At 38.3% G+C, this 71854-nt stretch overlaps 1 protein-coding gene and 1 pseudogene across 4 annotated transcripts; both read right to left on the bottom strand.

The window, feature by feature from the left end:
* Nucleotides 1-3467: 3467 nt before the first annotated feature.
* Nucleotides 3468-4879, bottom strand: LOC125153753 (ATP synthase subunit alpha, mitochondrial-like; annotated as a pseudogene).
* A 13408-nt stretch (nucleotides 4880-18287) lies between these two features.
* On the bottom strand, nucleotides 18288-59128 carry CCDC126 (coiled-coil domain containing 126). Of its 4 annotated transcripts, none has more exons than XM_047851069.1 (3): nucleotides 58888-59128; nucleotides 42319-42708; nucleotides 18288-20075 (listed from the first exon to the last, which is right to left on the bottom strand). In XM_047851069.1, the coding sequence occupies exons 2-3, from the start codon at nucleotides 42554-42556 to the stop codon at nucleotides 19891-19893; spliced, it is 423 nt and encodes a 140-aa protein (XP_047707025.1). In that variant the 5' UTR covers nucleotides 42557-42708; nucleotides 58888-59128; the 3' UTR covers nucleotides 18288-19890. The 4 variants fall into 4 exon arrangements, with proteins under 4 accessions (XP_047707025.1, XP_047707026.1, XP_047707027.1 ...); XM_047851070.1 differs by lacking the exon at nucleotides 58888-59128 and adding an exon at nucleotides 45159-45186; XM_047851071.1 differs by lacking the exon at nucleotides 58888-59128 and adding an exon at nucleotides 45068-45132.
* Nucleotides 59129-71854: the final 12726 nt, after the last annotated feature.

The raw sequence follows: 71854 nt of genomic DNA, 5'->3' as shown, positions 1-71854 counted from the left end.
GCTGACAGGATATACTGATGGAACAGTTATGGAATATGAGAGAGAAAAGTCAGGATGACTTCCAGATATTTGGCCTGCGCAACATGATAGAGTTGCCGTTTACTGAAACACGGGAAGCTGCGAAAACAGTTGGATGGAAATCACAAGTTCACTTTGGGGGGTACGCTTGGGTGACTCAGTCGGTTAAGTGTCTGACTCTTAATTTCAGCTCAGGTCATGATCTCACGGTTGGTTTGTGAGTTCCAGCCCGCTTGGGATTCTCTCTCCCTCTCTCTGCCCCTCCCCTGCTCATGTGCATGCTTGCTCTCTCTCACTCTCTCTCTCAAAATGAATGAATAAACTTAAAAAAGAGATCATTTTTGGACATGTTAAGTTTAAACTATTAGACATCCAAGTACAGATAGTGAATGAAAAGTTGGATATCTAGATCTGCAAGTCAGGAACAAAGTCCAGGCAGGAGATATAAATTTGAGAGTGATCAGAAAACAGGTGGTGTATGTGGTTCCTGGGTGGCTCAGTCAGTTAAGCATCTGACTTCAGCTCAGGTCATGATCTCACAGTCCATGAGTTTGACCCCACGTGGCACTCTGCAATAACAGCCCAGAGCCTGGAGCCTGCTTCGGATTCTGTGTGTATCTCTCTCTCTGCTCCTCCCTCACTCATGCTTTGTCTTTCTCTCTCTCTCTCTCTCTCTCTCTCTCTCTCTCTCTCTCTTTCTCTCTCTCTTTCTCAAAAATAAATAAACATCAACAAAAAATTTTAAAGAAAACAAGTGTTAAAACCATGAGACAAGATGTGTTCACTAGGACGTGAACTTAAATAGAGGAGAGGTCCAAAGTTTAAAGCAGGAAGGGAAGGAGGAACCAGGAAAGGAGACTGAATAGAAGCCCAAATAAGCCATAAAAAAAATAAATGAATAAAACACAAGAAAAGGTATTGTCCTGGAAGACAAGTAAAAGAAATATTTCAAGAAGGAGATAGCAAGCAAAATACAAAACTAAATTTAAAAAGAAAATAAAAACCAATATCTAGAATTTGAAAACAAACTGAAACAAATGAGCCTACCTGGTATATCAGTTTGGTGAAAAAACCAGAGAATTATTCCAACTGACCTTTGAACAAAATATTTTGACTATACAGTTTTGTTTTTTGTTTTTTTTGTTTTGAGAGACACAGCCAGCACGAGTTGGAGAGGGGCAGAGAACGGGAGAGAGAGGATTCCAACCAGACTCCACACCGCCAGTGCAGAGCCAGATACGTGGCTCAAACCCTCAAACCCTGAGACCATGACAATAGCCAAAACCAAGAATCTGCCACTTAACCGACTGAGCCACTCAGGCACCCCTTGACTATACAGTTCTGACTGGGATATATTTTTAAGACAAAAAAATTTAAAAAGGCAAACAATCTTAAATTATCTAGTTTCATTTAGTAGTTTCATTGTTAATAGCAACAATTATTATTTTGAAACCAACAAAAGTATATTTTAATATACTACTACTAAGAAACTATGTTAAAGCTGTCAGGGACTTAATGTTCAGCATAAAAAGCTCAGTTAAAAAAAAAAAAAACGTGGTGGGGCGCCTGGGTGGCTCAGTCGGTTAAGCGTCCGACTTTGGCTCAGGTCATGATCACACGGTTCGTGGGTTGGAGGCCTGCGTCAGACTTTGTGCTGACAGCTCAGAGCCTGGAGCCTGAGAATCTGTGTCTCCCTCTCTCTCTGCTCCTTCCCTGCTCATGCTCTCTCTCTCAAAAAATAAATAAATATTAAAATTACTTATTTTCTAGCTCTGTCCACTGAAAAGGCCAGAAGCAATAATAATTCAGTAACAACAAGAATCCCATACTGTGGCCTCAAAACATCATTTCACACTAAAAGGGCTTGGCATTTTCTGTACAGTCAATCCAAGAAATATACCAGTTGAGCTTGGGATATCTTATTGTGCCAGAAAACAAAGAGGCAATCAAAAGATAATACTATCATATCAAACAAATACAGAAGCCTCAAAAGCTTCCCACTTAACACTCAAAATAGAATAATTTGAGTGTCTAACAATTGCAACCAATAGAAACACATTTAATGTGTAAAGCTATGAGTTCATAGTGCTATTCAAAAAAGGAAAAAGAGGGGCACCTGGGTGGCTCGGTCGGTTAAGCATCCAACTTTGGCTCAGGTCATGATCTCACACTTGGTGAGTTCGAGCCCCACGTCAGGCTCTGTGCTAACAGCTCAGACCCTGGAGGCTGTCTTGGATTCTGTGTCTCCCTCTCTCCACCCCTCCCCTGCTCTCTCTCTCTCAAAAATAAATAAACATTAAAAAAAATTTTTTTAAGACAAACAAAAAAGGAAAAAGAGAAAGACCCTGGACACTATGGAGGTTGCTAGGTAATGAACACATTACTGTAAAATTGGATAGTTGAAAGGAAATAATTAAAGATCTGTCCTGTTTTTCTGGTATGAACAGTATTTCAAGGTAACCAAATAATCCTTATGGATGTAAGAAAGTTCTCTACAGAAGACTTCTAGCTAATAAATGAAAACAGAATTATTAAGTCATAAAATCACCATCTTACAACCCATAATTGTTTTCAAATGAATCAGACAGTGGTCAACAAAAGATACCAAAATCATTAAGTAAAAGATAGTTGGGAAACTTTACAATCAGACAGGAATCAGCGTCACCACATGAACACCTTAAGCATACTAAAAGTGAGGCCATCTGACACTATGTGGCTCTTGAGGTGATAAAATAATATGAAGTCTATAACATCACCTATAGTATATTCTCGTCAAGAACCTAAAACTGGAGTGCCTGAGTGTCTCAGTCAGTTAAGCGTCCAACTTCAGCTCAGATCATGATCTCACTGTTCATGAGTTCGAGCCCCTCATGGGGCTCTCTGCTGTCAGCACAGAGCCTACTTTGGACCCTCTGTTCCCCTCTCTCTCTGCCCCTCCCCTGCTTGTGCTCTACCTATAAATAAATAAATAGGTAAATAACTAAATAAACACACAAACAAACATACATTTTAAAAAAAGGAATCTAAAATAGAATTCAATCAAGCCTTTAGCGCTAACTTGTAGACTGCAGGAAATACAGAGGATAGAAAAGCAAATTAAACACAAGATGCAACTGCAACATTCTACAAGACCACCGACCCAGTTTCTTCAAGAAGTAACTCAAATAAAGGAGGGGAAGTGGAGCACTTATGCGAATGAAAAGGGATCCTAGAGACTATAATCACCAAAGGTGGACCCTGTGCAGATTCTGGCTTGCAAAAGTAATAATTGTAAAAAGACATTCTTTGAGATGATAGGGAAATTTGAATAGTTTGTATTACAACTTAAGAAATGTTTATTTCATGTTGTTAGATGTAAATATGGCCTTGGGTTATATAAGGAAAAAAGTTGTCTTTTAAAGCATGATGAAGTGGTTAGAATACAATATCAGGCCTTTTAAGGTTTGCTTTTAAATACTCCAGTCAAAAAACCCCCACAAAAACAAATAAAATAGAAATAGCTCTGGTTTATCAAGATACCCCCTTATACCAGCAAAGGGCCACTTGTTCTTCAGTAGCCACAGGAACATACTGTCCTTGCTTCAGATACTCAGGATGCACATCAGGACCCAAGAGCTGTTGAGTGGCAGCAGGGAGGTCAGAACCGAATCAGGCAAAAGCAGCAACCTCATGATTAAGAGCCAATTCCAGCTTCATGGTACCTGCCACTTGCTTCCTGACCCTGGTTTGGGCAGCAGATCTGACACAGGATACAGACAAGCCAACAGACACCTTTGTAAAACACTTCTGTTTCCAAGATCTGCCCATCAGTGATGGAGGTGACATTCATTAGAATATAAGCACACACATAACCAGCTGTGTTTCTCCGACTGGAAAAGCAGACAAGGAGCCACTACCAAAAGAATCATTCATTTTGTTCTCTCCAGCAGACAGGAGTGTAGTTAAAACATATCGCTAGAATAGGCCTCATGAGCAGCAGAAGTGTGGCGATAAGCAACAGAACATTTGGATAACTCATGATAGATGAACGAAGCATGGTTTCCATTATCCTTAAAATATTCTCCTATAGAACAGCCGGAATAAGGAGTCAGGCACTGATGTGGGGCAGAATCAGCAGTAGCTGAAACCACAATGGTATACTTCATGGCATCTGCATCTGTAAGTCTCTTCACCAACTAGGCAATGTAGATATGATACAGCTTCTTCTTTTCATCAGATGCATCATTGAAATATTTCTGGTTAATGATTACGTCAATCATTGACATTTTGCCAGCCTATTGGCCACCAATAACCAGCTCATGTTGACCATCTATCCACAGACTTAATGCCAGTCTGCACAGAGATTGGAGGAATGATCCCAGGGGCTTTCAGCCAACTTGCCTACAGTTCTTGCAACCCATTACCAATGGCACCTACTATATGACCCAACAGCTTCTTGCCACCTAGAATGCCCACAATGTCTCCTGTCCTCTTCAGGATATCTTCTTCCTTAATTAGTTTTCATTTCCAAACACAGTAACACCAACATTATCAGGTTCCAAGTTCAGAGACTTACCCTTTAAGCTTGTAAGAAAACTCTACCATTTCTTCTGCTTGAACATTCTTTACCCCATGTACTTGAGCAATCACCAATACTTAAGACATACCTAGTCTCTTCAAAGGTCAGCAGAGAGTAAAGCTCCAAGAATAGGCTCTTCAAAAACAGAAGACACCCCAGCAGTTCTAGTCTTCTGAGGACAAATGTTAGGCATGGAGTTTCCTTGTGGCAAGTAAGGATGATCACAAAATGTTTTTGGAGACCAGCCAAGCCTGCTAAGGGAGGATAAAAGCCACAGCCCAAGGTCACATGCACAGACAGCATCTTTTTTTTTTTAAGTTTATTTATTTATTTTTAGTAAATTCTACACCCAACATGGGACTCAAACTAGACCTCAAAATCAAGAGGCACATGCTCTTCTAACTGAGCCAGCTAGGCACCCCCAGACAGGATCTTTAGAGCTCTCCTTAGGTCATTCCTCTCCCGCTGCAGCCTCTGTACTGACACCCAAACAAATATTAACCAAAAGAAATTACACTAGTATTCTGAAATAGTACATTAGTATTATGAGATAATTACATTAGTATCAGACAAAATATACTTTTAAGAAAATTTCTTTTTATGGATAAAGAAAGTTACAACATAAGAATAAAAAGAATACTTCACTAAAAAGATAAAACAATTTTACATAATTTTTAAATTTTTAACTTATTATAAAGTTTTCAAACATATACAAAAATAGGAAAAATGGTACAATGAACACCTATAAATCCACTATTTAGATTCAACCATTGTTAACATTTACATTTTGTCATACCAGCTTTATTGTTTTATCAATGTATCTATATTTTTTTATTATTGTGGTTGATCTGTTTCAAAGTGTCACACACTATGACATTTCATGACAAAATATTTTATACATCTAAAAAAAAAAAAAGAAAAAAAAGGACATTCTCCTATCTAGATACAATGGTATTGTCAGTCCAACAACATAAAAATAACTCCCTAATTTCATCTCATACCCATTCTATATTTAAATTTACCTATGTCCTCAAAATGTTATGCATAGCTCATTTTTTTCATACCACGATTCAATCAAGAATCATTATATTTGATTGCTATGTCTTTTTTTAGTGTTTATTTATTTTTTGAGAGAGAAAGCAAGCCGAGGAGAGGCAAAGAGAGAAGGAGAGAGAAATCCCAAGCAGGCTCCATGCTGTCAGCACAGAGCCTGACATGTGGGTGGAACCCATAAACCATGAGATCATGACCTGAGCCAAAACCAAGAGTTGGATGTTTTACTGACTAAGCCACCCAGGCGCCCCTGATTTTTATATCTCTTAAATTTCTATTTAATGTGTAGCTATTACCTCTCCCCTATTTTTAGGAAATCCCATTTCTAAGAATCTACACCAAAGATAACACCAGCAAAAATGTTCAATTTATTTTTTTATTGATGTATAATTGACACACATTATACTAGTTTCAGGTATACAACATAATGATTCCATATTTGTATATATTGTGAAATGATCACCACAATAAGTCAAGTTAATATCCATCACCGTACATAGTTACAGAATTTTTTTGTGTGATGTGAACTTTTATGACTTACTCTTTTAGCAACTTTCATATATGCAATATAGTATTACTAACTGTAGTCGCCATGCTGCAAATTACATTCTCATGACTTATAGCTGGAAGTTTGGTTTTCTTAAATATTTTTTTAAGTTTATTTATTTATTTTGAGGGGGACTGGAGGGGCAGAGAGAGAGGGAGAATTTCAAGAAGGCTCCATGCTCAGTGGGGAGCTGAATCTCGGGATGGAGAGATCACAACCTGAGCCCATATCAAGAATATTGGATGCTTAACCAACTGAGCCACCCAGGTGCCCCTTATAACTGGAAGTTTGTACCTTTTGATTCCCTTTATTCATTTGCCCATCCCTAAAACCTGCCTGTGGCAACCACCAGTCTGTTCTCTATATTTATGAGCTTGGTTTTATTTTATTTTTCCTTTGTTTGTTTTGCTTTTTAGATTACACATGTACATGAGATCATTACCAACAAACAACAAAAAAATTAAGCACATATGTAGAAAGTTATTCCCTTCAGCACTATTTGTTCCAGCAAAAAGACTGGAAACAAACCAAACATCCATTAATAGGGAGCTAGTTGCATGAACAGCCATATAATGAAGTCCTACGTAGCAGTAAAAATAAATAAATAAATAAATAAATAAATAAATAAATAAATAAACAAACGAGGAAAATCTCTTGAATAACTGCTATGAAATCATCTCCAGAATATATTATAAAATGCAAAAATCATGTCGCAGACAATGTATATAGAACCCTACCTTTTAACTAAGAAATAACCAAGAGCAAAGCAAAAATAAATAAAAAATAAAAAGCAACATCATTACAGAACATACTGTAGATATTAAAAAATACTGTTATTAACAACAACTTTATACCAATAAACCTGAAAATTTAAATGAACAAAAAAAATTTAGGGAAAGACCAACTTACTAAAACTAATACAAAGATAAAATCTAAATAAGGGTACCTGGCTGGCTCATTTGGTAGAGCCCCTAGTTGGGTGCAGAGATTACTTACAAATAAAATCTTCAAAAAAAAAATTAAATTAAAAAAAATCTAAATAGCCGTATACCTATCAAAGAAAATGAGCCCAAATTTAAAGACACTCCCCAGGAGCACCTGGGTGGCTCAGTCGGTTGAGCAGCTGACTTCGGCTCAGGTCATGATCTCGCGGTCCGTGAGTTCGAGCCCTGCATTGGGCTCTGTGCTGACAGCTCAGAGCCTGGAGCCTGTTTCAGATTCTGTGTCTCCCTCTCTCTGACCCTCCCCTGTTCATGCTCTGTCTCTCCCTGTCTCAAAAATAAATAAAATGTTAAAAAAAAAAATTTTAAAGACACTCCCCAGAAGAAATCTCAAGGCCACATCCTTCACTAGCAACTTCTTCTAAATTAACAAAGAAATAACATCAGTCTTACACACAGTCTTTTAGAGAATATTTCTCAATTTATTTCATGACACCAGAATAAACTCAATACCAAAACTAAAGAAGGGTTTATAAGGAAAGAAAATTACAGACCAATTTTGCTCATAAATCTCATAAATCTATTGTTTTAAACATCCCTAATACAAAACAGTAGCAAATTGAATCTAATAACACATAAAAAAGAATATGTTATAACCTTGAAAGCAAGATTGCTTTCATATTTGAAAATGAGCCAATGCAATTCACCACATTAATGGAATAAAGAGGGGCATCTGGATGGCTCAGTCAGTTAAGCATCCAACTCTTGGTTTCAGTTCAGGTCATAATCTCATGGTTCATGGGTTCAAGCCCCACATCTGGCTCCAAACTGACAGTGCAAAGCCTGCTTGGGATTCTCTCTCTCTCTCTCTCTCTCTCTCTCTCTCTCTCTCTCCCTCCCTTTCTCTCAAAATAAATAAATAAACTACTTTTAGAAAAAAATTGAATAAAGAAACCCATACAAACTGACAGAAATATGAAATAGAAATTAAAAACCAGTTCTAACCAGGTGCCTGAGGGTTGTATAATAAATCTATAATACAAGCAAAAAAAAAATACACAATTATTTCCAGGGAACCAGTTAACACCTTGGTTTAGGATAGTGCCAAGAAATGACTCTCTCCTCTGGGCTAGGCTTTACTTCCTTTAGAAGTAGCAATGAAACAAGTTTTGGGACATCAAAAGACAGAGATCGGTCAAGGGTTTCCTATTACTCCCTCTATTCTCTGTCTTAAAGACAATGTTTTTTTCATCCATCTGCTGATGGAATAAATTTTTTTCCCAGTATACACACGAGCAGTTCAGGACTCCCACTCACATGATTTCACAAGTTTGTTCACAATCTACAGTTAAGTTCTATAAGCATGATGGGGTGAAAGATTCAAAGGAATGAGGTATTATGACCTTTTATTACCAATTACCTATCCTGAACATGAGGGAATGTGGAGACATCCAGTCAAAACTCTATCACCAGTAAGAATGTGAAACGGCACAACCACTTCATGAAAAAAAAAAGGGGGGGGGGGGTATTTCTTAATATACTTAGCATATGACCAGTAATTTCACTTATTTCTCCAAAAGAAATGAAAATTTATGTTCACAAAAACACTTGTATAATTATAGCAGCTATATATTTTAAAATTTTTTACAGTTTATTTATTTTTTCTGAGAGAAAGAGAGAGATGCTCAAGTGGGGTAAGGGCAGACAGAGGGACAGAAAATCCCAAGTAGCTTCACACTCACTGCCAGCGCAGAGCCCAACGCAGGGCTTGAACTCACAAACCGTGAAATTATGACCTGAGCCGAGATCAAGAGTGTCGCTTAACCGACTGAGCCCCCCAGGTGCCCCTATAACAGCTTTATGTTTAACAGCCAAAACCTAAAAACAGTTCAGGTATGCATCAACAGGAAAAAGAATATACAAACTGGGCTACATTCATATGATGAACTCCTACTACTCAACACTAAACAAATTACTGATGCATGCAACAATATAAATGAAAATCAAAAACATTATGATGAGCGGAAACAGCCAAATACAAAAGTACATAGTGTATGATTCCATTTATATGACATTCTCAAATAGGTGACATTAATCTATGGTGGAAAAAATTGAGATGAGGGTTGGGGTAAGATGTGATTAGAAGATGGTATGAGAGAAGTTTGGTGTGACAATAATGCTCCATATAAGAGGAGTCTGGGTAGCAGGTTAATGTATTTGTCAAAACTTAGCTAGCCTACACTTAAAATGTGTGCATTTTATTATATATAAATTTCACATTCAACAAAAAAAACCTTTAAATGTTGAACGCTAGTTAGTGACATGCATGCTAAAGTTCTTCAGGGGAAGTGTGCTGATAACTGTAATTTGCTTCAAAAAGCATCAACAAATAAAATGGATTCATAGATGTGATGAAGTACAATAAAAGATGGTAGAATCTAGACGCTAGACATATTATTTCAACCTTGCTGCAGGTTTGAAATGTTCATAATAAAATGTTAAAGACAAATTTAAAACTCTGTTGCCTTGTTTGAAACAGGTTCAGTGAGGAAGTTTTCTCCAAGCAGATATATTAAGTAGCAAGTACGCATAATTTGAAGAAATAAAGGGACTTGTCACAAGAAATTGAAAAACATTATAAATTTTCATTCCTTTCAAGCAATGTATAGTCTTCAGGAGGGGCACCTGGGTGGCTCGGGTAGTTAAATGTCCGACTTTGGCTCAGATCATGATTTCATGGTTCATGGGTTCACGTCAGGCTCTGTGCTCACAGCTCAGATCCTGGAGCCTGCTTCAGGTTCTGTGTCTCCCTCTTTCTCTCTGGCCCTCCCCTGCTCACACACTCTCTCTCTCTCTCAAAAATAAAATAAAACATTAAAAAAAAATCAGTCTTCAGGATAGGATGTGCACAGTTCTTAGTGTCACTTAGAAATATTAGTTGATAGTCATAATTTGATAGTGCCATTTGTTTTCTATAAAAAATGAGAAAATCATTAGTTTCATAGTAACTCTATAAAGAGAAATTTGACCAAGGATCTCCCAGAACATGACTTGAATTTATTAGTAAAGCAGTTATATTTTATATTTTAGTTTCTTCTAATTATCGCCCTAAACTGGAAAAAAAAAAGGGGGGGGGGAAGTCCTATATATCTTTTCCAGTATACAATTTTTTCTCCTTGTAGGTAACGGCAAACAAGACATCTGTTCCAATTATTTTTCTTCTTAAATCAAGCAAAATGAGAACAGCACCATTTAAATTATAATCTGTATAATCATACTATATTGGAGGCTTTAAAACATTTTTTAAACCTCAACTTACCTAACAAACATTTTACATCTTGACTCAGAAAACACACACTCACATAGATCCGAATCAGAAGTTTCAGGGAACACTTACCCTTATTACTGATGATGGAATCGGATATTTCAATTTTATTCCATTACTTCAAAATGCTGGTCACAAACCACTAAATTGATTTCATATCTTCCTGATGGATCACAACCTGTCATTTGAAATATTGCACTACCTAGTCCCTAAGGTTTTTCAGACAAGAAGTCCTGGGTATAGACTGCACTGTGAAACAGTCTAAGAACTGTAGGAATATCAAATATCTTTCTATTGCTTTGTGTGCGCTAATCCACAGTCTCCGTTTCTCATGTTACGTTACATTAACAAATAAATATCGAACACCTACTTTGTACAAGGCCTCCTCCTAGGAACTTGAGATAAACAATCTGATTATTCTTTTTTATATTTTCTTTTTAAGACCTCACAGGACCTTAGACACACTCCATCTATTGTACCAAACCCCACAGGGTCACACAGGATAGCATCATCAGTGTTTTGGAGATAGAGGCACTGAGTCAGAAATTACATATTTCCAAAAGTCATACTGATAAAACATGGAAGTTAAGAGTCAAATTTTCTCAACTTCAATTTAAAAAATCTAAAGTATTTTAAAACAATCAACTTCAAAATAATATTTATTTTCTATATTAGAATACATAATAAGGGGCACCTGGGTGGCTTGGTCAGTTAAGGGTCCAACTTTTGATCCCAGCTCAGGTCTTGATCTCAGGGTTGAGTTCAAGCCTTGCACTGGGCTCTGTGCTGGGCATGAAGTCTACTTAAAAACAAAACAAAACAAAACAAACAAACACAAACAGCACATAATGACTTTATACACACACACACACACACACACACACACACACACACACACATAGAAATAACAAGTCACCTGGGTGACTCAGTCGGTTAAGTGAAGTGTCCCACTCACTTTTGGCTCAGGTCATGGGATCGAGCCTCATATCAGTCTCCCTGTGGAGCCTGCTTGGGATTCTCTCTCTCTCTCTCTCTCTCTCTCTCTCTCTCTCTCTCTCTCCCTCTGTCTCTCTCCCCTGCTCTCATGTACTCTCTCTCAAATTAAAAAGAAAGAAAGAAAGAAAGAAAGAAAGAAAGAAAGAAAGAAAGAAAGAACGAACTAGGATAAAAGGTTTGATAACGTCCTTCTTAAATTATATCCACCTATCACCATATATTCAGCATCTACTCTGTGCCAGATATTGTGCACTCAATACTTTTGGACTGACTCTCCGAGTTCAGATTTGAAGAAAAGAGTAAATGGGGAGGTTTTCCTCCTTTTCAAACTCATGAAGAAGAAAACTTGATCATTCTATAAAGAGGGCAGAGCAGCCACTTCTGCAGGCACCGGGGACCTGACCGTCTCTGAACATACCAGAAAAGCCTCTGGCTTTGGAACAGGTAGCGAGGGAAGGCTGCTGTAGAAGTGGTGCTTTAGCAGAGACCTGAAGAATGAGAAGAAGCCACTCATGCAAAGTGCTGAGAGAAGAGCATTCCAGACAGAGGCAAGAGCGTGAAGGAATGACAGAATGCATGAAATAGAGACCACAAGTGATAGGAGATTCCAGAGAAAAGGGATCAGTCCTTTAAGGTTGGGAATCAGAAACTTGGGAGTCCTAAGTATGTAAAACTAGAGAGCATACCAGAAAAGGAGCAGGCATTCCAGGCAAGGAAATGGAAAAGAGCAAATCTGAACTATATGATGTAAAACAGGGCAGGCAAAACCTGACAAACAGGAAACAATAATCGGATTGTTTCCTAGTTGTGACCAGTTCTGGGCTTGGCTTCATCTGTTTGGAATTCCAACAGAACATTCTCAGATGGCCAAAGGGCTCCAGCTGTGACTAGAGTTGGAACACTGTTTCCATGTGGCCAGCACTCACGCCTTACTTGCAAGCCCAAATTCACAAGCAAGAAATACTAGTTATTTTGGTTTTGCAGGAGCAAAGGAAAATACTTTCCATCTGGCCTGAGTTGTGAAGAAACCAATTCTTCCTACTCTGAAGCCAGTATATGTAAAGTGTAGACTCCCTGAAAAAGAAACGTATGGAAGATACAGCTTAAATCTTCCTGAGGGTAAAAGAAGGACCCGAGGTCATCATTTTCCTGGTAAAGCTAACTGAGCCCTAATCAACAATAAGAAAAATTTCCTCCTTTTAGAGTTGTGGCCTTGGCTTCCTTTTTAGCCTCAGGAAAACTTTATCATTCGAGAAACACAGGGCAGAGCAGCCACTTGTGTGGTCAGTCTCTCAGCCCCTGAGATGAGGCTCTGTGTCAGAAAAGCCACTTGTTCTAATCAGAAAAAGAGTTACCTCTCTTCTGCTGTTGACCATGGTTATTTGGTACTATATTAAAAACCAACAATACATGAGAGGGAAGAAGATAAAAGGAAGAATTGAGCCATGCAGAGAGATAGAAAGTGATTTTAACTTAAAATTCTCAATAGTCATACCACATTCCCCGGGAGAGTTTAATTCCAAGTGCCACTTAGTTATTTTCCAAGGCAGAAAATGACAGCAGACTATCTGAGGAGAAAAAGAGAACAAACTACATTAATATATCAAAACCACCCCCCACCCCAGCTTCTGCCTGCCTTCCTCCTACAAGTGTGTCTTTGCCAGGAAGCTAAAAGGAGAAGGGTATTTGCAGCTAAAAGACACTTTTAGAGTTTGCAATAAGCAATCTTTACATTCTTTACATTTTTAAATACATCAAGTTCAGGGGGGAAGACCAAAGAGCTGCCCTTTTATTATATGGGGCAAGTAATAATTGACAATGCTTAAAATAAGGATTTCCATGTCACTTTTTACCTCACTTCTCTATAGAGATGTCAATTCCAGTCTCATGACCAGTGTGTGGACCATGTGCCATGGGCAAGCTTTGGAGAAATGACTAGGTTTTTGTTTTTTTAAATGTTTATTTATTTATTTTGAGAGAGACAGAGAGAGAGAAAGAGAGCATGGATGCAGGGAAGGGGCAGAGAGAGAGTCCCAAGAAGGCTCCATGCTGTCAGTGCAGAACCCCACACAGGACAGGACTCAAACTCACGAACCATGAGATTATGACCTGAGGCAAAATTAAGAGTGGGAGGCTTAACTGACTGAGCCACGCAGGCACCCCAAGAGAAATGGCTGGAAGTTTTTAAGCCTCTGAATATATATACATATATACATATATATACACATGTATATGTGTGTGTATATGTACATATACATATACATATACATATACATACATACTTTTTTTTTTTAAAGACAGAGGACACAAGTGAACAAAGAGCAGAGAGGGAGAGACAGAGGGAGAGAAAGAAGTGGTGCTCATCCCAAGCAGGGCTCGAACTTACCCAATGCAGGGCTCGTGCTCAGGAACCATGAGATCATGACCTAAGCCAAAGTCCAATGCTTTACTGAGTCACCCAGGCACCCCAAAGCTCTGTTAGTATTTCAGAAAACTCAAGAGATACTATGTGAAACTCTTAAATCAAGTCATTATGAGACAATTTCAGTCTCCTTTAAAAGTCATCAAATGGTTCATCTGAAAAACCTAGAGAGATTAAAAGGAGAAAAATAGACCAACAGAGTAGTGTTGAATCCCACTCTGTCTAGCCTCTAGGAAGTGGAAAATTATAAGAAATATTTTGGCCCCAGAAAAATCCCTAACCTAAACATTGCAAATAAAATGTTAGTACTAGATTTTACAGTGACAGAGAACGGCTGTAGGTGAATTGATAGTGCCCCGAATCCCACGGTGAGTACAAAAAATGGCCCTGACACCTGTTAGGATGAGCACTGGGTGTTGTATGGAAACCAATTTGACAATACATTTCATAATTTAAAAAATTAAAATAAAATTTAAAAATGGCCCTGAGGGCAGACTGAGAAGATACTGTTCACCCTGGAAGAAATCTGCACAAAGCCAACCCCTCCCTTCCCTTCATTCTAAGATTGGATGTAAGAGACAGTACAATAGCAGGCTCATTTTTAAACTCCCAAATACAATAGCTTGGTGCTCCCAACCAATTCTGCAGGAATGGGTTTATTTCCTATGATCCCCATACCCTGGCCATCCTGGGCTCAGGATCCTGGGTGGTGGGCTACCATCAATGCCTGGGCACCAAATGCATATTGTGTGATGCCCTGCAGACTCCGTGCTTGCTGCTGACCCAGGCCTTTAAGAGCAGAGTAAGGAGTGAAAAGAGAAGCAGATCTTTCTTTTGGATCAAAGGAGAGAAATTCCTATGTCCTAGGAGCAACACGGACTATACTTAAGCCAAGATTAGTAGAATAGATGGTAAGACATGGTGCTAACAGTACAAACTCTGGAGACAGACCTTTCTGGGTTTGAGTCTCTACTGTATGGTCTGTAAGACCTGTGACCAGAGCTCCCCCATCCAGTTTTTCTGCACCAGAGTCCCTTATTTAGAAAATGGGGGTAATAGGGGCGCCTGGGTGGCGCAGTCGGTTAAGCGTCCGACTTCAGCCAGGTCACGATCTCGCACTCCGTGAGTTCGAGCCCCGCGTCGGGCTCTGGGCTTATGGCTCAGAGCCTGGAGCCTGTTTCCGATTCGTGTCTCCCTCTCTCTCTGCCCCTCCCCCGTTCATGCTCTGTCTCTCTCTGTCCCAAAAATAAATAAACGTTGAAAAAAAAAAAAATTTAAAAAAAAAAAAAAGAAAATGGGGGTAATAGAACCTCATAAAGTTGTTTTGGAGATTAAACAAGATACTGTACATGAAGAGCACAGCACAGGGCACAGCCCTTTGTAGATGCTCAATAACTGTTATTACCACAGAGATCCCACTGAATGAGAGGCATGATTAAAAACAAATTCTCCAAATCCTTCCTGCTCTAAATCTTTCCCCCTGAAGCACATTCCAGTTTTGAATAGTTTTAATATAGGATGTGTAGAGATTCTGCCAGGAGGCAGGCCAGTGGCCCTTACCTAGCAGAGGTCCTTTTTTTGTGTCTTCCTGCTTCAATCATCCACTGGAGGCTTTTGAAATGAAACTCCCAATTCAGGCTCAAAGAAAAAGAATAAAAGGGAATTTTTTCTCTCCTTTTCAAACTCATGAAAACGAGAAACAAATAAGCAAATAAAAAAACCCATATTTATCTCAAAACTGAAGATAACCTAATGCTATGCGGAAATTCCCAAACACCAGCGGCTCAAAATGTTTTGTTCCCTTGGGCCTTGATACCATATCTACCATGACACCCTCTCACCTAAAAAGACTCCTCCAAACCAGTTTGTTTCTTTGAGTGAAAAATTGGTAAACATTAAAGAAAGGGTGGGTGGGTGGATGAATTAATCACCTGAGAAAGTTAAATGAAAAATGATTTATTTAAATAAATGATGCTGCTAATCAACAATTAGAAGCAATGTGAAAGTTATCCTTGACCTAAGGATTCAAAGGAGGTCCTAAATTCATTCTGGAAATATGTTTGAAAAATACTGACATTGGTGAAATCGAAAAAGACATCAAAAAAAAATTGGAGGGGGAAAGTGGGTGATGGGCATTGAGGAGGGCACCTGTTGAGATGAGCACTGGGTGTTGTATGGAAACCAATTTGACAATAAATTACATACATACATACAAACATACATACATACATACATACATACATACTAAAAAAAATCTTTAGAGCCTAACTTCCTTACTTAAACACAGACTAATATTATTGATCCATTTTAAGCCAAAAGGTGCAAAATGACAGACTTGATCTGATTAACCACAACTCTGACCACTAACCTGCTCTATAACTCAATTAATGGATTAGCCATTCTACATTTTATTCCCAGTCTTTCTCCTACCCTGCAAAATGCTTCTACCCTCTTGTTTATCACATAAAACAAGGTCTGAGGATGGTCACCCATTTCAGACTTTTGTCATTGTAATTCTATGCAAATGGAGATATTTCACCACTTTGTCTCCCCCAAATTGCTAATCACACTTTACTGGGTTACCCAATACCACCCAAAATAATGACAGCATGGAGTAATGCAAAGAGGACAAGCTTTAAACTTGTCCCATACCTACGTCTAAATCTTTTATCTGCAAACAAAATGTCTAATAATTGACTGAAAGATGTATCAATGGTGATATAGCCACAAAGTAGAATAGCCATGAAAGTTATATACTTAATGACTTGGAAAGAAGTTCATACATTATACAAAAAGAATACAATGTATGGTATAATCTTTAAAAATATAAATAAAGGTATCGATACACAAAGCAAAAGGCATAGAATGGCTTAGTAACTAGTTTTAACAAATATTTATCAGGCACCTATTATGTGTCAGACACAGTCGCATGTGCCCAGATTATATCAGTGAACAGAATGAAGTCCTTGCCTTCACAGAGCCTAGATTCTAAGAAGCAACAGAAAAAAAACACAATACATTAATATACAATTTAATGTTAGGTATATCACAATTATGACAAAAAGTAAAAAGGGAAAAAAGAGTGCCAGAGGCATGTTAATTAGGTAGGTGGTCAGAGACACATTTGAGCCAACACCTGAGAATATTGTGGAAGGGGAAGGGAAGATGGGAGGGGAGGGAGGGGAAGCATGAAGATATCTGGGAATAGAGGAATATCACATTGAAGTCGCTGAGGCAAAAGCATGGAAGAGAAAGTCCCAGGAAGAGAAAGTCAGTATGGTTGAAGAGGAATTAAGAAGGAAAAGGGTAGTTAAAGATGAAGTGAGGAGGCAGATAGGAACAAATTAGGGCTTGTGAGGCCACAGCGAGAACACTGGATTTTATTTTAAGTAGAAACAATACAGAGTGTGGGCAGGGGAGATCAGATTCACATTTATATGCTAAAATGTCAATAGCAGTTGTCTGTAGGTAGAAAAATTTCAGATTTGTCCTCCCATTGTTTTTCTATATTTATTCTTATTTTCATATTTTCTTTCTCTCCTCTCTAGCTCTTGAGCTGTCTCAAAAGATGACTCTACCATGCCCCCAGCCAAAACTTAAGAATCATTCTGGGCTTTCAATTATTTAAAAATTAGTTTCAATTAACTCATTCATTCATTCATGCATTCATTCATTGTCTCTTTCATAACATGTCCTCTTTTCAGGTAAACATTTCTCTTAAAAAAAAAAAGGATAACAATTTAATTACATCGATAGCTATTCAGCAGAAAGTGGTTGAAAACAGAACAGTGTTTGCAATTAAACCAAATGTACAAGTCAGAGGTTCTTATGTACGCTGTTAACACTTTAGTCTTCTGAGACAGAATTAAATAAGATGAGGCAGATTCTATACATTTAAAATAAAGAACATGGTGTCACTAAAAAGGCAGACCTGAGCCTCTATAGTCTACCTAACTCCACAGTCAAGGTCCTAAGTATTTCTTGAAGACAAATGAGACCCAAGTTATCATCAACTATGTAAAATAATGTTTAAATTACTTTTTTGCCAGTATACTGCTTAAAGATATTCTGAAATAACCCAAAATTACTCTGAAATAAATATGAAAGTTTAAATATGTTTCGTGACACCCTTTGTGTTAACGTCCTGATTAATTAAGATTAATTGAAGATATAAATACTACAGTATGACCTTTAAAAACTCAATAGTAAACTTCAACTTGAGGGTACAAACCTAGGAACCACCTCTGATCATAATCCTCAGACTTACTCCCATCAAATCCTGAACTCAAACTCTCCTACCATGAACAAAGCAATTTTCCACTGTTTTCTTTTGATAAAACAAAACCCCCAGTTATGTAAGATTCCTTTCAATCACTTACCACTTTTTAAATGCACAACCACCATTAAAGAAAAAAACTTATCACACCTTGTAAGTACAAATAATATATTTTATTTCATCCCTGAAAACAAAAACAAAAATGTCTACATCTAATAAGACTGAACAATTATTCCAAACTTCAACTGGCAATGGTATGTAATTAATTTCTTCTCATAGAGTATAGGGAAAAGAGTTTAGAAAGCTACCTTTCATGAAACAATATTTTCTCATACATATTTTAATAAAGCATTATAATTATTGCTACTATGTGTGGTAACATATTATAATAATAAACAATACAATATCCAAAACTAAATTCAATATAGCCTAAATCTAAAAGCTAGCTGCACTTAAGCAGTTATTATAGAGAATAAATACTATGAAATACAGGGCACCATATGGCAATTAAATTTGCTACAAGGGAAATTTAAATAAAGTTGTACGTTGCTCTATACTAGAATTATCCAAGATTAGGATCTCTTGTGCTATATACAATAGCTGTTTTCCTGAAAAGAGAGTCAATCTTCATAGCTTAAATTAAATGCTCTTGTTTTTAAGTGGTCATTATATAAAATGAATACCTAATATATCTTTTACACAAATCCACAATTTCATGAAGCCAGATACTCTTACATAATGTTAACATTTTCCAAGCAATTTAATGCAGCACAAAATACCTTTAGTACACACACCTGGCTAAAGACCTTAAGCATCCCAGTCTCACAAATATCTCAGTCTCCCCTTGCACTGCCAACATAACAAAAGCAAAACTTACCCAAATACGGAAATAATGTGCTTTCAATAGCACAGACACTCAAAAGGTTAAACTTTTTAATTAATATTCATGTGTGTGAAAAATCATGAATTAATACTTTACTTAATTTTAATCTCATCATAAAAATATCTTTTATTCTTCAAGGTATATATAAGAAAATGTTATTTATGAGATTAGAGATTCCTATTTTTACATTATTTTTCTCAATGTTTAGAATAGGTTATGGACAGTGGCTACTAACCATCTCAAGATTATAACCTTACAAATGTAATTTTTCAAAATATACAATAATTAACCTCCAGTTATTCTGAAGGCTAGTGCAAATGAAGACATTCTTTGGGTCATGATTTCAAAACATTATTTTCAACATTATACTTCCTTTCTCTGCTCATAATCTGAGTAACAAAATATAGTACTGGAAGTAAGCACATTTTCTAATAGTATTAGTCTAACAGTTAAACCTATTGAGAACAAATGACAAAATGATTCAATAACAATATTCTCTAAAAAACATGTTACATATTTAAATAAATATTTTATAGAAATGAACCCATGTCTTTCAGTGTTTTTGTTTCACCTCCATCCCAAACACAAAAGATTTATACAAAGATCACCTACCTGCTTACTACATCAACCATGTTACCAAATTCCCTTTAAGGATATAGTAGTACAGCATTGAAGAGACTTGCCTGAAAGCAAACTAATAACTTTTAAAATTTATATACAGAATTAGAGCTCTGTGAATCCAGCATATTCCTCAGAAATGCGCAGGGCTTTTATTGTACAGTATTATTCTATCCTAGCCAGCAACTTAAAAGCTTTCTGCCATAGGATATGATCCACGGTGGATGTAGCAGCACAAGGTGATCTTCAACTGCTATCTAATGCTGCCCGATGCATTGATCCTTTTATTTGTGGTTACCGGCACTAGGTTTCCACTTGTGCCATTGGTAGTGTTGGTTGCCGAGCCGTTCACAACAATATAGTCCACTTTGTTCTCCAGCTTTACCAAGCGTTGTAAAATGTCATCTAAGAGGACAGCAATTGTTCTCTTTAGATCCGCTACAGGGGAAAAAATCAGAATAAACTGTATTAAACACTGATAGAACACTTAATATTTGTATTTTCCTAGTTTGAGAGGGGGGATAATGAAACATTACTGAGTCATCAGAGAGAAAATATACTAGAGAGAAAGCTCTCATACCACAAATAGGAAAAACCTAATTGTGTAAATCAATAGCACCATATACAGACCTTCCTAAAGGAATTTCAGAGTTATAAATGTGAGGGCAACTCTCACCTTCTAGTGCAATAAAACACATTTGAAGTCTGGTTCAAAACTGTATTCCCTTTGTAAGCAGTTTGTAAAGATGACTGTGGACTAGGCAGGTCAGGTAAAACAAACTAGGTAAGTAAGTAAGAAGTTCAATGAAATGCAGAAACACGAAACCTGGATTCTCCAGAGACTGAAATGTGTGTATGAGTGGGGGAGCCTAGGACCAGGGCAGATGCCAGGAAACTGATTAGTGCAGTAGAGATAATAACAATAGTTCCAAGTTAAATTTCTTCCAGAATGACAGGGAAGTTTATATGTCTTTGGGAGACTAAGGGGTTTCAATAGAATCTACCTAGAAAGAACGAAATTAGGACTCTTCCTTAGAATTATTTTTTCAAGTTTCCCAAAGGCGCCTGTACATATGAGGTACTCAATAAGTGGCAACTAATATTGTTATTTTTTGCTGATTTCGAACTAAAAAGCAACTCAAGCCCTAATATGTGACCAGGGAAACAATCATCTAACCACAATTGATAAATTTGCTGATGGTTCTGTCACTAAGAGATCAGAAAAAGAAAAAGCAAAATAAAAAAGATACACTGGACTTCATCAAAATTTAAAACTTTTGGGTATCAAAGACTATTATCCAGAAAGTGAAAATAACAGGCAGAATGGAAGACAATATTTGCAAGTCATGTATCCGACAAGGGCTTAATTTCAAAAACATATAAAGAGCCCTTAAACAACAAAAGGATAACAACCCAATTTTTTAAATGAGCAAAGGACTTGAATAGACATTTCCCCAAATAAGGTATGCAAATGGATAATAAACACAAGAAAAGATACCCAACATCACAATGAGATATCACTTCAGGATGGCTATAATCAAAGAAAGGGAAAAACAATATGATACTGGCACAAAAATAAACATATGGCTCAGTGGAACAGAATAGACACTCCAGAAATAAACCTGTGCTTATATGGTCAATTAATCCATGACAAAGGAGGCAAGAATACATAATAGGAAAAAAGTTTCTTCAACAAATGGTGCTGGGAAAACCGGACAGCTTCAAGCAAAAGAATGAAACTGAACCACTTTCTTAGATCAGACACAAAAATAAATTCAACATGGATTAAAGACCTAAATGTGAGACCTAAAATCATAAAATTCCTACAAGAAAACATAAGAAGTAATTTCTTTGACATTGGCTATAGAAACAGTTTTCTACGAGTGCCTGGTTGGCTCATTCGGTTGAGCGTCCGACTTTGGCTGAAGTCATAATCTCACATCCGTGGGCTTGAGCCCCGCATCGGGCTGCTGACAGCTCAGAGCCTGGAGCTTGTTTTGGATTCTGTGTCTCCCTCTCTCTCTGCCTCTACCCTGCTCGCACTCTGTCTCTGTCTCTCAAAAAACAAAATGTTAAAAAAAATTTTTTTTAAAGAAACAGTTTTCTAGATATGTCTTCTCTGGCAAGGAAAACAAAAGCAAGTATTTGGGGACTATATCAAGATAAAAAGCTCTTGCACAGTGAGGGAATCAACCAACAAAACAAAAAGGCAACCTACTGGATGGGAGAAGTGATCTGCAAATGATATAACTGATAAGGGGTGAATATACAAAATACATAAAGAACTTACACAACTCAACACCAAAAAAACAAATAATACAACTAAAAATGGGCAGAGGACCTTTGTAGACATTTTTCCAAAGAAGACATAACAGATGGCCAACAGATATGTGAAAAGATGCTCAACATCACTCATCATCAGGGAAATCCAAATCAAAACTATGAGATATCACCTTACACCTGTCAGAATAACTAAAATCAAAATAAGAAATGACAAGTGTTGGCGAGGATGTGGGAAAAAAGGAACCCTCGTATACTGTTGGTGGGAATGCAAATTGGCACAGTCACTGTGGAAAACAGTATGGAGGTTCCTCAAAACATTAAAAATAGAATTACCATATAATCCAGTAATTCTATTACTGGGTATTTACCCAAAGAAAACAAAAAACACTAATTTGAAAAGATATATGCCCATCTATGTTTACTGAAGCATTATTTACAACAGCCAAGACATGAAAGCAACTCAAATGTCCAGTGATAGATGAATGGATGAAGAAGAAGAGGTACATAAATACATAAGGGAAAATTACTCGGCCACAAAAAAGAATGAAATATTGCCATCTGCAATGACATGGATGGAGCCAGAGCATATAATGCTAATTGAAATAAGTCAGACAGAAAAAGACAAATACTGTATGACTTCACTCATATGTGCAATTTAAGAAACAAAACAATTATATTGTACACCTGAAACTAACATAACACTGTATGTTAATAATAATTCAATAAAAAACATTTTTTTAAAGAAATAAAATAAGCATGGGTGAGCATATGGAGAAACTGGAATCCTCATACACTGCTGATAGAAATATAAAATGGTCAGCCACTATAGAAGGTAGTTTGGCAATTCCTCAAAAAGCTAAATATAAAATTACCACATGACCCAGGAATTCCACTCCTAGGTATGTATATACCCCCCAAATTGAAAAGAGACTCAGAGATACTTGTACACCAATATTTACAACAGCCAAAAGGTGGAAACAATCCAAGTGTCCATCAATAGATGAAGAGATTGACAAAATGTGGTATATACATGCAATGGAATATTATTTAGCCATAAAGGATGATGTTCTGATACATGCTAAAACATGGATGAATTTAAAGACATTATGCAAAGTGAAATAAGCCAGACAAAGAAAGGGACAAATATTGTATGGATCCACTAACGTGAACTACCTAGAATAGACAAAATCATAAAGACAGAAAGTAGATTAGAGACTACCAAGGGCCAGTGAAATGGGGAAACAGCAAGCTCTTGCTTAATGGTTACAGTTTCTTGCTTAGAGTGATGCAAGTTTTAGAAGTTAATAGTGATGGTTGTACGACACTATGCATTAATGCCGCTGAACAGTATACTTTAAAATTATTAAAACGGCAAGTTTTATGCTATATACACTTTACCATAATGTTTAAAAGTGAAAAAAATGAAAAAAATCATAATGGAGTAGTGAGAATAGTGGTTGTGGGTGGTAGCAGAAGGTGATTAGAAAATGCTATTAAAAAAACAAAACAAGGGGCGCCTGGGTGGCGCAGTCGGTTAAGCGGCCGACTTCAGCCAGGTCACGATCTCGCGGTCTGGGAGTTCGAGCCCCGCGTCGGGCTCTGGGCTGATGGCTCAGAGCCTGGAGCCTGTTTCCGATTCTGTGTCTCCCTCTCTCTCTGCCCCTCCCCCGTTCATGCTCTGTCCCTCTGTCCCAAAAATAAATAAACGTTGAAAAAAAAAATTAAAAACAAAAAAAAAACAAAACAAAAAAAATCAATGTAATATAAAGTTAGGGGAAAACTTTATTTGGAAGAATGAGACTCTACAAAAAGTATATCTCCTGGCATCGTTCATCATGAGAACTTACATATTCTAGTACGGCAGAAATGTACAAGAAAAAAAGTGTAAAAAAAAAATCCTGTGACAAGTATTTAGGGATGAAATGTCATGATACATAAAACTTTCAAATGGTGCCCCAAAAGACAAATACATTTGTATACAGAAGGAAAGATAAAAACAAATGCAGAAAAGTTTTTAGCAAATGGTGAGTATAGACAAAAGATATAGGATGTTTATTATACAATTTTCCCTAATTTTCGATAGACTCAAATTTTTCAAAATAAAAGACTGCAGAGAGGAGACCTTTCTTTATTAAGATCTTCCAATCAAGAGTTATAATAGTATTGGTAAATAGGACAGAATTAAATAATTTTTTTAAAAAATCCTTCAGCAACAAGACTAAAGGGTTTTTCTCTGGAGGTTATCTCCAGTACAGTATTTGAAGAGGTAGCAACATAGGCCAGAGAGGTCTAGAAAGAATAGAACGGGGTGGAGGTAGGGGGTGAAAGGGTCTACCAGCATGTTAACGTAAAATGAAGCTAAAGCTGGGGCACCTGGGTGGCTCAGTCGGTTAAGCATCCGACTTCAGCTCAGGTCACGATCTCACGGTCCATGAGTTCGAGCCCCGCGTCGGGCTCTGGGCTGATGGCTCAGAGCCTGGAGCCTGCTTCCGATTCTGTGTCTCCCTCTCTCTCTGCCCCTCCCCCGTTCATGCTCTGTCTCTCTCTGTCTCAAAAATAAATAAACGTTAAAAAAAAAAATTAAAAAAAAAAAAAGAAGCTAAAGCCCTAGGATGTTTGACACCAAGCTGAGGTGTGACATGAATTATAAAGGTAAGCCTAATTATTGATTAGAATTAAGTTACATAGCAATTAAAGGAAAAGGCGGGACTAATGAGAAACAACTATATGATAATTTTATTTTAACAATGTCCTAAGCTGTTAAATGTATCCTCTCAAATATTCTAAAATCAAGTGTTTTAATAAAACATTACATGGGGCGCCTGGGTGGCTTAGTAAAGTGTCCGGCTCTTGGTTTTGGCTCAGGTCATGATCTCACAGTATGACAGAGAGAGCCCCACCTGTGCTGGACTCTGCGCTGACAGCTCTCAGGACCTGCTTGGGATTCTTTCTCCCTCTCTCTCTCTGCCTCTCTCCTGCTCATGCTCACTCGTTCCCTCTCTCTCTCTCTCCCCGCCCCCACCTCAAAATAAACTTTAAAAAAAAATACAAAAAACTCAGATTTGGGGGGCACCTGGGTGGCTCAGTCCATTAAGCATCCAACTTCGGCTCAGGTCATGATCTCACAGTTTGTGGGTTTGAGCCCCACGTTGGCTTCTGTGATAACAGCTCAGAGCCTAGGGCCTGCTTCAGATTCCATGTCTCCCTCTGTCTGCCCCTCCCCGCTCACATTCTCTCTCTCAAAAATAAACATTAAAACAAAAACAAACCTGTTTAAAAAAAAAAAAACTCAGATTTTTAACTACTTTGCTCCATGATATAAAATTAGTTAGTTGACAAAGAAGAATAAAATTAATGTTTCCTGAACTTGGGATTCTTTCGAATATACCAAAACTCCCTTTCTCTAAATTCACAATATAATTTTATGTTTACATCTCAAGGGATTGCATATTTAAAGAAATTTATATTATATGGGAGTTCACAGTACTCCATAAACCCTATTAACTAAAGGTGCTGGTAATAAGAACTCTTTCCGTAACTATGAGCCCTGTTCAGAAACCCTAAAAGCAACTTGAAAGCAACCATATCATATCCAATCTTTTACCCTCAGCTCACCATTTTGACATTTTATCACACAGTAGACACTGAACAAATGTTTGAAATAAACATTTGCTGAATGTCCGATTCATGTGTTTGGTAGGTGGTATTGTTGAGATTGACATGAAGGATCAGATTTAGGAAAAGCGCCTTTTAAGGTTGTTCTATTTCTGCTTTAAGCTTCCCTATTCTGGAAGAAAAAATCAAATAGTTTATGGGGGGCGGGGGGAAGGAAAGAAAGAAAAAAATGAGCTGTAACAAAGGCACATAAAGACATAGATACTATCAAAATAGTACCTAGCCCAATTATTTCACTGTACACAAAAACCAAACGGAGGATATAATGCTACTAAATATACTAAAGATATTGGATATTGGATATAAACAGATTTTAACTATACTAAACATAATCAGGGACAGTGAGACATAGCAGAAAGCCACTCTCATACCAAGGAACAGAGGGAGAAAGAAAGTAGTGATGTAACCAGAGCCCAAGTCCAAGGAAAACCACCAGTGGAAAACAAAGCCAAGGCAGGAAGTCTGGGAGAAGCTGATGCTACAAAAGAGACACCACCTCCGGCAGACAGGGAGGAAGAAAAGTACCCTAGCCTTTCCCTTGTCTTACTTTCCAAACTCCTGCCAACGCCCCCCACTGACTCAACCCAGGCAGAAGCTAGCTGATCTGGGAACTTGGAAAACACTACCTACTCAAATCACCCTCCTTTGAGATACAAAACAGAAGAGAGAAAGGTAAGTGAAGGACACCAGGAACAGGACCAGCACAAACAGCAAGCATACATGCCTTTGTGAACCCCATACTTAGGTCTGTCTTGGTTTATCTCTTATTTACATCTCAATAGGTTTTACTGTTTTTATTATGAGCTGCCTCAAATCTGATAACTAGGTGTGTCTAGTCAAGGATTTTCATATCTATATTTATGAGAGATATTGGTCCATAGTTTTTATTTCTTATATAACTTTTGTCTGATTTTGGTATTAAGCTAATGCTATTTTCACAAAATGAACCTGAGAAATGTTCTCACCTATTTTCTGGAAGACTGTGTGGAATTCATATTCCTATTTAAACTTCTGATAGAATTCCCCAGTGAAATCATCAGGGCCTGGAGATTTCTTTTTGGGGAGTTCTTAAACTATAAATTAAACTTCCCTAATAGGTATAGTGTCCCCATGATTTTTATATCGTACTTTCATTTTCATTTAGTTCAAACTATTTTTTAAATTTCCCTTCAGAATTCCTCTTTGATCCATAGATTATTTAGAAGTGTGTTTAGTTTCCAGTTACTTGGAGATTTTGTTATTGATTTCTAGTTTGAGTTCATTGTGGTTAGAGAACACACTCTGTATGATTTTAATTCTTTTATATGGATTGAGGTTTGTTTTACAGCCTTGGATATGATCTATTTTGGTAACTATTCCATGGACTGAAAAAACATGTATATTCTGCTGTTGTTGATAGAATTTCTATATATGTAAATAAGATCCTATTGGTTAGATTGTGTTCTAATGATCTTCTGTATCTTTGCAGATTTTCTAAATGGTTCTATCAGTTCCTGAGAGGGGGATGTTTCAGGTCTCAATTATAATTGTGGATTTACCTATTTCTCCTTTTAATTCCACCACTTTGTACATACAAATTTAGGACTGTTTTTTCTTCTGAGTGGTTTGACCCTTCTATGATTACATAATGTCCTTCTCTGACTTTGCTAGTTTTCTTTGCTCTGAATTCTACTTTATCTGATATTAATGGAGCCACTCCTGCTTTCCTTAATGTTTGCATGACAAATCTTTTTCTATCCTTTTACTTTTAGGCAGTTGATATTATTAAATTTGAAATAAGTTTCTTGCAGGGAGCACATATTTGGGTCATGTTTCCTAATGCAGTCTGTCAATCTCTTTTAACTGGTATATTTAAAACAGATTTATATTTAATGTAATTGTTATATATTAGTACTTAAGTCTGCCATTTAATTCTTTGTTTTGTTTGTTCTGTTTTTCACTTCCCTGTTTAATTTTTCCTGCTCTCTTATAGGTTATTTGGAATATTTTTTAGAATTCTTTTTTTGGTTCATCTGAATGTATCTTTTTGTACAGTTTTAGTGGCTACTCTAGATACTATATCATGTATATAACTTACCATTTTACCAATCTGAATGAAATACATAAGCTTTACCTCTCTTTACCATCTATGATGGTTCATTATATGTGCCAACTTGGCTAGGCTATAGTGCCTAGACAAACAAATACACCATTCTGGATGTGGTTTTGAAGGTAGTTTTTAGATGTGATTAGCATTTAAACAGTAGCCTTTCAGTAAAGCAGATTACTCAATATAATGTAAGTGGACCTCAATCAGCTGAAGACCTTAAGAAAAAAGACTGAGGTTCCAGGAAAAGGAAGGAACTCTGCCTCCAGACTGACTGCCTTTGGACTCAGAACTATCATGTTAACTCTTGCCAGAATTTCCAGCCTGCCAGCCTCCCCTGAAGATTTTGACTTTCCAGTCCTCACAATTGTATAAACCAATTTCTTAAAGTCCATCAATCTCTCTGTTCTATTTCTCTGGAAAACCCCAATACACCATCCTTTTATCCTACTTCCATTTATATTGTCTTAAATATTTCCTCTACACACATTTAAAATCACCTCAGCACTATAATTTTTGCTTCAACCATCATAGTTTAGAAAACTCCAGAAAAGGAAACCTACTGAATTATCCTTATTTTTATTTACTATATTCTGTCTTCCCTCCTTCCTGATAGTACCAAGGTCCCTCCTTTTACCATGTTTTTATTTACACTTCCTTCAGCCAACTCTTAGATTAGGTCTGCTATTCTTTTCCTTCATCTGAGAAGGTCTTTGACTTCCCCTTTCATTCCTGAAGGATATTTTCACTGGATATAGAATTCTGTATTGATAGTTCTTTCTTTTTGGCACCTGAAAACATATTTTATCACTTCCTTCAGGCCTCAGTGGTTTCTGATGAGAAATGCACTGTTATTTGAGTTGTTTTTCCACTATAAGTAAGATGTCATTTTTTTCTCCAGGTGCATTTAAGATTTGATACACTGTTATTTGAATTATTTTTCCACCATAAGATGTCATTTTTCTCCCCAGTTGCATTTAAGATTTTTTTTTTCCAGTTGCTCTTTAAGTTTCAGAAGTTTAATTATGATTTATCTTGACATGGATTTTAGGGGGCTTAGCCTGCTTGGGGTTCACTCAGCTTTTTTTTTAAATAAGTTTACTTTTTTTAATATTTATCTATTTTTGAGAGAGAGAGAGAGAGCAAGCAGGGGAGGGACAGAGAGAGAGAGAGAGAGAGAGAGAGAGAGAGAGAGAGGATCCAAAACAGGCTCTGTGCTGACAGCAGAAAGAGTGACATGGGGCCTGAACCCATGATCACAACCTAGGATCATGACCTGAGTCAAAGTCACAGGCTTAATTGACTGAGCCAAATAGGTCCCCTTAAGCTTCTTGAATCTGAGGTCAATGTCTTGTCAAATTTAGGAAGTTTGCAGCCATTATTTATTTATTTTTTTTAGTACTTTTCCAGCTCTGCCCTCATTCTCCTCTCCTTCCAAAACTCCAATGACACAAATGTTACATCTTTTGTTATAGTCTCACAGGTTTCTAAATCTCTGGGTTGTTTTTTTTTCTCCCAGTCTATTTTTTTCTCTTGTTCAGATTGTGTAATTATATTGTTCTATATTCCAGTTCACTGATTCTTTCATCTTCATTCTGTTAAGTCAATCTGCTGAGCTTTTTATTTCAATTACTGTACTTTTCAGTTCAAAAATTTCCATTTGGTTATTCTTTATATGTTCTATTTATGTGCTGAGACTTTCTATTTCTTTGTTGAGGCTATTTTTTCACTTGCTTTGTGTAAATTCCTCATCAAAGCACTTTTAATAATAACTGCTTTAAAATCTTTTTCAGATAATTCTGATATCTATCATTGGTTGTCTTTTTTCATTCAGTCAGATATTCCCAATTCTTGGTATGAGAAGTGATTTATATTTGAAACCTAGACACTTACATATTAGTTTATGAGATCTTGGATCTTATTTAAACCTCCTATTTTAGGGTCACCTGAATGGCTTAGTCAGTTGGGCATGTGACTCTTGGTTGCAGCTCAGGTCATGATCTCAGTTTGTGAGTTCAAGCTCCACATCAGGCCCTGCGCTGGCAGTGGGGAGCCTGCATGGGATTCTCTCTCTCCCTCTCTGCCCCTTCCATGCTTGCTCTCTCTCAAAATAAATAAATAAACTTAAAAAATATATGTATATGTATGTATACATACATACATACACACACACATATATCTATATATATGTATATATAGATATGTTTTAGATGACTTTCTCCGATGCCACTGTGGCAGGACAGAGGGGTACCCCTTACTATTGCCAGGTGGAAGAAGTCTAGGTTCCCCATTTAGCCTCCACTGTCACCTGAGGGTGGTAAGCTCCCCATCACTGCTGAATGGAGGTGGAAAAGTTCCAGGTCCCCATGTACTCTGCATTGATAATGTGGTGGGGATGGCCTCCTTACCCCTGGGCAATAGTGAAAGTCCTGACTGTTCACTAAGACTCCTCTGACAACACCTCAGAGGGAAGGGGATAGGCACCTCATTACTGCATGTAATGAGGTATGGAAGTCCTGGCTCCCCATGTAGTCTCCACAGGTACCATGGGGGAGGGAGGTATTGGATACCTTATTACAGTCTCACAAGGGTGAAGTGTAGGCTCCCCGTTTGGCCTTTGATCATGCAGGTGGTGGTGCAGCCACAATATTTTTATGTGATCTTTGGCTGAAGGAGAATAGTTATTGTCCAAAAGTTTTCCGTCTTGCCAGACTGCCCCTTTCTTGGCTACAAGAGCAGGTGTCTGTTGGGGAGATTACTGACTTCTTCAGCTCCAAGTCTGGAATATATAAGGTTGAACACAACAAAACAAAACAGGGATCATACCACTGTGTCCTGAGGTCCCTAGCCAGTATTTTTCTCTTTCAGATTCTTATGTTTGTTTTATATAAAATGTCCAGGACTTTCAGTTGTACTTAAATGGGAATAGGGAAAGATGGATAGCATAGGAACAGGAAAAGGAGGGATCTCCACCTTCCCAAATTCCCCAGTTTAGGGAATTTTATTTAAATTGTTTTTCTTCAACTATAAAAGATATTCTCTAGCAGCTTATTATAGCACTGTTTTCATTCATTACTTACATGATAATTTACATATTTGAAAAACTGATTAAAGTTAAGAAATTTTAGGAGCGCCTGGGTGGCTCAGTCGGTGAAGTGTCCAACTTCGGCTCCAGTCATGATCTCACAGTTCATGAGTTTGAGCCCCGTGTCAGGCTCTGTGCTGACAAGCTTGGAGCCTGGAGCCTGCTTTGGAGTCTGTGTCTCCCTCTCTCTCTCTGTCCCTCCCCTGCTCATACTCTATCTCTCTTTCTCTCTCAAAAATAAACATTAAAAAATTTTTTTAAATAGTTAAGAAATTTTAACTTGTGTTTCTAAAGGTTATTTTTTATAGACTTATATGGAAAAACGACTATTTGTTAACTTATTTTCAGAAAAGTATCTATTATTTATTTATTTGAGAGAGAGAGAAATAGAGAGAGAGAGAGCATGCAGGGGAGAGGGGGAGAGAGAAAGAGAGAGAGAGAGAGAGAGAGAGAGAGAAAATCCCAAGCAGCCTCCGCACTTAGTGTAGAGCCCAACACAGGACTTGATCCCTTGACCCTGGGACCACTACCCAGCCAAAAAAAAGAGTCAGATGCTCAACCAACTGGGTCACCCAGGCACCCCTGCAGAAGAGCATTTAAATATCAACATTAAATTGTTCTCCAGTTCTTCCAAAATATTTTTGAAATCTAGTTTTTAAAAGTGTTCAACCAGGGCGCCTGGGTGGCGCAGTCGGTTAAGCGTCCGACTTCAGCCAGGTCACAATCTCGCGGTCTGTGAGTTCAAGCCCCGCGTCGGGCTCTGGGCTGATGGCTCGAAGCTTGGAGCCTGTTTCCGATTCTGTGTCTGCCCCTCTCTCTGCCCCTCCCCCGTTCATGCTCTGTCTCTCTCTGTCCCAAAAATAAATAAACGTTGAAAAAAAAAAAATTTTTTTTTAAGTGTTCAACCACATTAGTAGACAGTAAAACCAAAACTCTTAAAAGAAAGCAGGGTTCATCTTTGGAAGGAAAAGTCTGTAGTGATAAAACAATAGTATTGCTATAGATTCAGAAACAGTTTAGGAAACAAAACAATGCCTCAAGTGCAAAGTGTTCTATGAACAGTCACTGGGAAACTCAGACCAAGTATCCCCAATTCACTGTTCTAGGCAAACCTCAGAATCCAAAACATGTTACATGGGAAGAAAAAAAATTATATCAGAGAAGACTAAGAATATTGAGAAAAAGATCTAGAGCAGGGGAAATGGTTTTTTACAGGGAAAGCACAAATTACTGTCCAAAATTTACAGACAATGACCTATAAAGGTGAACTGATCTGCCTATGACCTTTGTGATAGTAACAATTCATTGGTGACTGAGATTAAAAAAAAGCTTATGCTTATTTTCCCAACTGGGAAAAACAGGTTAAACAGTTCAAGGGGAGACTATTCAATAAATAAATAAAAAGCCTTCTAGCTTTTTTGTATAGCAGTGAGAAGCTAAATGGTTTCTATAGATGGTTAAATGTTCAAGTTCTCCAGAACTTGTAAAATTCTGATTTTATTGTAACTTAAATAAATATTTATACATTACTGCCATGTCAAATGAGTGGAGCAAAAGATGGAATTCAAATAATAAATCTGGAATAACTGGCTACCTAATGTGGAAAAAAGAATCTGCATCTCTTACTGCTTACACCAGAAATCTCAACTATATTATAGACGTAAATGTAAAAACAAAAACAAAACCCACCATAGTATATTAGAGTGTAAGCTTTGGGGCAAATATTTTAAGCATAAACCTAAACCATAAAAAATGATAGACACAGGACGCCTGGGTGGCGCAGTCAGTTGAGAATCTGACTCTTGTTTTCACCTCAGGTCATGATCCCAGGATTGTGGGACTGAGCCCAGCATCCTCTGTGCTGAACATGGAGCCTCCTTAAGATTCTCTCTCTCTCTCTCTCTCTCCCTCTGCCCCTCTCCCCTGTTCACTGTATCTCTTTAAAATTAAAAAAAAAAATTGTTTAATAAAAAATGACACACACATTCTGCTACCCAAATTTTTTAAACAATAATACCAAGTTATTAGGCAACTGAAAAACCAGAAGAAAAACATTTGCAACACATAATAACGGCATTAATGCCTTTACAAAGAATCAGTCACTTAAGAAATTTCCCAGCAGAAAAACTGGCAAAGGATATAAATGACTCACTCACACATACAAGAATTACAAATAGCCAACAATCCTTTAACCTCTACTGTAAACAAAGAAATGCAAAAGCAAACAACTAGAGATCATATAAAATTAAATAGAATGGTGGAGAAACTGGCACTTTCACACTGCTGTGAAGGTCGCAGTAGGAATGTATACCGGTAGAGCCATTCTGAAGGACAATCTGACAAATGTCTATTAAATTTAACTTGCATATCCTTGACCAAAAAATTCCACATGTAAGGAATCTATTCTTCAGAAACATTTACACAAACATGAAATACACATTTATACTCACACATATATGTCATACACATACAAACACACATACATTGTAGCATTGAATCAAACACAAAATAGGTTAGCAACAAATTATCCATCATTACAGAATAAGTGGGCAAGGAGTGAGGGCGGGCAGGTTAAGGAATATTTATAAAATGAAACAATATTAAGTCATTGTAAAGGATGAGACAGACCTATATGTAATAATATGGAAAGATATCCACAGTAATTAAGTGAAAACAGGTAAGCTGCAAACCAGTATCCACAGTACAATCCCATTTTTGCTCAAAATAAAATAATGTGCTAGATCATGTGTAAGCAAACTACAACTGGTTGGCTGCCTGTCTTGGTAAATAGTTTCACCAGAACATAGCCATGCTCTGAAAATATTTACTATTTAGCCCTTTAAAGAAAAGTACACTTACCCCAATACAGAACAAATTAAATGACATTCTTTCTGCCCTTTTAACTTATCTATCTTGTATATTTCTGCACTATTTGAATGTTTATAATAAACATATATTTAGAATCAGAAATAAGTAAAAAAATATATCAGAGATTGGTTAAATATCACATGGCCATTAATGACATAGGTATATATTCATTGACATAAGTATTTCTACCATACATTAAATTTTAAAAGTTTATCAAATATCATGTGTAGCTAGGTCTGAACGTTGCTTTTAAAACTGAGTCATGGGGCACGTGAGTGGCTCAGTCAGTTCAGTGTCCAACTCTTGATTTCTGCTCAGGTCATGATCCCATGGGATTGAGCCCTGTGTTTAGTTCTGTGCTGAGCATACAGCCTATTTAAGATTCTCTCTCCCTTTCTCTCTCTCTCTCTCTCTTTCTCTCTCTCTCTCTCCCCCTCTCCCCAGCATGTGCTCACTTTTTCTCTCTAAAAAAAAATAATAATAAAATGGAAAAAAAATAAATAAAATGAAAAAAATATTTTTTGAAAACTCAAGTCATTACACACAGCTGGGCAGCATAGCACAGTTGGCTGCTACCTTTTAAAATATCACAGTTAGGGGCACCTGGGTGGCTCAGTTGGTGGGGCATCCAAATTTTTTTAATATTTATTTATTTTTGAGAAAGAGAGAGAGAGAGAGAATGCAGGGGAGGAGCAGAGAGAAGGGGTACAGAGGACCTGAAGTGGGCTCTGAGCTGACAGCAGTGAGCTGGATGTGGGGTTCAAACTAATGAAGCAAGAGACCATGAACTGGGCCGAAGTTGAATGCTCAACCGACTGAGCCAGCCAGGCGCCCCAGGCATCCAACTCTTAATTTTGGCTCAGGCCACAATCTCATGGTTAATGGGTTCGAGCCCCGTGTTGGGCTCCATACTGGCAGTGCAGAGCCTGCTTAGGATTCTCTCTCCCCACCCCTCTCTGCCTCTTCACAGCTCAGGCTCACATGTGCTCTTACTCTCTCTCAAAAATAATTTATATAGAGAGAAATCTATATATTTATATATATATATATATAGAGAGAGAGAGAGAGAGAGAGAGAGAGAGAGATATCAGTTATTTTGCTCAAGTACAAAAACTTTATTTTCAAGTATTTTTCTTCTTATTAAAAGATTTACTTTCTATCAGTGTCCTTGGACTAAGCGGAATGCAAAACAATGTAATTTCTGCATCTCTATCTGCCACAAGAACCTCCATCTCAGTATATACCAGCTCCTTCATCTCTAAGTCATCTAAATTTGATCCTCAAGAGCAAATGCAGGCTAACCTTCATCAACTCATAAGAACCATCATAAAGGTGTTTCTATAAAAATAGAAAGTGCCTAGGGCATTTCCAGATAAAGAAGATAAACTGAAAAAAGGCAATTAACCTCTGCTGACTTTGGATGAAAGAGGACTTCAACCACCTCCATTTTGACCTCAGTCTGGACTTGCTAATTGATTAAGTTCTTATTTCCAGCTTCTCTTAACTCAGGCTAACAATCTTGTGGGAAAAGCACCCTGTGATGGGAACCAAAACTATCCCCTCAAGTATAAGGACTGCCCTGAACCAGCAAGATTCTGTGTGACTGACCCAAGACACTGATCAAGTAGACCTTTACTGCCCAACTGTACTACCCACCAACCCCTGTCCCACATTTTCCTTATAAAAACATGAGGCATTTTCAGCACTACGGAGACATTTGGGACACTAGTCCACTGGCTTCTCGGTGTTGGCCTCACTAAAACAAATTCCTTTCTTGTCTCACCACCACCCTTTTCTCTGCCTTTGGATTCTGTTAGCGGGGAGCCAAACTTGGTCTGTTGGGGACCCCTGGAACCAGGTGCTCTTGCACCCATGGGTCCCGGCTACATGGACCCTCCACCAAAACAGTAACGGTGCTTTTTGCTCTCTTTTTCTTTCTTTCCTTCTTTAAGCATAAATCCACAAGGCCAAGGATAACAGAAGAGACCATAGCAACACAACCAGAAGCTAGAAAGCAAAGGGATGAGTGTTAACTGACTTAGAAGCTCTGAAAAATTTGATCTTAGAAGAAAAACTAAAAAAAAATTCAATGTTCTCCACGGAACTCCACCCTTAAAATGCCCAGGAACTGTTGTTATAGTGGGTACCAGTGAAAATAGGGGTTAAAAAAGGGACTAAAACAGAAGAATTGGGTGAAAATTTATCTATGGAGACATTTGATTCCTAAATTATCTAGAACACTCCCCAACTGGGCAATAGCCCCTCACTCCCTGCAGAAAAGCTGAGGTTCATTTTCTGAAGCCAGTGAAACAGCTAAGGGCCTGAGTGCCACAGTGAAAACTGGGGGAGTAAATGAAAATTTACACAGTGAGTGCTGAGACTACCTGTCCTCCCCCAGCCTCTTCCTCTCATTCGGATCCCAGAACAGTTGAAGGCCTATACTCTCCAGCAAGATTGGAAGTCCTTCTCTAGGGAATCTGATCAGCTCAAGAAGAAAGACCTAAATACACCCATATTTGGGATACTGCAAAGAAACAGACAGTGATAATGTGCAATAGAGTTTGGCCAGACTTTGTCCCTAGTTCCTGGGAGGTAGCCTCTATATGTTTGGAATTTCCTGAGCGATAAGACTGTCTTTGTTATTCATGATGGGCCCCTGGGACCCCACTGATAGTTTATATTAACAAAGTGACTCAGACTGGGCCCCTAGATAGTTTGTGCTAATGACATGACTCAGGATGGGGACTGGGCATGCCAGAAAGACCAAACTAGGTAATTAGAGAGTCATGGCTTTTCAGTAATGTCAGATGAGTGAGAGGGGCTGGAAAGTGAATTCAACCATCTGGCTAAATCCAATCAATCGTGTTTGCACAATAAAATCCCAATAAAAATCCTGGACACAAAGTTCAGGTGAATTTCCCTAGGTAACAATACTCTTAATATGATCATACACGAATGTGCCAAGAGAGTAATGCGGCCTGATTCCATGGGAAGAAGACAACAGAAACTTCGCCTCTGGAACCCTCTCAGACTTGCCCTATGTGTGTATCCCTTTTGCTGGTTCTGAGTTTCTTTTTGCTATAATAAAACTGTAAGTACAGTCCTTTCAGGGAGTTCCCTGGGCCAATCTAGTGAATTACCAAACCTGAGGGGGTAGTAGAACTGGTCAAAAATGAGTGTGGCCTGGGACACCCAAACTTGTGGCTAATATCTGAAGTGAAGGCAGTATTTTGGAGGATATGCCCTTAACCTGTGAAATTTGGCTTAATTCCAGGTAGTTCGTATCAGAAGTCATTACAAATATTAAGGATGCTCCCAAGGAAATGTCCCAGCCAGATCACGCTATAGTGAATACCAACCAACAACTCAACACTTCCCATCAAACTTTAAGTGTCTCATTCTTTAAAAAAGCCTCAGGGGCACCTGATTGGCTCAGTTGGTAGAGCATGTAACTGGATCTCAGAGTTGTGAGTTCAAGTCCCGCATTAAGTATAGAGATTACTTAAAAAGCACAAAATCTTTAAAATAAATGAATGAATGAATAAATATTAAAAAGCCTTCATAGGCTAAGGATCATCAGACATGTTTGGATGAAACGTAAAAATATTTCAGAAAATGTATCATTGACAACATTTGAGAAATAAAAAAAGAGCTCTTAGAAATTAAAAATATGATGGGGCGCCTGGGTAGCTCAGTTGGTTAAGCGTCCCACTCTTGGTTTCAGCTTAGGTCATGATCTCACAGTTCATGAGTTCGACCCCCACGTCAGACTCTTTGATGATGGCATGGAGCTTGCTTGGGATTCAGTCCTCTCCCTTTTTCTGCCCCACCCCAGCTCACACTCTCTCTCTCTCTAAATAAATATTTAAAAAAAAAATTTTTTTAAGAAATTAAAAATATGAAAGAAAATAAAAAAGTCCATAAAGAGTTGAAAATAAACATGAGTAAATATCTTAAAAAATAAAACAAAAAGACAAAGAGATGGAAAGTAGGCCAGTAAATAAAGGAAAATTTGAGAACCAGTTCATAGGGCCCAAATGCTGAACAACAGAATTTCAGGAAGAATGAAAACAATGGGGAGGATGAAATCAAATAAATAATTTAGGAAAAATATCCCTAAACTGAAGGATGTAAGTTTCAGGATTTAAAGTGCCCACTGAAGCTTCCTTTTCCCTGTCTCCAAAATCATGGCAGGCAGAATGAGGATGTTCTGAAGATTTTTATCTTCACTACTACCCAGAATTACTTCGGTGTTAGAACCCTGGGACCAGTCACTCATGTACAGCTGTCCTGAAATCAACAATTTTTTGGATGACAGGAAGCAAACGTTCTTAGGGTGCCGCAATCCAACATCTAATGTCCTTTTCCAACACAACTGAGTTTGCTGACACAAAAGATAAAATGCTGGTTGTTTTCAAGCTGCAACCTAAAATAATTACCAGTCAGAATTTACAAAACAACATTCTTGTTTTATCTGTTAGAATCACCTATAAATTCCCTTTACCAAGCAAGCAGCAAGGCCAGTATTTGCACCAATGTTGTTAAAGGATCAGGAATGGAGAATTTTGATCCCAAATTTCAGAATCTTTTGTGTGATCTAGAAGCTAGGTTGGATACAGTTCTACGAAAATTAGACACTAATTTACCAAATTGAAATTTAAAAAGATGACACATTAAGTATTGTTACACAAACTGATGAGTTCCAGTTTGGGATAAAACAAGCACGTCATGGAAATAAGCAGATTATTGCAGAAAGAGCCAGTTACTTTAAAGAATTATTTGAAACAACTGCAAGAGTTGTGATTCATAAATAGATATATATCAAGCTTTTGATTAAAGCACTTTAGAATTTAAGTTTCACTAGATTTAGTTCCATCTTAAAATCATTACTTGATGGTTGTAAACAAAATACATCCTTCTTAAGTAGCAGGGTTTACTTAAGGTATATATTTAACATAGATACATCTTAGAAAACCAAACTTTAAAGAAAGTTAAATTCTGATCTCTAGTAAATGTTTTTCTCAAAACGTAGTTACTCTTCTGCAAGTAGAGAAAAACAAAAGCCTAATACACTAACAGAAGTTTATCCATGTGAAGGCAGTATGTTCTTTTGAAAGAATGTTCACTTTATTCAAATTAGCATGTTGAAGTAATCTGAGATATAAAGTCTTAGTTTTATACTTGATTGATTATTCTTTGCTATATCTACAGAGAAGTTAAATAAGTGACCATTTTTAGCAGTTACAAAAAAGTCTATTATTTTCAAAATAAATATACAGAAATTTTCTATTTGCTCCCAATATTATTTCAATAATACCATTTTTAATGAAGTGTTTGAAATGGTTTTAAACTTTTTTCGTAGCAATGATAAAATGTAAAATAAACCTTGTACTCTGACAGCATCAGTGGTAACTTGAATCAACACAGTAAATGAATAGATATGTAAACTATAATGGGTGATATCTATGTGGCATTAAGGTAACCTCCGTTGGGTAAAGAAATGAATCCACATTTAAAAGAAATTAGGCCGGGGCGCCTGGGTGGCTCAGTCAGTTGAGCGTCCAACTTCAGCTCAGGTAATGATCTCACACTCCATGTGTTCGAGCCCCACGTTGGGCTCTGTGCTGACAGCTCAGAGCCTGGAGCCTGCTTCAGATTCTGTGTCTCCCTCTCTCTGCCCCTCCCCTGCTCATGCTCTGTCTCTCTCTGTCTCAAAAAAAAAAAAATTAATTAAAAAAAATAATAAAGGAAATTAGGCCAAGGGTAAAAATAAATGAAAGACTTTCTGTAATTTTTATTTTTAATTCTGACATTTATGAAATTTATATTTGTGAAGGAACTTGCAGGGTATCTGCATAAAGAAGCAATATATCATTTGGTAGAAAAAGGAAAAAATGGTATGGTAGGTATTAGAGTTATAGCAGTTGAAAAGTCTGAAAACATTTTGACTATATTGCTTAGGTACAATTATGATTACTTTAAGAACAAATGTATTTGTGGGGTCACCTAGGTGGTTGAGTGTCCAACTTCAGCTCAGGTCATGATCTCACGGTTCGTGAGTTCAAGCCCTGCACTGGGCTCTGTGCTCACAGGTAAGAGCGTGGAGCCTGTTTTGAATTCTATGTCTCCCTCTCTCTCTGCACCCCACCCGCCACTCATGCTCTGGCTGTCTCTCTCTCTCTCTCAAAAATTAAAAAATTTAAAAAAAAAATTTTAGAACCATGTATTTTGGTTTTAGGACTTTCATACCTTGGACAGTATATCCTTATTGGAAGTGGCTAACTTGGTGGAGACCTCTTGAGATGTTGTAGATGATGTGTAGTGACAAACAGAGCATGATCATTATCCTGAGTCACAAATGTTCCATCTCTTAGATATAGGTACTAGTAAAAAATAAACATGAAATTTGGGGGGGAAATAAATCAAGTCCAGCACATATGTGAAAGAAATCCAGACCCAGGGACGTCATTCTGAAAAATCTCAGAACAGCATTATGGGACTGTGATAAAGATCTCACAAACTTCCAAAAACAAGTCACATATAAAGGGTGAAGAATCAGGGGCACCTGGGTGGCTCAGTCGGTTAAGTGTCTGACTCTTGGTTTCAGCTCAGGTCATGACCTCACCGTTCATGAGATCATGTCTCATGTCGGGCTCCACACTGGCAATGTGGGGACTGCTTGGTATTCTCTCTCTCCCTGTTTCTGTCCCTCCCCTGCTCATGTGCACTCTCCCTCTCTAAAAATAAATAAATTTTAAAAGGTAAAAAAATCAGAGGGGCACCTGGGTGGCTCAGTGGTTAAGCGTCAGACTTTAGCTCAGGTCATGATCTCACGGTTTGTGGGTTTGAGCCCCAAGTTGGGCTCTCTGCTGTCAGCTCAGAGCCTGGAGCCTGCTTTGGATTCTGTGTCTCCCTCTCTCTCTGTCCCTCCTCTCTCACACTCTGTCATATCTCTCTCTGTCTCAAAAATAAATATTAAAAATAAAATAAATTTAAAAAAATTTTTTTTAATTTTAAAGGATAAAGAATCAGAATAGCATTAAATTCTCAAAAAGAACACTGGAAGCTAAGGGGGCAGCGGGGGGAAGACTTTAAAATCCAACAGAAAACTATTTCCAAACTAGGACTCTATACTTAGTCAAATTTTCAATTAAACATGAGAGTAGGGGGATAAAAAGACCTTTTCAGATATGCAAGGAATCAAAACTTTGACCTTCCTAGTATCTTTCTGAGGAAACTACAAGAATCAGTTCCCCTAAAATGAGGGAGAAACAATAAAGAGGAAGCCACAGGACTCTAGGCAACAGGAGATCCAACACAAGAGAAAGGTAAAGGGATAATTATGTAGGAAGATCCTAGAATAATTTACCACCACAAGCCTAGAGAAGAAATAGTCCAAACCAGAGATCAGAAGGCTCTAGGAAAGATTTCTTCAAGATAAATAATGTGATAAAATACCTTATGTGTCTGAATATACTGGGGGGAGACTTAACAACTGTGGGAGAGTTAGGGTAGAAAACTAGGCAAAGAAACAAAAATCAGTACTTACTAATTAATTCTAGAAGGGGGAAATACAGTTATATGTGAAAGGAAAAGTAATAATGTACTACATGGCTCAGTAATGAATACCACTAACACAGTCATAATAATGCAAACATTGAATATTGTTCTAACCAAAATTATGATGGGAAAATGGCAGGACTATAAGAACACGTGCGTGTGAAAACAGCCTGGGGTGGGTGGGATGCAATTTGGGTTGAAAAAGAAAGCTGAACCCTCACCCTGCACAGTGGGAAGTTAACAGATAATTTCTATAATTGAAAAGTCAAGAAGCAGCTCATAGAGCATGTTATTTAGAGGCATGGAGGTAATCACCAAATAAATCAGAAAAAATAATTTAAGATGGCTGGCTGTAAGGAATGGGAAGTTTGAGTACTGTTGGGGGTGGGAAAAACTGCCCTTTTTTATTACCAGACTCATAACACATTTTGATTCTTTAAATACATACATGTATAACTAAAAAAAAACCCCACTGAAATAGAGAAAATGCCCACACACTCATATACAAAGTGTTCTATCTCTTCTCTCTCTCTTAAGTCTTAAAGGCAAGTGAGACTACAACAGGCATACAAAACTTAAAACACAGCAGGGAAAAAACAAAACAAAACAAAACAAAACAAAAAAAAAACACACCACAGCAGGAAACCAGGATGTGAACAGGTGAATGGCAATAAACCATATTGAAGATACGGGCAAATGCTGCTTCTTAGGAGTTAATAGATGTTATACAATTGACGGTCTATACTGGCACAATCAAGAAAATGTAAATATGAACTAAGTGTTATAATAGTATTACAATTATGTACAAGATTTTTTTAGAGATACATATGGAAATATCTAGCAGTGAAATGTCACAATTTCTATAATTTAACTGGTCTTCAAAAATTAGACAAAACAAATTGGTAAAATGTTAATAATTGTTAAATCTAGGCAACAGATATATAGTATTTATCATAGTTTCTATTTGTCAGTATATCTGAAATTTTTCATAGTAAAAAGTCAAGAAAAATTTACTCTGTAAAGACCTATGCATGAAGTGATGAGTTAGATTTCCTTCCATAACTATCTTTAAATGGGAAGAAGTTGAAGAGGAGAAAACGAGGAATAGTCCATGGTTATCTTACCATATCCTGCCATAGAAGCGCCATTCTCAACATCCACTGCGTTCTTATTTTCCTCTGCTAGAGCTTTAACATATCTTTTGCTTAAATCTAGTATTTGTTCACGTAACTTGACACTGCTTTGATGTCTTGGTTGTTGAAAAGTATAGTGCAGTAACATCAATCCCCAAATGAGTCCGAATACAAGCAACAGTAAACTCAATTTCTGGGACATAGTTTTTCTTGAAATTGTAAAAATCATTTCTGATGAAGAAAACAGACTCAAATGAAGAGTGGTAACTGGATGTAAGCCACCAAACAATCAAGACTTTTGAAAGAAAAAAAAAAAATCTCCTCCTCTAATACTGTGTATTCTTCATCTTCAGCAAGGTTGCCTCCAACTCTCAATTAACTCTGTAAAATTGAAAAGAGAAAAGTTGATTAGTCTTAACCTATACCAGCAACAGAATAGACGATGATAGATTTAAGAGATTCTAAAAGGGGCGCCTAGGTAGCTCAGTCAGTTTAAGTGTCCAACTTCGGCTCAGATCATGATCTCCCAGTTTGTGGGTTGGAGCCCTGCATCAGGCTGACAGCTCAGACAGCCTGCTTCAGATTCTGCGTCTCCCTGCCCCTCCCCCAACTTGTACGCATGCTCTCTCACTCCCTCTCTCTCAAAAATAAACATTAAGAAAGGAAAAAGAAAATACTCCCTTAAAAAAAAAGGGAGATTCTATAAATCATCGTGATTTGAAACTACATCATTTCTCTGACAACTTTCTCCACCATTATGCAAGCTTTCAAGGCTTTTATCAGTTTCATTTACATTGCTCTTCAAAAATAGAAATAAATGTCCATTAATTGAAATGTCACCATGGTCACAAAATTCTCTGAATGATTTGTCATTTGTAACTAAAACTATGGACATATAATAAGATTTACAGTAGCCTATTCAAATATAGATTACCCAACTGTATAAAAGCTATTCCTCCTCCTCCTCCTCTTCCTTAAAAAAAAAAAAAAAAAAAAAAAAAAAAGGCAGATACCAAAGTGAAAGTTAGAAAATGTGGAAAGGCGAGGGGCGCCTGGGTGGCTCAGTGGGTTGAGTGTCTGACTTCAGCTCAGGTCATAATCTCGCAGTTTGTGAGTTCCAGCCCCCACATCAGGCTCTGTGCTAACAGCTAAGAGCCTGGAGCCTGCTTCGGATTCTGTGTCCCACTTTCTCTGCCCCTTCCCCACTCATGCTCTGTCTCTCTCTGTCTCTCAAAGATGAATAGACGTTTAAAAAAAAAAAAAAGAATTAAAAAAAAGAAAAAGAAAATGAGGAAAGGTGAAACCCACAAGAATATGACAATATTTGGAAATGTCACTAGAAAATATTACTAATGGCAAGGAGATCATCCTGAGCATCCAACCTAAGATGAAAAATAAGTTACCATTTCTAAGTTTCTACTTCTAAATTAATGCCAGGCATAATGACAAGTGCTAAAACAGGTTCGAAAATTTACCTATGTTTCCAAATCTGCAATTTTAAATTTTAAATGCTGCAGGAATATACTTTTATAATTTAAAGAAAAATTGAAAGGTTATATATACTTCAATTTTTTTTTTTTTCAAGAGAGAAAATCCCAAGCAGACTCCACACCATCAGCGTGGAGCTCTACGTGGGGCTCAAACTCACAAACTAGGAGAACGTGCCCTGACCCAATATCAAGAGTTGGACACTTAAAGGACTGAGCCACCCAAGTGCCCTTGTACTTCAATTAAAAAAAAAAAAAAAGCTGACAATCATGGAATGTAGAAAGACCTGGAGAGTAATAATGTGTATGAATCACCAAAGTGTCCAGCAAAGAAAACTCTTCAATTATAGCTAATGGAATAAAATTCTTTACATAGGAATACATCTGGAGTCACAGCTTAATGAAAATAATCCTTAAGAACTTTTTTAACTTTCAGCAGTATGGGCAAATAAAACATACCTACTTTAATCCACTTAAATAGGGTCTACTCACATAGGTGAACTAATAAAATCTAGTTTGAGGGTAAGACTAGAATTCAGTAAAGGTAAACTCTGCAGAGCATTTAATTACTTTTGACAGATATTTACTGAGCCAACACACATCTTAGGCACTATGGCTCTGCCCTAAAATCTTGCTTTCCAGCACAGGTGCTTTCAAAACTTTTTTTAAATAATAAAAATAAAGAATATCTTTTAATCTTATGTAAAAAATCCAAATACAAAACTCTGTCTCTAGATGTGAGTGTGTTCAGATATGTGTAAAGAGGGGTCTTCTACCCTGGCAATCAACCTGTCCAGTTCAGAAAACTTCCACTGTTTCTTCCTCCTACCCTGCCACCCAATCCCTGATATACGTCTAATAAATTCTGGGCCTCCAAAGTTTGCAGAACACCCATCTACTCTTGTTGAAATGTGTGCATCCTGCCAAACCTCACTACAAGCATCACTACACCACTCACTGGGCATACTAATTACTATAAGAAAGTAAAAACCGCATTAAAAATTAGAAATTGACTCCTTTTCAAATTTTCTTCTATTTCTGCCTATTTCTTTAGTTATCATACAAAGAATAAATAAATCTCTTCAGATCTTACTGAAACATCACTATTAATAACAATACTGGATTACTAAACATTGCTTAGCAAAGTCAAGTAAATGTAACCCTATGTTTTTTCTACAGAAATTTTACACTTGAGATTAGAAAGTGGAAGTTCTGGATTCCCCAGCAAAATTTTAAAAGAATATTCTTCACACGTCTATTAAATATATTATTCCTTAGAGATTTTTCTTCACTGGTTCGGATGTCTTTTTAAGTCTGATCTGTGTGCCACGTTATCTGACCTACCACCAGCAGAGGACCAAGCAGGTCCTTCTGAAGCAGTCACAATAGGGTTCTAAAGATGGCATGGTAACAAAATCAGAAAAGTGACATCACTGGAGAATTAAGAGCACAGACTCCTAGGTATTTTGGCAAATGAAGGTTAAAATGACAACCTAGAAAGTTTCAGGTCACTATACATCTCTAAGGCCAAAACGGAAGATACCCAAATCCAGAGGCAAAGAGGGTACTTCAGTTAAATAACAGCAACAGCCTTGCTACAATCACTTTTTACCAGATTCTGCTTTAACTAAATTTTCACAACTCCTACACGAAGAATGTTTTCACTTAGCAGGTGAAAAAAACTGAGGCAAAGAGAAGTTAAATAATTTGTCCAAGGTCATACAACTGGATAGAGATAAGATGGTAGAGATAAGATTCAAAGCTCAGGCTCTGAACCTCTGCCCCTCTTTTGCAGGAATGGCAATAAAATAGTAACAGCAGAAACTGCAGCCATGAACAACTACTGAGTTCTTATAAAGTAAATACTTCACAAGGGCTATTTCATTATCTGCAATAACCTCAAAAGAAAGTTGTTATTCTCCCATTAAAGATGATCACATTAAAGCTTAGAGAGGTGGTTAACCTGACTAAGATTTTTACACAGGCAACTCACCTTGCCTGAACTTTGGCAAGAACTCCAAGTTCAGAATGTATACCTCCATTCAGGGTCTGTCCTTTCCTTTATTTTTTTTTTTAATTTTTTTTTTCAACGTTTATTTATTTTTGGGACAGAGAGAGACAGAGCATGAACGGGGGAGGGGCAGAGAGAGAGGGAGACACAGAATCGGAAACAGGCTCCAGGCTCCGAGCCATCAACCCAGAGCCCGACGCGGGGCTCGAACTCACGGACCGCGAGATCGTGACCTGGCTGAAGTCGGACGCTCAACCGACTGCGCCACCCAGGCGCCCCATGTTCTTTCCTTTAAAAGAGGTCCTTAAACTCAGTCCTATTAGAACTCCTAAGTTTTACGAACTCCAGTAAAATGACAAATCACAGGACTGTAAAAACATTAGGCAGAGAACAGGAGATTGGCAGAGGAAGGAGGGGTTGAAAGTCAAACACAGGGAGTCTAATCTCTAAGAGATAAAGTCCTTCCGATTAGGTACAAGCTGAACAATGAAAGCTGCACACCACCACGAACTTTGACTAAAGGATGAGTGGCAGTACCAATACCAGACACAGAGAGAAAACACACTGATGGTGGACAAGACGGAACATTAGCTAAGGAGAATATGCCCCCAAAGTAATAAATCCCAAAGAAAAAGAAAACCTAGTCTAAACCTAGTGTTTCTCAGTGTGGCAGGCCCAAAGACAAATAAAGAGCCCCTTATTCCTCCATATTAACTGTATACCATCTGACTATTAAATTCAGAGAAGCCTACTAAGAAGGTCTTCATAGCCTTGACTCTCCTTAGAAGGTGTCTGGCTCATTACTGCCCTCAACAAAATTAAAGCACACCATCTCAGAGGGAAGTCAAGAAGCTTTATAGGGACTACTATACTAAATTCTTCATATGCTTTATAACTTGCTTGTGTTTGTTACGTGTTTTTCTTTCTTTAAGTTTATTTATTTATTTGAGAGAATGAGAGTGAAGGAGAGGCAGAGGGAGAGGGAGAGAGAGAATCCCTAGCAGGCTCTGCACTGTCAGCACAGAGCCCGATATGGGGCTCAAACCCAAGAACCGTGAGATCATGACCTGAGCCAAAGTCAGATGCATAACATGCATAACTGACTCGGCCACTGAAGCGCCCCTGTTACACATTTCTCTATCTTGATAAGAAGTTAAACATTTAACATAAAAAGGGTTTGTTTTTGAGAACCGCAAAGAGGTGAGAAGTTAGGAACTGTTAATCCCACTCAACACTAGGGAACTAAAGAAGGACACCAAGGAGTGTGGGAGCTACTAGGGAAAAAAGACACCCTGGAGCCTTCTCCAAGTAAAAAAGATGGCTGGAAGCCAGCTTATACCTGACAAACTGACAAATGGCTGAGTAGTTCAAAAGCACAAGAGGATTCTCTGAAACTAGCCAAGAAGGCCTGAAAGCTATTCTAAGGGTTCATTTCCATAAGTAATTCCAAGCAAGCCCAGCAGAGGTGACTAAGATTCCCAAAAGGATACAATTATGCCTTTGGTCTCTCCTCAGTATGCTATACATTAAAAGCACCTGAGGGGTTTTAAAAATATCCCCATGCCAGGTCACACCCCATACCAATTAAATTAGAATGTCTAGGAAGTGGGAACCACACATCCATTTTTGTTTTTTTAAAGAGCCCTAAATTATTCCAATGTGCATCAAAGTCTGGGAACCACTCTCCAAATCTCAAGTTTCTTCATGAAGCAGCAATGAGAGCTACACTCATTGTAGCTCTAGGACCACTCATTGTAGGACCACTAAATTCAATGTTACAAGTCAGTTCATCAGGTGTAAGAGAGGCTGCTTACTTGGACCTACCTATAATGATCCTAAAGAGGAAGGGGAGGGGCGCCTGGGTGGCTCAGTCGGTTAAGCGGCCGACTTCGGCTCAGGTCATGATCTCTCGGTCCGTGAGTTCGAGCCCCACGTCGGGCTCTGTGCTGACAGCTCAGAACCTGGAGCCTGTTTCAGATTCTGTGTCTCCCTCTCTCTCTGCCCCTCCCCCGTTCATGCTCTGTCTCTCTCTGTCTCAAAAATAAATAAACGTTAAAAAAAATTAAAAAAAAAAAAAAAAAAAGAGGAAGGGGTAAGGGGGAGAAAAAACAGGTATCTTTGTTGTAACCCAAGTCACTCCTGCCAGAGCAAGCTAAGTCCTATATTTACTAGGCGAGGCAGAGGTGGACTGAAGAGAAAATAACTTCTATCAGTACCACTTTAGTCCCTATGATCAACAGGAATATACTGTTCTGTTCCCTGAAAGATATTTTTTGTGATGCCATATAGAAAGAAAAAAACAGACAAGAAGACTTTAGTTGTTTCGCAACTAAAGGTAATTTACTTTAGTAGTTCTAAAGAGAAATTATTCTTAGACTCAATCTTCAGGAAAGAAAAAGGAAAAAAAGGGAAGGGTTTAAGATCTCCTGTCTGGGCAATGTTCAAAGCTGCAAGTGACTAAGGAACTTGCATTCTGAACATCCCCTATGTTTCTCATAAACAGGTTTCACATAAGGATCCAGCTCCTGGAAGGCCACCTAAGTCACGATGGAGATAATTACTAGACCTAAAAGGCCTACATTGTCACTAAGAACCTATGGCTACCATCTAGCACAGTATTTATTAGAGTCCTTTCTCAACCAAAATAGTATATACTCTAAAAACTTCGAATCCCAAATTCTAGGCCACCATATTAACTGTCTACCAATGACTAAAAAGTCAAATGTCATATTTGGCCCAAATAGTTTTTAAAGGAAAAAAAAAATCACCTTCATCATTATTTTGACCTAAGACAGACTCAATATTTTTAGTATTCCCAGGGGAAAGTTCTTGCCCCACTGCAGAAATTACAAAAGGCCCAAAAGCAGAAGAATGAAGGAGAGGAGACATATTTAAAATGAAATATCTGTAGAGCACTGTATATGAAGAGGGAGCAGAGTGTGGTCCAGATATCACCTCTCCAACTAGATTCCTGCAGCTCTTTCTCAAGTGGGTTCCCAGATTCCTCTCCAACCCCACTTCAGGCCACTGTCCTCAGAGCAGCCAAAATGTTCTTTTAAAAACAAGTCATGACTTGAATAGTCACAATTCGAATGGTTCTCAAAGGAGATATGCAAATGAACAATAAGCACATGGAAAGATGCCCAAATCTCTAATCACTAAGGAAATGCAAATTAAAACCACAATCAGATACCACTTCATACCCATTATTAAGATTATATGAAAGGCATCAGAGTATACCACCCCAAAATATGCCACATTGGTTTAAGGATTATTTTGAAGTGAAGATGACTAAGAAACAGCAGATGCAGGAAGGGTTCCATGCCCTTCACTCTCCCTTTCTTCCTAAAAGCAAGACATGGATTTCCCACCAGAAATGTGAGAACATTCTTACCAAGGGAGACAGGGAGTTGAGGCTGAGATGAATCTGTACAAACACATCTTAAACAACCCTTGTCTTCAGTTAGTTTCCCCCATACATTTATTTACCTTCTCACAATTTACTACTTCTAGAAGCTAAAACTCCTTTTCCTTTGTCTTGTCAGATCTCCACAATTTATGGTTCTTTGGCTAAATGATACATAAGCTCTCTCAGGCCTAACCGCTTCTTTAGAGTTTTCATTTCATTTCTGTGATGCTCTCATTTGCATATGAAATAAACCTTTTCTTCCTGTTAATCTGTCTTTTGTCAGTTTAATTTGCAGAGCCCTGGATACTGAACCTAAGAAGGTAGGGTAAAAAGAGTTTTCTTTCCCTATAACAATTACTAAAACACACACACACACACACACACACACACACACACACACACACAAACGTTAGTAGCTGTGGAGAAATTGGAACCCTTGTGCACTGCTAGTGGGCATGAAAAATGGTGCAGCCACTGTGGGAAACAGTGTGTCAGTTCCTCAAAAAAATTAAACACAAAATTACCATATAAGCCAGCAATACCACTTCTGGGGATAATCACAAAAGATTTGAAAGCAGGGACTCATAGATACCAGTGCACCTATGTTCACTGTAGCATTATTCAACAATAGCCAAAAGGTGGAAATAACGCAAGTATTCAACAAATGAACAAATAAACAAAATGTGGTATATACATACAATGGAATAGTACTCAGATTTAAATGGGAATAAAATTCTGATACAAGCTTCAACATGGATGAACCTTCAAGACATCATAGGAAGGGGCACCTGGCTGGCTCAGTGGGTGGAGCATACGACTCTTGGTCATGAGTTCAAGCCCTGCATTGGGCATGGAGCCTACTTTAAAAAAATAATAATAATAAAAATTAAAAAATAAGTTAATAAACCACACACAAAAGGACAAATATTTCATGATTTCACTTATGATAGGTACTTAGAACAGTTAGATACATAGAAACAGAAAGTAGAATGGTAGTTAACAGAGGCTGAGGGAAAGGAGGAGGGTGGATAGGAGAATGGAGAGTTATGGTTTAAAGTTTAAGGTATAGGGGAGCCTGGGTGGTTCAGTCGGTTAGCGTCAGACTTCAGCTGGGATCATGATCTTGCGGTTTGTGAGTTCGAGCCCCACATCGGGCTCTGTGCTGTCAGTTCGGAGCCTGGAGCCTGCTTCGGATTCTGTGTCTCTCCCTCTCTCTGCCCCTCCCATGCTCGTGCTCTGTTTCTTGGTCTTTCAATAATAAATAAACATTAAAAAAATCTTTTTTAAATAAATAAAGTTTAAGGTATAGAGTTTTACTTTGGGATGATGAAAAAGTTCTGGAGATGTATAATGGTGATGGTTGCACAACACTGTGAATGCATTCGATGCCCCCGAACTGTACACCTAAAAACGGTACGTTTCATATTACATATTTTTTACCACACACACACGCACACACACACAAAATCGTATCACATCACTCCCGTTTAAAACCCCTTCAACAATTTCCCATTGCACTTAGAATAAAATTAAAACTCTTTACATCAGGCCACAAGGCCCTGCAAAATCTGACTCCTGCCCTTATCTCTTGTGTACTAATCGCACACCACTTCCACTTTGCCCACTGTGCTACAGTCACACTAGGCAAGACTAACCAAATTCTTTCTAACCTCAGGGTCTATATACAACTACTCTTCACCTGCTTGGAATGCTCTCCCAGCCAGCTTGTTCCTTTTCATCTTTCAGTATTTAGCTCAAATGTCGCCTCTTCAAAAAGTAACACTCCCACTCCTGCCCCACCTCCAGCCTCAAGGTACGCCATATGAAACTACATATTCTATCTTTAAAACCTTGAGCAAGTTATTTTATCTCCCTAGACCCTGATGTCCTCATTTATGTAATGGGGACAACAGTAATTACCTAATATTAATAAAGATAAATGGCACCCCATACTACTCAATATACACTAACATTTATTAGAGTCAGGCACTACTGCAGCAATGCCACTAATTCTTGATAATCTGAGGAATGTGAGTTAATACAGGAGATGTTTTACTAAACCCAAATAAAACTCCTCTGATTAGCTCTCATGGCCCTCCATAATCCAGTCCCCAAAGGCAAATTTATTTCCCATTAGTCAAAAAAATATTTCCCCCAATCAAGCCACTATTCTCACCGTCTCATACAATAATAATAATACCTTACATTTATATGTATTTTTATTTATGAAACATGCTTCCTTATATCCTCTCATTGAGTAAGTTAGCAGCTATCAGAGAGGCTGCAGGCTTGAACAAGTTTCTACTCAGAATTTGCGGACAACATGAAATACTTCATTGATACCAGTCCCTGAAGAACCATCCAGTCCTAAAAGATGGCATAATGGCATACTGTTGGTGGCAAGAGTTCATCTTCTAAATAGCCTAAAATGAGACTAGAGTATCTGTTTAAATGCTAAAGCCAGAAGGATTTCAAATCCTCATCACCTTATTGTAGTCCATGCTGATCTTTTTTCTTTTTTTAAGTAGGCTCCACAGCCAGTGTGGAGCCCAACGCAAGGCTTGAACTCAGAACCCTAAGACCTGAACTGAGATCAAAAGTCAGTCACTTAACTGAGCAACCCAGGTGGCCCTAAGCTGATCTTCTTCTAACTCTCACAGCATATTACTTTATATCAGCTGATTTTACACATCACATCTTCTCATCCAGTCATGAGCCTTGTCCCATCAATCCCAGGTTCCTAAGGACAAGAGTAACAGGTCCTCCACTGCTGCCACAACTCCCAGAGCCCAAGGAACAATCAGTAGAACTACTCTATAATTTACTTTAAGCCCATCCCTGAGCCCAACCCCACCTTCTCCCAAGCAGCAATGTGACCTCCCTGCAGTGTTTTTGGTGGGTAAAGGGGCAGAAAAGATGGAAGTTTTGAGATAAAATTGAAGTATCTTCAATTATCCATTTGGGCACTGGAAGGACTTGAGAAGAAATCTAACCTAATCCCCTGATATTTCACATGAAATAAAACCTAGGGATGTGAAGTATCTTACCTAAAATGAGACAATTAGTGGCAGAAACTGTATTGGTCTATAACACAGGTCCTGACTTACTATTTAGGTTTTCTCTATACCACACTACTTTCTTTACCTCCACTAGGAAGGCTAGGTTTGTAAATACTGAATGAATTGTAACATTAAGTGAAAGCCTGTTCTCTGTTCTCATGGCATTTAGGGCAATGATCCTAAAATTCTGAAATTTTACTTAAATCTGAAATAACTACTCATTAAATTATCAAGTAGGCACATTAAAGCTTCAAATACACCTCATTCCCATAACTCAAAGTATTACAAAGTTGCTACAAGACGAATTTAGGAGGGGCACCTGGGTGGCTCAGTTGGTTAAACCTCTGACTCTTGATTCTGGCTCAGGTCATGATCTCATGGTTTGTGAGATGGAGCCCCGCAACAGTTAGTCTCTTTCGTCTCTGTCCCTCCCCCAACTAATGCCATGTGTGCTCTCTCTCAAAATGAATACATAAACATTAAAAAAAAAAAAAAGGATTTAAGAAGTCTTAAAGCTTAGGTTTTTTTACATAAGCAAACAACAATGGAAAAATATATGAAGTAAAGCACAGATAAATATAAGGTCTTCTGGATGGAGACACCTTCACAATGACCAGCCAAGCACTGATAGGAAAAAACATTTTTCCAGAAAAAAGAATTTGGGGGAGAGGAAGGCTGCATAAAGGTGTAGGCTCAAACACAACTTTTGCTATATGAAGTTTCATTTAAAGCATGAAAGAACTGGGGTACCTGGGTAGCTCATCAGCTAGGCATCTGACTTCGGCTCAGGTCATGATCTCATGGTTCAGCTGGTGAATTTGAGCCCCTGTCGGGCTGGGCTCTGCACTGACATCTCAGAGCCTAGAGTCTGCTTAGGATTCTGTGTCTCCCTCTCTCTCTCTGCCCCTTCCCCGCTCACACTCTGTCTCTCCTTCAAAAATAAATAAACATTAAAAAAAAATTTTTTAATAAAATAAAGCATGAAAGAACTTGCTTGGTTTATTCATTCATTTGCTCACTTATTTATTCATGTTTACTAAAGTACCTACTATGTGCCAGAAGCTAGAGATGAGAAAGGTGAAACAAGACGGGATTCTTTTTCTTCTGGAGATTATGTTTTAGTTGGAGTGAGACAATAAACAAACACAGAAACAAGTTGAATTCAGCTTGTCACAAACTGCTATGGAGAAAATAAACAGGGTGATGTGAGGATATATGAGGAGTCTATGTGAAGTATCAGGTCAAGAAAGCCCCATTAAGGAGATCTCATCTGAGAAAGAAGAGGAAGTAGAGTCTGGTTCCAATTTCCTTCCAACGAAAACCTTTAGAATTCTTTCCTGACCAGAATCTTGGGAGCAGGCAGTAAATTCCTTAATCTTAGCCTCCTCAGTACAAACAAATGAGAATGGGAGGGATCCTAGTCCCCAGCATGGAATGGTTTGGTTTGGAGAAATCGTCCAAAGTGAACAGAAGGAAACCCACAAGCAAAGAAAGTTCAGTGTTCTCCTTTCTTATAAGAATGGCAGTTCCACTGTTTGGTAATATACAGTAATAGTAATAATCTGATATGGCAATCTTTGCACAAAAAAATATATCCCCATTGGCATTTTCTAATATATGAAGGGGGCAATGTGGTAAGATGGGGTACGGAATACAGTCTAGGTAGCAATCTACCAGTGTATTAAGTTACAATTGTTATTAAGCATTTTAAATACAAATTTTCAAACCCTAAAATATTCCTTGTTAAAGGGCATAAAGGTAGAAAAAGAAAAACATAGGGAAACTTTTTTTCTTAGTTTTCACATTTATTACAGGCCTTAATGTCTCTACTCCAATGTACAAGATCTTTGGAGATTTGGAAATCCGTAAGTCTCCAAAGATCTGTTCAAAGTTCTATTATTTCATTTACCAAATAACAAACATGCAAACAAGTAGATATTTAAGCAATTTTTTAGTGGTTTCTCCCTAGCCAGGGACCTAAAGACAAATATATTAGTCCAAATTATTACTATGGTAAAGACAGAGGATCAATGAGTATTGAAACTATAACACTCTCATTTTAAGGAAAAGGAAAGTGAAGCATAAAGAGGACTGATGATTACCCAATGGCAAACAAATGGGGGGAAATTAGACAAACTCTCAACCCAGGACCCCCGTGTTTTTCAAAAGCAAGGAACAAAACTCAACAGTTTGCAAATGGCGCTTCAAAAAAAAAAAAAAAGATAAAATAGAAGCCATCAAAGTAGACTGTATCCACTGCAGATTTTTGTTTTACATCAGTTTTCTTTCAGTTATATACCTATTTTTTTTCATACACAGACACATGCATGCACACACACACACAGTTTATTTATGGAGTCTTGACATAAAAAAGATCTCTTGCTATGGGTTGCAGTCAAAAATTTTCAAAACACTTTTATTTCACACTACCTGTCTTAAATACTTGCTTCTATTTCTTATATAAACACTGCAATAGCAACATTAAAAACCATTAATGGATGGTAATCCTACCTAAAAAAAATCTGCCCTTCAAATACGGTTTTTGCATTTACTCAGTGCTCTTGCTTTTTGCACTCTTTATGACTAGAGCTCAAGTAACCATCAACAGCAATAGTAGCAACCAGCAAGCAGAGAAGCTCTCACTCAGCTAAAGATGCTATGAGAGGAAAAGAGAGGATAAAATAGGCAGAGAGAGAAAAAATAGGACCTGAAGTCCCTGGGTGGGGAAAAACACATATTTTGGAACAATGCTGGGAGTGTCTGACCAGAGCAAGCCACCCACCCCCACCCCCCAACCCGCTTAACATCTCTCTTAAGAATGTAACAGACACCACCTACTCCCCCTCAGGTTTCCCTCAAGAATTTGACAAAAGACCATAAAACCTACGACCCACAAGGAAAGATTTGGCCACAGACCACCCCTCATACAATGGAAACAAGGCAATCAGGAATGGACAACCCAGCACCTAGAATTGTTCAGCCAATAAGGGTAGAGCTTGAGAGGATCAAGGGGGAAGAGGGTGGGGGGGCGGCGACCAGAACCTTATAAAACAAGGACCCTTGCCTATTGTCAGTGGGCATTCATTTCAAATGCCCCCTCTCTGTAAGAGAGCTTTCCTACTACTCTTACTTTCTAATTTTATACTCTAATAAACTTTTGCCCGCTACTCATTTTGTGTCCACCTCTTCTTTCTTCAAGGTGGTGAGACAATGAACCCCGGGTATTTAGGTAAAAAATCCTGCAACGGTGCCACAAGAATCAGTGCCTATTAGTCTCCTAAGGAATTTACAGTTAGAGAAGCACATATTCTTTACAAAAAGACATGGTGTGTTTACCAGAACTCAGAGGTTCAGACAATTCCCTCCAAAAAAAACCTCAGAAATAAGTCCTCATAGACTTGACCTCAGAATATAACGTTAGGGGGAAAGGCCCATTCTTAAAATATTTTTTCTACATAATATTGCCAGAGGCTAATATCTAGGGAAAAACATTAACGTAGGACACAGCCATCCACTACTAATTAGGTCTAAAATTTAAAATGAGAACTGCCTTGGGGCACCTGGCTGGCTCAGAGGAGCATGCAACTTTTGATCTTGGGATCTTGAGTTTGAGCCCCACATTGGGTGTAGAGATTAGTTTAAAAAAATAAAGTATTTTTAAAAATAATAAAATAAAATAAAATAAAATGTGGACTGCCTTGAGAGAAGCTACACTAAAATTCCAGGTGAGATATAGAAACATATCTCAAGATATCAGATTGTTTTTAGATGGCATATTTGGGATTAAAGAGAGAAGACAATAGCTCTGAAGAGTACAAAGATAAAAGAAAATGGGTAAAGTAATTCAAGGTTAAGAAGAGCAAACGTTAGGGCAAAAGGGAAACTACTCAATCACTATGCCACAGCAAAAGTTTAATCTAAAATATATTAGGCAGTGCCATATATTTCAGTCACCTGCCCACAGCCTCAGCCAATCATGCTTTGTGCCACATGAGCCCACATCCCCTTCCACAGCTAACTAGACTACCACTGGGCACCTTTGCTTGAGGCTTTGGGGGAAAAAGAACCCCTAGGAAAACAAGGATGTTGGGAATAGAAGCAAAAAGGAAAAGAATTCACAAAAAGAAACAATGATGTTGGATCAGAATTGACAAACTAGAGTTAAAAAGAAATAGGCATAATAAGTAAACAGGCAATGAGTAAAATAAAAGATACACAGTAGAGTGGAAGAGAACTAAGCATGTCAAAAGTGTAAACAACACATGGGCAGTTCATGAAAGAATGAACTCGTCAATAGAGAGTTCATTCATATTTGTGGCAGCTTTCTAGTTCCTACATGTGTATTCCTCAAGCTGGGGCGGGGAGGCAGGGGGAAGGCAGGGAGTGGACCCTAAGACACAAATATATGACTAAAAGAGCTTATACTAATTTGTTCCATGCTAAAAAGAACATCTAAAAATCTTTTTCATTTAAAGTCTGGAATCAGAACAATTCACTATGTTAGGCATGAGGAAAACGAGGAACACAAAGGAATATAAGGTTATACAGATCGTGCCAGAGCTAGGACAAAAAATAAGGTCTCCTATTTCCTTAGTCCATTACTCTCTGTCCTACACTGCACTAACACCAACATAAACACTTTTTTTTTTCAAAATGAGTATGTTTGCCACATATTTTTAAATGACTCAGAAATCTGTATACACATATGTCCTGTCCCACAGTTTAAGTTTTCCCTTTACTTACTCTCTAGCTCTCTGTTATCCTTATGAAATACATTCATTAGATTTCTCCTTCTTGAATTTTTTAAAATGCACCAGTTGCTAAAGACATGACACAGAAAATTTATCAGGCCCTACTAGCTTTTCTCTCGCTATACCTGTACATTCAAAAACAGCATTCCTCGTGGCATATTACTTCACATATCACACAAAAGTGTTTGAACCCAAACTAGTACAGAACATTTTCTTTTCTTTTTTTAATGTTCATTCATTTATTTTTGAATCAGAGTGAGCAAACAGGGAAGGGGCAGAAAGCGAGAGGGAAAGACAGAATCCCACGCAGGCTCTGCACTCGAACTCACAAACTACAGGATCATGACCTGAGCTGAAATCCAGAGTTGGCCTCTTAACCCACTGTGCCACCCAGATGCCCCAAAATAGACATTTTCAATGAAAAAAAAAAAAAATCAACTAAGGACCATAAACAGTTCCTTAAAGAAAAACTCATCGCCAATGTCAGTAAGTAGCAGGAGAGAACAGCGCAAGAACCAAACCTATAGAGGGACTAATGTGAAACGTTCCAAATCCCTCCTTATGAATTTTACTGCACTCATTCAAGATGTTCTGCGAAGGAAACTGCCACTTGCAAACAAAATTCCCTAAGGGGGAAAATTACTAACCAGTGGGAAAGTGTAGAGAGAGAGGTGGAAAAAAGTTGACGTAGGGTAAAGGTGGTGAGGCCCCACGTCAGGACTGCAGAACACCTAGATGCTTACCCTGCTGAAACAAACACTTAAGCTCCTCTAAAGAGTCTCCCAAAGGACACAGCTGGGGGGGGGGGGGGGGGGGGGTGCGCGCGGGGAGGGGATGGTGAATAAGTCCTTGTATCTCCAGAGCTGATCCACAGAAAAGCAGAGTCATCAATTTCCTAAGAACATTCTCAGCCATCTTAAAACAGTGGCAATGAAGAAGCCAGCGTATTTTAAAGAATACCTTGCTTAGGTTTAAGGTGAACAAAGTATAAAGTGAAGAACACACAATCTAGGGTGCAAATGATTAAACAAAGAAAAGCACAAAACTCATAAATCCAGAGGCCACTTCAGTGTAACTAATGCAAGTATCACATTCAAAGGACTTTTTCGTCATATGAATTAATGGCGTTGTAAGCATTATTATTTTCTCATTCCAACAACTTAAAGGTGTGTTTTGTTATCTCCATTTGACGGCGGAGAAACCTTTAATTAACCAAGGTCACAAAGCCAGGCAGTGACTCGATCAGGATGGAAATCCGGGTTGTCTGAGCCACTCTTAGAACCGCTTTCGAGTCCAAGTCACAGTCAACACGGCAGTTTAAGTTCATCCTTACCAGTCACCCAGCTGCTGAGTTTGAAGAGGGGGTAAAAAAGGGGCATTTGACTTTCTCCCTCAAAGTAGAACACAGCTGAGCTGTCAAAAGCAGAAAAAGAAGTGAGTGCGGCTGCCCCGCGGACGCTCCATCCCTGCACCAGGTCCATCGCTCCCCCGCGCCAGTGGCCACGGGACCGAGCCCGCCCCGCTCAGATCAAGCAGCCTGAGCCCCGCTCGGTTCTGCGCCCGGGGCCGAGGGGGCCACAGCTGTCAGACCCGGAGGGACAGGGACAAAGAGCCTCCACAGCCGCGGACTACCGGCCGATCCCGAGCCTGGTCTCTGCGGACACCTGGGGCAGCGGCCCGGGTGGGGCGGGGGGTGGGGGGCTGGGGGGGGGCGGTAAGGACGGGACAAGGCGAAGGAGGAGCGGCCGCCGGGCCCGAGGGGAATACCGTAAAGGCGCGCGCCGGGCGAAAGGAGACGTCTCCACACACCCCCCCACCTTCTCTCTCGCCCCTTCCCCATTACCTTGCCAGTGGGCTTCTTGTCAGTGTCGCCGGCCGCCAACAGGCTCCTGAGCCGGGGCGGCGCAGCGAAAGTCGATTAGCAGGCGTCAGCTGCGTCCCGTGCTCACGAAGCAGCCTCGAGGTCGGGATGGAGAAAGGCCGAGATTGAGAATCAGGGACAAGGTGGTTCCCAGCTTGTGGAGATTCTACTCTTCTCGTCCCTCGCAGTCCGCTTCCGCTCCGCCTCCCGGCCCGTCCTGGCCCTTCCCCCACTTCGGAGACCAGCCGATTGCGGCGCGCTGTATTATGGGGGATGTAGTCCCGGAACGCGGAAGAGGCGGCACGTGCTTGTAGCCCAACTGCACCTACTCCTGGGGCAGGACGACGCCGTTGCGCGGCAACCAGAGGAAGCGGCCGGCTTCTTCTCCAGGATTGGAAGATGAGCTTACGAGAGGCAGACGCTCTGCCTTAACTCACTGCAGGAGATGAAACGAGAGTGTGGGCGTCTTAACGCCCGACCCTCCCCAGGAGACTGATGATTCCAAGGCTGTGAGCTGGAGGCAAAGGGGCTTACTAGTGATTAAAAGGGTGCTGCAGACAAGAATGCCTGTTTTTGCCCCTGAATGTCCTTAGTGGTGTAAGGCAAGAAAAACGAAAAGACTAACCATTAAATAAAAAGAAACAAATTGTTATTATTCACAGATGATGTAATTATTGTGTATGTGGCAAATCCAAAAGAATCCACAGATAAATTGTTACAATTAATGAGTTAAACAGTTAAACAGATTAATTTAAAAATATTTTTTAAAAATCAATATTTCTAGGGGCGCCTGGGTGGCGCAGTCGGTTAAGCGTCCGACTTCAGCCAGGTCGCGATCTCGCGGTCCGTGAGTTCGAGCCCCGCGTCGGGCTCTGGGCTGATGGCTCGGAGCCTGGAGCCTGTTTCCGATTCTGTGTCTCCCTCTCTCTCTGCCCCTCCCCCGTTCATGCTCTGTCTCTCTGTCCCAAAAATAAAATAAAAAACGTTGAAAAAAAAAATTAAAAAAAAAATCAATATTTCTATAGTCCAAGGAAAAAGAGAATTAATTTTTTTTTTAAGATACTGCTTATAATAGAGCTTATAATAGGTGGCTCAGTAGATTAAGCATGGGGCTCTTGATTTTGGCTCTGGTTATGATCTCATGGTGGTGAGCTCCAGCCCCACATAGAGCTTCCGTGCTGGGCGTGGAGCCTGCTTAAGAGTCTCTCTTTCCCTCTCCCCCACCTCCCACTCACTCACTCTTTCTCTCTTTTTCTCAAAAAAAAAAAAAAAAAGATACTACTTGTAATAGTTTCAAATTAAATATCAAGCATCTAGGAATAAATCAAAGAAGTGCAAGATCTATATGAAGAAAACATTTTTAGAAAAACATAGAAGAAGGGGTACTCAGCTCAGTTGGTAGAGTATGCAACTCTTGAGCTCAGCGTTGTGAGTTCCAGCCCCATGTTGGGCATGGAGTCTACTTAAAAAAATAATAATAAAATAACATTGAAGAAGACCTAAACAAGAGATAATATGTTCATAGAAATTGCAATGCTGAAAAATGTCAAGGGATGCAATGCAACTCCCAATAGGTATTTGTGTGTGTGTGAAAATTAAAAATTTTATGAAAGATCAAAGGCAAGCACTCATGAGGAAGAGAAGAAAGTAAAAGAGGAAGAAGAGGAAGACTTGTATTATCAGATATCAAGTTTTATTATAAAGCCATAGTAATTAAGGCAGTGTGATATTGGATCAAGAAGAGACAAATACGCCAATGGAACAGAATAAAAAGCCCGGAAAGTCTCACCCATACGTGGGAATTTATATTGTCATGGTGGTGATGCACAGCAATGCCTAAAAAATGGTTTCAATAATTGGTGCTAGGACAAATAGGTCCCCATTTGGAAGAAAAACAGTGAAATGATACCCTTCACATCACATACAAAAATCAATTCCAGTTGGGGCACCTGGGTGGCTCAGTCAGTTAAGGGTCTGACTCTTGGTTTCAGCTCAAGTCATGATCTCACAATTTGTGAGTCTGAGCTCCACATCGGGCTCCACACTGACAGTGCAGAGCCTGCTTAGGATTCTCTCTCTTTCTGCCCCTCCCCTGCTTGCGTGTTCTCTCTCTCTCTCAAAATAAATAAACTTAAAAAAATCGGGCACCTGGGTGGCTCAGTTGGTTGAGTGTCCAACTCTTGATTCCAGCTCAGGTCATGATCCCAGGGTCATGGGATCGAGCCCCGCATCAGGCTTCCCTCTGAGCATGTAGCCAGCTTAGGATTCTTCCTCCCTCCCTCTCTCTCTCTCTCTCCCCCTCTCTGCCTTTCTCCCCCACTTGTGCTCTCTTCTCTCTCTCTCTAAAATTAAAAAAAAAAAGTATATGTTGAAAAAAATCAATTAAAAAAAAAATCAATTCCAGGTGGGTAATAGACATACATTTGAATGGCAAAACAACAAAGCTTTTAGAATATAAAATAGGAGCATATATCCATGACCTCAAGAGTAGGGGACACACCTGGGGTGCCTGGCTGGCCCAGTCAGTAGAGCATGCAACTCTTGATCTTGGGGTTGTGAGGTTAAGCCCCACATTGGGGCAGAGTTTAGTTTAAAAAAAAGGGGGGGGAGGGAGCCTGGGTGGCTCAGTTGGTTAAGCATCCAACTTCGGCTCAGGTCATGATCTCACAGTGAGTTCGAGCCCCACATTGCTTCTCGGCCTTTTGGCTAAGATCAAGTGTGGAGTTCAAGCCCCACCTCAGGCTCTGTGCTGACAGCTCAGATCCTGGAACCTGCTACAGATTCTGTGTGTGTGTCTCTCTCTCTGCCTCTCCCCTGCTCGTGCTCCGTCTCTCTCTCAAAAGTAAATAAATATTAAAAAATATTTTAAAAAAATAGGAGACAGCTATTTTAAACTAATCAAAAAATACTAACTATAATAGAAAACCTGATCACTTTGACTACATTAATATTTAAGACTCAGTTTCATCAAATGACATCATTAAAGAGTTAAAAAGCAATCCTCAGAGTCTAATAAGAGATTTACAACATTCTACTGTACATCTTAAACTTATACAGAGATGAATGTCAATTACATCTCAATAAAACCAAAAAAAAATTTATAACACGTATGACCAAGAAAAGTCCTATATCCGGAATATATAAAGAACTACAATCATAAAAAAAAAAGATTTGAACAGGCAAATCACTAAGAAATCCAAATAATCAGTAAACGTGAAAAAATATCAACTTCATATGAAAACAGGGCAATTGAAACCACAGTAAGAGAATACTACACCACCCACAAGAATGGCTAAAATTGAAAAAGACTGAAGGGACACATGGGTGGGTGGCTCAGTCAGTTGCGCATCTGACTCTTGATTTTGGTTCAAGTCATGATCTGAGGGTCATGGGATCAAGCCCCAAGTCAGACTCTACACTGAACATGGTGCTGCTTGAGATTCTCTCTCTCTCTCTCTCTCTCTCTCTCTCTCTCTCTCTCTCTCCCCCTTTGCCTCTCTCCCCCGCTCACACTCTCTCCCTACCTCTCTAAAATAAAAAAAATAAAAAATAAAAAAGACTGAAAATGACAACTGCTGACTAGGAGTGGAGGAATGGGAATTTTCACTTCACTCTAGGGAGAGTAAATTAATAGACCAGTGTGGAAAAAGCATTTGGCCTTATCTACTAAAGTTGAACACAGGCCCATACATGAGCCAGCATGTCACTTCCAGGTATAAACTCTTAGAAAGGCACTCTCATGGGCACCAGGATGCATGCCAAAGAATGTTAATAGCAGTACTATTAGTGTAGCTAAAAATGATAAACAGTCCAATGTCCTTTATCAGTAACATTATAGATAAATTGTGGTATCATTGTATAATGGAATGTAATATGACACAAAAATGAACCAACTACATGCAATGATATATATGAATCTTAAAAAATATAATGTTAAAAAGAAACCACTCACAAAAGAATATATACTGTATCACTCCATTTTTATAAAGTTAAAAAATATGAATAAATAATGCATACTTAGGTGTTAAAACTGTAGAGAAGAGTAAGGAAATAGTTAAGTTAATGACTGTCTCTAAGACAAAAGGAACTTTATGGAGACGAGTTCAGACTGGGAAGAAACAATAGGCTCGAATTCTACAAATCTTCTGTTTCTTGATGTAGATAGTGGTTACACTGTTGTGGGCTTTATGATAATTAGACTACATATTTCTTTTTATTATTTATGCATTTTTCCACATATGTGGTACATTTACCTATTTAAAAATAAAAGAGCATAAATCTGGAGTCAGATTACATTCTTTCGATTCTAGGCCCTACAGCCTAATGACCCTAGGCAAGCTTCATAATTTCTCTAAGTTTCAGTTTCTCCATCTGCAAAATGGCAGTAGTAAGGGTACATCATGAGGCATTATGAGATTAAAATGAGAAAATGGGTTAATGTGTGTAAAGCAGATTGCATAGTGCTTGGCATATGGCAAGACCTCTGGAAATATTGTTATCATGATCACGTTGAAGTATTGAAGACACTGAGACCAGTAAAATCATGAGATGGTCCCTTGTGGCAGAGGGTAGGGAGGAGAAGATAAATATACGAGCAGCCACAGTGGAATATATCTGCTATACGGACAGTTTTCTCTATATATCACTGCTGTCTAAATGGGAAAAGTGTGCATGGTAGCCTGGCATAAAGGAAAAGAGAATACAGATCATGTGCAGAAAACATGGGATAATCTAGGTAGAGATTACCTCAGCTGTCCCATACAGTAGCCACTAGACATATGTGGCTTTTTAGAACTTGCCATGTGGCTAGTCTGAATTGAGATGAACTGTTAAGTATAATCTACACACCAAATTTTGAAGATTTAATACAAAAGAATGTAAAATATCTCTAATAGTTATAAAATACTGATTATATATTAGCATGATAATATTTTGGATATATTCAGTTAAATAAAATATATTATTCAAACTAATTCACTCGCTACATTTTACTTTTCAAATAAGACTACAGGGTGCCTGGGTGGCTCAGTCGTTAAGCATCTGACTTTGACTAAGGTCATGATCTCACATTTGGTGAGTTGAAGTCTCACATTCAGTGAGCAGGAGCCCCGCTTTCGGTGAGCTCAAGCCCTGTTTTGGGTGAGCATGAACGCTGCTTCAGGTAAAAACACGATGATCCCCGGATGAGCCCTGCTTTTCTCTCTCTCTCTCCTCCCTCTCTCTCTCTCTCTGCCCCTCGCTCACTTGTGCCCTCTCTCTCTCTCTCTCTCTCTCTAAAAAATAAAATAAAATTGCATTTGTGGTTTGCAGTATACTTCTATTGGACAATATTGCTAAGGAGATATATGGGGAAGAGAAAAAAAAAAAAGGTAGTACAGAGCAAGAACTTAGAGGGCCTCAAATGCCAAACCAAGGAAATTTTACTTACTTTGAAAAGTTCTAAGATGAAGAGATGGTTATGAATTTGTCTGTGAGACTCTATCTTGTCATGTAGTATTTATGTATGTTAAATCAATCTCCTATATTAGATTGATAATAATAAATAAGAACAGATAGATTATTATCCACTGTTAGCAGACACTGGTAGAAAGCACTCAGTAAATATATGGTGAATGAATGAATCCTCCTGCTGACCTCATATGCAAAATCTCTGGACATCATTTATATTTAATAAATGCTGTTTGACAGAGATTTCCTTGGCCAAGATTCATTCAATGCTGTTTTCAAGATTTCTTACCACCTCTATTCTATCCCACATCTTGGTGGACAAAGAGAAAATTAATTTGGAAGATTTGAGAGATTATAATAATGATCATTATCTTTTCTAGTACCTTACAACTTAGAAACAATTTTCTTAGATGGAATGAGATGTATTGCCAAACTCCTCACATTCACTTATCAAAGCAAGAAGTAGAATCCAAAGAATGTAATCAGCTTCTCAAATAAATTTAATCAGAGTTGAAGTCTCAGATAGGAAAGTGCCTTGTTAGCAATATAAGAGTGAAAAGGTAGTCTATTCCTAAAAGACAAGACTAGGAATATTATGCTAATAAGAAAAATCGCCTTTCCAGGGGCTAATCATGTTGTCTCTCAAGAAAAGAGAAACTGAACTGGGAGAAAGAATTGGAATTGGAGGACCTTTTTCTACTCTTATTTATGAGACAGCAGGACACAGCTCAGACCTGACGTATTGCTCAGATTTGCCAAGGCCATACAAAGAACTCTGGACTAAACCTGTAGGGAGATGTGGCTCTTTCCTGAGAGTTTGAAAAGGGGAGAACAGGAGGAAGGAGAGACAGATGAGAAATGAAGGGAGCCTCTCTGAAAGACATAACCGTTGTTGGTAAGGACTAAAGAGCACGTTCAAGTTAATGGAATCTTTGTTCTTCCTCCATCATGATGTTTCTGTGATTTGCCTGACCCTTCATAGACAGTTCTATTTTCCAGTATAGTATATCAAAGTGTTTCTTTCATCGGAGGGAGCTTCACATGCTAGGGGAGGGATCACCCTGGAATGCCTTTCTTCTTTGGGGTTTGAGGATGTGAGAGGAGCCTGGCAACCACAGGAAAAGCTTCTAATCAAAAGTATAAGAAGATGGCCAACAGACACATGAAAAGATGCTCAACACCACTTATCATCAGGGAAATGCAAATCAAAACCACAATGAGATATCACTTTATACCAGTCAGATGGCTAAAATCAAAAACACAAGAAACAACAAGAGTTGGCAAAGACATGGAGAAAAAGGAACACTCCTGCACAGTTGGTGGGAATGCAAACGGGTACAGCCACTGTGGAAAACATTATGGAGTCTCCTCAAAAACTTAAAAATAGAACTATCCTATGATCTAGTAATCCTACTACTAGGTATTTACTAAATAGGGTTTTTTTTAATGAAACGCTAATTTGAAAGGATATATGCACCCACCCACCCCTATGTTTATTGCAACATTATTTACAACAGCCAAATTAGGGAAGCAGCCTAAGCATTCACTGATGGATGAATGAAGAAAATGTGGTATACACACACACACACACACACACACACACACACACACACACAGAGGAATATTATTCAACCATAAAAAAGAATGAAATCTTGCCATTTGCAATAGCATGAATGGAGCTAGAGAGTATAACGCTTAAGCAAAATAAATCACTCAGAGAAAGACAAATACCATATGTTTTCACTCATATGTGGAATTTAAGAAACAAAACAAATCAACAAAGGAAAAAGAGAGAGAGAGAGACAAACCAAGAAACAGACTCTTCACTATAGAGAATAAACTGATGGTTACCAGAAGGGAGGTGGGGGGGAGGGGAATGGGTGAAATAGGTGATGGAGATTAAAGAGTGCACTTGTTTTTTTGTTTGTTTGTTTTTGTTTTTGTTTTTGTTTTATTTATTAAATGCCTGCAGGCTGCAGGCTCCGAGCTGTCAGCACAGAGACCTGCGCGGGCCCAAACTCACAAACCGTGAGATCATGACCTAAGCCGAAATCAGATGCCCAAATGATCGGGCCACCAAGGCGCCCCAAGAGTGCACTTGTCATGATGAGAACTGAGTAATGTATAGAATTGTTGAATCACTATACTGTACACTTGACATTAATATAAAACTTTATGTTAGCTATACTGCAGTTAAAACTTAATAAAATTAACAAAAAAAAAGTGTAAGCAAGAGTTTGGGCTGAGATACATATGCCCCTTATACTAGGAACTCATCATATCTCACACAATTGAAATGTAGCCTACTTTACAGGAAACAGACCTTATTCATTTAAACTCCCAGATATAAATTGCAAAAAAAGTCAGAGATGCTGCATCCCAAAGCAGCAGAATATACTTTCTTCTCCAGTGCCCATGGAACATTCTCCAAGATAGATCACATACTGGGTCAAACAATAAGTATAAAAGAATTAAGACCACACCATGCACACAGACCACAATGCTATGAAACTTGAAATCAACCACAGGAAAAAGTCTGGAAAACCTCAATGTAAAGAACACCCTACTAAAAAATGAATGGGTCAACCAGGCAGTTAGAGAAGAAATTAAAATATATATGGAAACAAATGAAAATGAAAATACAACAATCCAAATGCTTTGGGATGCAGCAAAGGCAGTCCTGAGAGGAAAATGCATTGCAATCCAGGCCTATCTCCAGAAACAAGAAAAATCCCAAATACAAAATCTAACAGCACACCTAAAGGAAATAGAAGCAGAACAGTAAAGACACCCCAAACCCAGCAGAAGAAGAGAAATAATGAATATCAGAGCAGAAATAAACAATATAGAATCTAAAAAAACTGTAGAGCAGATCAATGAAACCAAGAGTTGGTTTTTTGAAAAAATAAACAAGATTGATAAATCTCTAGCCAGGCTTCTCAAAAAGAAAAGGGAGAGGACCTGAATAGATAAAATCATGACTGAAAATGGAATTATTACAACCAATCCCTCAGAAATACAAGCAATTATCAGGGAATACTATGAAAAATTATATGCCAACAAGCTGGACAACCTGGAAGAAATGGACCAATTCATAAGCACCCACCCACTTCCAAAACTCAAACAGGAAGAAATAGAAAATTTGAATAGACCCATAACCAGCAAAAAAAATGGAATCAGTTATCAAAAATCTCCCAACAAATAAGAGTCCAGGACCAAATGGCTTCCCTGGGGGAATTCTACCAGACATTTAAAGCAAAGATAATACCTATCCTTCTCAAGCTGTTCCAAAAAATAGAAAGAGAAGAAAAACTTCCAGACTTATTCTATGAAGCCAGCATTACTTTTATTCCCAAACCAGACAGAGACCCAGAAAAAAAAGAAAACTACAGGCCAATATCCCTGATGAATATGGATGCAAAAATTCTCAACAAGATACTAGCAAATCGAATTCAACAGCATACGAAAGGAATTACTCACCGTGATCAAGTGGAATTCATTCCTGGGCTTCAGGGCTGGTTCAATATTTGCAAATGAATCAATGTGATACATCACATTAATAAAAGAAAAGATAAGAACCATATGATCCTGCCAATCAATGCAGAAAAGCATTTGACAAAATTCAGCATCCTTTCTTAATAAAAACCCTCAAGAAAGTTGGGATAGAAGGAACATACGTAAACATCATAAAAGCCATTTATGAAAAGCCCACATCTAATATCATCCTCAATGGGGAAAAACAGAGCTTTCCCCCTGAGATCAGAAATACGACAGGGATGTCCACTCTCACCGCTGTTGTTTAACATAGTGTTGGAGTGGTAGCATCAGCAATCAGACAACAAAAGGAAATCAAAGGCATCAAAATTGGCAAAGATGAAGTCAAGCTCTCACTTTTTGCAGATGACATGATACTATACATGGAAAACCTGACAGACTCCACCAAAAGTCTGCTAGAACTGATACATGAATTCAACAAAGTTGCAGGATACAAAATTAACGTACAGAAATCAGTTGCATTCTTATACACTAATAATGAAGCAACAGAAAGACAAATAAAGAAACTGATCCCATTCACAATTGCACCAAGAAGCATAAAATACCTAGGAATAAACCTAACCAAAGATGTACAAGATCTGTATGCTGAAAACTATAGAAAGCTTATGAAGGAAATTGAAGAAGACACGAAGAATTGGAAAAATACTCCATGCTCATGGATTGGAAGAATAAATATTGTCAAAATGTCAATACTACCCAAAGCAATCTACACATTCAATACAATCCCAATCAAAATTGCACCAGCATTATTCTCGAAGCTAGAACAAGCAATCCTAAAATTCATATGGAACCACAAAAGGACCTGAACAGCCAAAGTAATATTGAAGAAGACCAAAGCGGGAGGCATCACAATCCCAGACTTTAGCCTCTACTACAAAGCTGTAATCATCAAGACGGCATGGTATTGGCACAAAAACAGACACATAGACTAATGGAATAGAATAGAGACTCCAGAATTGGACCCACAAAAGTATGGCCAACTGATCTTTGACAAAGCAGGAAAGAATAACCAATGGAAAAAAGACAGTCTCTTTAACAAATGGTGCTGGGAGAACTAGACAGCAACATGCAGAAGAATGAAACTAGACCACTTTCTTAGACCATTCACAAAAATAAACTCAAAATGGATAAAGGACCTGAATGTGAGACAGGAAACCATCAAAACCCTAGAGGAGAAAGCAGGAAAAAAACCTCTCTGACCTCAGCTGTAGCAATTTCTTACTTGACACATCCCCAAAGGCAAGGGAATTAAAAGCAAAAATGAACTATTGGGACCTCATCAAGATAAAAAGCTTCTGCACTGCTAAGGAAACAATCAACAAAACTAAAAGGCAAGCGATGGAATGGGAAAAGATATTTGCAAATGACATATCGGACAAAGGGCTAGTATCCAAAATATATAAAGAACTCACCAAACTCCACACTCGAAAAACAAATAATCCAGTGAAGAAATGGGAAGAAGACATGAATAGACACTTCTCTAAAGAAGACGTCCAGGTGACCAACAGGCACATGAAAAGATGCTCAATGTTACTCTTCATCAGGGAAATACAAATCAAAACCACAATGAGATTATCACCTCACGCCAGTCAGAGTGGCTAAAATGAACAAATCAGGAGACTATAGATGCTGGAGAGGATGTGGAGAAACGGGAACCCTCTTGCACTGTTGGTGGGAATGCAAACTGGTGCAGCCACTCTGGAAAACAGTGTGAGGTTCCTCAAAAAATTAAAAATAGATCTACCCTATGACCCAGCAATAGCACTGCTAGGAATTTACCCAAGGGATACAGGAGTGCTGATGCATAGGGGCACTTGTACCCCAATGTTTATAGCAGCACTGTCAACAATAGCCAAATTATGGAAAGAGCCTAAATGTCCATCAACTGATGAATGGATAAAGAAGTTGTGGTTTAAATATACAATGGAATACTACTTGGCAATGAGAAAGAATGAAATATGGCCTCTTGTAGCAACATGGATGGAACTGGAGAGTGTTACGCTAAGTAAAATAAGTCATACAGAGAAAGACAGATACCATGTGTTTTCACTCTTATGTGGATCCTGAGAAACTTAACAGAAAACCATGGGGAAGGGGAAGGGGGGAAAAAAAAAGACACAGAGAGGGAAGAAGGCAAACCACAAGAGACTCTTAAAAACTGAGAATAAACTGAGGGTTGATGGGGGGTGAAAGGGAGGGGAAAGTGGGTGATGGGCATTGAGGAGGACACCTGTTGGGATGAGCACTGGGTGTTGTATGGAAACCACCTTGACAATAAATTTCGTATTTTAAAAAAAGGCAGAGATGAACATCCAAATTATCAAGATCATAATGACCACTGTATTTCCTAGCAGACTCAAGGTCATACTCACACACACTCAGTAGGTTAGATTTTAACCAAAGAGAAAGTGCAAATATTTATCTTTTTCTGCTAATGTACCTAACCACAAAATTACCTACATTTTGCTCATTATTTTAAAATTCAGAATGAGTACCCACTGTAAAGTAAATGAAATGATGAATTCTATAGCATTCAAAACTCATTACTATACATTTTTTTTCCACACAAGGAACTAGATTTAGAAGTTAAATCCTCCAGGGACTCCTAGGTGGTTCAGTCGGGTAAGTATATGACTCCTGTTTTCGGCTCAGGTCATTTGGAATTCTCCCTTTCAAGATAAATAAATAAATAATTTTTTAAAAAAGAAATTACATCCTCCAAATAGTCTAATTTGATAAAAAGGATTCAATTTTTAATAATTGTGTTTGATTAATCCCAAGGATTAAGCTACTTTCCTTGGCTATGTCTTAGTTTACCCATTCATTAAAAAAGGTTAGTTATAGGGGTGATGGGTGAAATAGGTGATGGGGATTAAGGAGTTCATTTGTCATGATGAGCACAGGGTGTTGTGTGAAGGTGTTGAATCACTGTATTATACACCTAAAACAAATATTATATGTTAACTAACTGGAATTAAAATTAAAACTTAAAATTAAAAATAAAATAAAATAAATGTTTAATATATAGGTATCTCTTATTTTTGTCAGGTTGATTATAAGATCTAGTCAATCAAGATGTATGACACTGTGAATTTCAGAAAAGATGTTACATAGTGCAGAGTTTATCAATATTTTGGTCTAAGCATTACCTAACCTCATTGTGTTTAATTCGTATAATCCCGAGAGCTTTGTCTGTCATACATTCCATTTTAACGTGTTCTATAAAATTCACACATTCCAATACATTCCCCATTGCACACTACTCAGATCAATCCTTTGGCAGAACAGATAGATGCAACCTTGAAACTCAGTCCCTGTCGGATCCATCTATTCCCACCCACATTCTGTCAGCCATCTCTCTCAGATTCCACCAAAAAATGAGAGGGAGGGAATAAAGAGAAAAACTAGCAGGCATTAACGACACTCTCTCCTCACTTCTTGCCTCCCTGCTCTTATGGCTGATGATAACAAGCAGGGCACATACTCTCAGTTATCATACAAATAACTGTCAATTCAGTCACTCCACACACAAGTATTTATGGAGCACCAACTGCCCAGCTTTATGGCTAGTGCCTTGGAGAACAAGCCAAGCACAAAACAGGCCCATGCTTAATGATTTTACAAGGTGTTTGGGGAAACAAGCCCAACAAGGAGAGTAATTAAAAAGCAATATAGATATTACTAAATGATATGATACCAGTGATATTACAGAAATACAAGATAATATAATGTTTATAATGTGCTTAACTCAGACCATCTGGTGGATGAGAAAGTTCAATCATGAAAGGACATTGTTAACTTTGGATCCCTATTCTTCTGTTACCAACACTATTGGGAACTCATAACCAAAATGTTCTATACAAGTACAGAGGCAATAACATGTGTGGGTAAAACATAGCAGCTAACATTTGTAGAATTTTCAAAGCATTTTTGCATTATCTCATCT

Source organism: Prionailurus viverrinus, chromosome A2, assembly GCF_022837055.1.
Source record: "Prionailurus viverrinus isolate Anna chromosome A2, UM_Priviv_1.0, whole genome shotgun sequence".
Taxonomy (NCBI): Eukaryota; Metazoa; Chordata; class Mammalia; order Carnivora; family Felidae; genus Prionailurus; species Prionailurus viverrinus.
The sequence above is the reverse complement of the archived record's forward strand: the minus strand, read 5'-3'. Positions and strand labels throughout refer to the sequence as shown.

Excerpts from the sequence above, each read along its gene's own strand:
- CCDC126 (XM_047851069.1), bottom strand. The coding sequence starts at position 42,556 with ATGATTTTTACAATTTCAAGAAAAACTATGTCCCAGAAATTGAGTTTA. Across the intron at positions 20,076-42,318 it reads CGCTTCTATGGCAGGATATG|CGGATCTAAAGAGAACAATT; the intron begins GTAAGATAACCA and ends TTTCCCCTGTAG.